Source organism: Aethalodelphis obliquidens, unplaced genomic scaffold (assembly GCF_003676395.1).
Source record: "Aethalodelphis obliquidens isolate GAN/ISIS:26980383/991018 unplaced genomic scaffold, ASM367639v1 scaffold38, whole genome shotgun sequence".
Classification (NCBI taxonomy): Eukaryota; Metazoa; Chordata; class Mammalia; order Artiodactyla; family Delphinidae; genus Aethalodelphis; species Aethalodelphis obliquidens.
In genome coordinates, this window is record NW_020837982.1 from 15776764 (window position 1) to 15848689 (window position 71926).

Genomic DNA, 71926 nt, shown 5'->3' on the forward strand with positions numbered 1-71926 from the left:
GAACACGCACAAATCATAAACCACTATTCCCCTCCCCCCTAATCCACAGAAGTCCACAAACTCTAAGCCGCCTCAGGATAGGAGGGACTTCATTCCCCCAAAATAATGTGAATTTGAAGAAACCCTTCGGAGACACTAACATTTTCCCTGTCGCTTAAAAAAAAAAAAAAAAAGTCCGTCTAAGCTAACGCTCAGAAATATATTCTCATGTTTTAGAAGTTTAAAATAAACTTATAATAAGTTAATGTAATTAAAAAACTAACGGTAGATAAATCACTTCCGAAGAAGGAGAGGGGAAAAGAGGACTGGAAAGAAAATTTCCCTGAGAATATAAAAGGAGGAGGAAATCCTCCTCCTAAATTATTTTCCCCTCAGCCATTCTATAAGAAGATGTCTTGGGCTTGAGAGTTACCAGGGGGTCGCGCAGAGCACAGCTGGGCGCGGGGGCCCGGTGGGGGGCCGCAGGGTCACCCAAACCCTCCCGGGTCGCCGCCCCCTCTCTCGATCAGAGATGCTCACGGCCTACGGGCTTCCTCTGTGTGCTCCCGACGGAGGGGAGCCGGGCCCAGGGCGGGACTGCGGGACTCGGGACACTACCTCAAGAGGGGACAGCGAGGGGACAGCGCAGCAGGGTGCCCGGGGCTTGGTGGTTCCGCCGCCCGCGCGGACCGGGAAGGTAGCGGGGGCAGCGCTCAGCCGGGGGCCGCGCGGGGGTCGGGATCGGAAGGAACATTCTGTCCCGGAACCGCGCGGGGCCAGGCGTGGGAGGCCCGCTGGCCCCTCCGGGTCGCCGGCATCCAGAACTTCCTGAGTGCCACCGGGGTTACTGGAGCACCCGAGCTTCCAACCGGAACGCGGGGCAAGAATGCAGCAGAGTTCGGTCCCCGCCCCGACCGGGAGGGTCACTTTGCGGAGGAAAACCCGGGAGACAGGCTTGGAGTGGACTTGAGGTGCAACTCGGGGATCGATTTGCTCCGAGTTGACGTTTGACTTAGAAAAAAACATCGATGGTAAAAAAAACCACCACCTAATAATTCGTGTAACAGGTCAGCAAACCGAACCGTCTCCTAAATGAAGGCGAATGTTGGCTTTGATATTTATTCATGGGAAGGGAGAACATTTTCTTCACCTAACGTCCTCAACACCCTCATATCCGGACAAAACTTTCTACACGTGACTTTCACACTCACTTTTTGACCAGGAAAATTTCCCCCAGCCTTTAACTCCTTGTTAATTTCTCCCTTCTTTCTCGCGACTTTTCTTTCCTCAGCACTTTCGGAAGCGAGGAAAGAATTTTTCCCGAGGATGGTTTACACCGACCCCAGTTAACCGGCAGCTGGAGAGAGATCAACTCCTGGCAAAGAATAAGTACGAAAGACTTAGGGCTTCCCTGGTGGCGCAGTGGTTGAGAGTCCGCCAGCCGATGCAGGGGACACGGATTCGTGCCCCGGTCCGGGAAGATCCCACATGCCGCGGAGCGGCTTAGCCCGTGAGCCATGGCCGCTGAGCCTGCGCGTCCGGAGCCTGTGCTCCGCAACGGGAGAGGACACAACAGTGAGAGGCCCGCGTACCGCAAAAAAAAAAAAAAAAAGTTTGACAGCGATTTCCACTTAAACTTCCTAAACCGGTGCCAGTCCCGGAAGGGCCCCCCCCTCCGAATCCCGGCGTGGGGTGGGCGGGCATCTCCGGCCTGACTCTCGCTCCTCCACCGCCCTCCCTATTTCTAACACACGCACACACGACGATCCCGCCCGCGAAACATCTGGATGGGGACTCGCGTCCCCACACAGGGACAACTGCAGCCAAGGCTGGCTCCTGGGGAGCAAGTGCGGAAGTGCGCGCGGGAGCCGGGGCGCAGCGCTAGGTCTCTCCAGCATCCTTCCTTCCAGCTGCTCCTGTCACCAGCCCCCTGGCTCCGCCCCTCGGAGCCCGCCCCTTGTCTCAGCCAATAGCAACCTCCGAGTGCTCTCCACTGCTCCAAACCCTTTCCACACCCCCACGTTCCGTGAGCCGGTTGGCTGTCGAACCCTCAGCGGAGCGGCTGGATTTGCATGGTGCTCCGTGTTTCTGGTAGGTGGAGCGACCCGTCACTCCCGGTGGCCGGGCCCGCCCACTCTGCCTGGGTCCCCGGCTCTCTTCCTGCGCAGTTCTACTTCGCAGCCTCCGCGGGGAAGCGCCGGGGCAGCAGTCAAGGCTCGGTTCGCAGGACCGCGGGAAGGCAGCCCCGGCGAGCGGCCGTGCAGCGCGCACCGTTTGGAGGGGCCCGGGCGCGCGAGTGAGGCGCTCTGCTGGCCCCGAGCGCGGCGTCGCAGCCCCCGACCAGCAGTTGCCGCCACCCGACTTTCGTTCCAGTTGCGGCTCCTCCGGGCAGCATGTCAAAAGCCGCCGCCGCTACAGCTGCCGCCGCCACCTGGGGAAGAGCAGCAGCAGCAGCGGCGGCCGCGGGCGCGCGGGGGCAATAAGCCGAACCACTCGGCGTACAGGGTACTCTCTCCGAGCTCACGGCTCCGGCGGGACCCGCGCCATGTGCTGAGCCATGCTCCTCGCCGCGCCCGCGGGCAGCGCATGGGGCAGCGCCTGAGCGGCAGCCGATCCTGCCTCGATGTCCCCGGCCGGCTTCTGCCGCAGCCGCCGCCGCCCCCGCCACCGGTGAGAAGGAAGCTCGCGCTGCTCTTCGCCATGCTCTGCATCTGGCTCTACATGTTCCTGTACTCGTGCTCCGGCTCGTGCGCCGCCGCGCCCGGGTTGCTGCTGCTGGGTTCGGGGTCCCGCGCCGCCCTCGCCCCGCCGGCCCTGGCCTCAGGTCGCGACGGACCTCCCTCGAGGCTGCCGTTCCCGGCGGCGCCAGCCACCCAGTTGGCTCCTGGCGGGGAGACGGCCGAGGGCGCCGCGAGCCAGGAAGAGCAGAGTCCCGAGGCGCCGGACTCCCCCAGCCCCATCTCTAGCTTCTTCAGCGGGTCGGGCAGCAAGCAGCTGCCGCAGGCCATCATCATCGGCGTGAAGAAGGGCGGCACGCGGGCGCTGCTCGAGTTCCTGCGCGTGCACCCCGACGTGCGCGCCGTGGGCGCCGAGCCCCACTTCTTCGACCGCAGCTACGACAAGGGCCTCGCCTGGTACCGGTGAGTTTCCCCGGCAGGGCCAGGGCTGGGGCCTGGGGCGCCAGCCGCGATCCCAACGGGCAGAGGAGGGAGACGTGGCATGTGCTGGTGGAAGTGACAAGGGTACAGCTTCGGACCACCGGGGTCCGGGAGGGGCCGAGCAACGACCGCGCGGTGCTGGCCCGCAGCGCGGTACGTACGGGGTGCGCTGGGCTCCGCTCTCACCACAGTCCGGAGAAACTTCTCGAGGAGCTCTGGGGGCTCAGCGGCCCACGGTGCCCAAAGATTAATCGGGCGATCTCTCCTAAAAGAAGGAGGGCAGTGACTGCGACGGTGTTCAGGGGAGCGCGCGACCCTCTAACTGTGGCCGCGGCCCAGACGAATCCAGCCAGCGTCGCTCGCATTTTATTTTTCCTCTCGGATCCGGGACGGTCTGCGCCCCGCCGGTCGCCGTCTCCGCCCCAGACCAACTTCTAGAGCAGCTTCTGCTGCCCAGATGGGGATGGGGTGAGAGCAACGCCGTCCTGCGGAGGCCAAGGGGAGTCTGTTCACCTTCCGAAGGGGGTCAGACCGGCTTGCGGCCGGGCAGCCTGGGCTCCGGAGGGTGAGCCAGCGGGCGCGTGGCGCGTGGAGCGGTGCTGGTCCCTGTCGGGCAAAGGCGCGCACTGCAGCCGGCGGGAGGCGCGCGGCTTTGAAGGCTTAGCGGCGCCTGGGGCTCGGCCCTCCCGTTTCCGCCTCCCAGGCCGGGGTGCTGAGAGAGCCAGGGCAGGGAGGCGTGTCTCCGCGGGCCCTTGACACTAAAGGGTGCAAAGAATATTCGGGGCCCATTGATTGAGAAATGCGGGTTGCCCAGAGGTCGGGGCTTCTGTAAAGTCGGTTCTCTGGTCGGGTTGTGGGTTCGGTTCCAAAGGGACAGCGGCCCCTCGGGGTCATAATCACGACCCCTGCTCAAGGCTTCCCGCAGTCTTTGGGGTGAGCTGTGGGGTCGCTCGAGTTTCCGGTGAGGCGCGGATGGGCCCGCGGTCCAGACTCGGGCCTTGGGAAATCCCGTCGCCAACCAGGGGCCAGGCAACCGGCCCCCACCCCTTCTCCCCGGTCACCATCTCCGAGCCCCGCAAACGTGACTTCCTCTAGCCCCCGGCACCCCTCCAGGCCCAGTTAGCCTCCAAGAGGGTGGAGACTTCGGAAAACAAAAGGGGAGAGTCGAACCAAACCCCATTCCCTGCCCGTAGCCCCTCTTTGGGGACCGGGAGAGCTTGGAGGATAAAAGGGGGCTGACCGAGCGGATTAAAACCGCTCTCTTCCCAGCCTCGCCCTCCCCCTCCCTTTTGTCCTAATGTTTTTATTATTGTCAGGAGTTGCCCAAGTCTCGAGGTTTAGCCAGCTGTGACAGTCACCCTTCCCACTGTCCCCGGGCCCTCGACACCGGTTGTTGCGAATTCGAGCTCTGGAGCCCGAGCCTGGGTCCACGTCCCGGCCCTGGCAGCTGGCTTGTCGCGCGGGCCTCACTGCTCTCACCTGTGCAATGGGCGGCCCGGTTCTCCGACGCGCGGGTCAGGTGCCTGCCTGGCTGGCAGATGGGGGCCTCTCTAATTGCCAGCTATTGTCATCGATCGTATTGTTGTCATTTCTGCCACCACCAATCCTCCTCGGATGGCGATGCCGGGGGCCGGGACGTCAGGCTGTAACTAGCGCCCGTCCAGGTAGAACCCACCGGAGGCCGGAGGCAGCCGGGGATTTTCTGAGATCAGACGTAGTGGGGGCCGGCCTGGGAGGAACTGGCAGGAAAAGAACTGAATCCTTAATGTCGGGCGGTTCTAGAAGCACCTGGGTTGGGCAGTGGAAGTCACCACAGGCAGATTCGCGCAGTCTCTTAGGCGGCCGCCCTCCACCTGCCACGTTCCTTCTGATCGACTCAACAACGCAGAATAAAGAACGAAGTCGCCCTGGAAAGGCTGGCGGCGCGCCTGCAGCGGGGAGCGCAGCCCGGGAGCTTCGGGCGGGCGGGACCGGCGCCCGGGGCCGCTCGCATCGCGGCCCGCGAGGCGGCTGGGCTTGGGGGGCGCTGGGGCTTGGCCGGGCCGCGGGGAGCGGGAAGTGCATCCTCCTCCCGAGCCGCCTCCCTACCCTGATGATCCGGACTGTCTGGGCCCGGAGGCCCAGGGCCCGCGGCGATGACCCCGCGGAGCGCGCGGCTGGAGGAGCGAACTGCAGACGCAGCGGCTCGCCCGCAGAGCTGCGATCCCGGGCTGCTCCAGCCGCGCCGGGCGTGGCCGCAGGGTTAGTGGTTTTTTGTTTTCGTTTTTGTTTTAAGGAAAAAAGAATAAAAGAATCTTTTCAATGCCATCTGCTTAATTACAACTTTTAAAATAATTTATAATATTCTGGATGTCTGGGCAGATGTGTGGACTTAATTATTTTGAAGGCGGCCGTTTTAACTTGAAAAACAGACACACCGGAGAAGAAGCCTGACCCAGAAGGCTTTTCCTAAAATCCGGTGTCTAGGGAGCACCCTTCGCCCTCCTCCTCCCCCCCCCCCCCCCCAGAGTTCAGTCTGCGGGGCCCAGCCCAGCTGCTCGCCAGAGGTGCGCTGCTCGGCTTCATCTGTGCAATCAGGCAGCAGATTGGAGAAGGGTATAAATAGTAATTAGTCAGAGTTGCAGTTCAGACACAAGTAGTTAAAGCAAGTCCTCGACGCTAGAAAATAGGAGACAGGAGAGACATCTTGAAGGCGTTAAACAACTACGGGCACGGATGGTTGAATCCAAGGGTCAGCGTCGTCGTCGGCTGGAGAATGAGATCTTGCCTATGTCTGAACGAGTGATTAGTAAATTTCATCGACTTACACAGCCCGGCTCCGGGCCTAACCAGTAACCCAGGGCCTGGGCGGATTTGCTTGAAGTCTCCCCAGTTGATTGTAGTTCCTTCCACGTGGCAGAACTAGACGCCATCAGCCCCAAAGGGACGGATCGCGGTGGGATGGAGCCTATCGTGGTGGCCACGCGGAGCTGACCCGCCACTGGCCAGAGGGTGGGCGGTTTGCCGCTGCCTTCCCCCGCTGCAAAAATCAGACGGTCCACCTGGAACCCGAGTTTGTTTTAGTCTGGGACGAAAACTCTTCCGGGTTTACTTTTCCAGTTCATCATCCAGCTCACTCTTGAATCAGGCCTCCCAAACTGAGCAGGTACTTACGAGGACCCCACGGAGTGGCTTATGAAGACTTCCGTTTAAACTGGCCCTTACCTTCTGTTGCAGGGGGTGATGATGGTGTCTGAGAAACGACAAACAGGTTCAGGAGAACCTCACACATACCAAGATGGAGAAACACCCACCGGGTACATTTAGGCATTCAACATTGATTTAAACTCTGAATGGTCTAAAATGAAGTATATACATTCTTTAATAAGTTTCTCTTTTTGATTTGGCTTAAGTTTGGTAGATTTTCACAAATTTAATGACCTCAGTTTGAGATTTACTTTAGCCAAATATTGTGGAATTACTATTTTTTTGTATAGAAATATTCCTTAGACTTTACAGTGGCAGAAACTCCTTTCCCACTTTGACTCTCCTTTCCATTTTTGGTTGTACAAACTAAGCTGACACTTTAATGCTGTGGCCACATGAAAAAAAGGTGCTCTGTGTGTGTGTGTGTGTGTGTGTGTGGTTTAATCATCTTGGTAGCTAACACTTACTGAGTGTTTTCTCTATGTGCCAGGCACTGTTTCAAGTTTTACAGGATTAGCAGATTTAATCCTCATTACCATCCTGTGAAGTAGGTACTTTTACAGATGAAGAAGCACAGGCCCAGAGAGGTTAAGCTACTGGCCCAGGATCTCACAGCTAGAAAGTGGCAAAGCTGATACACCAACCCAGGCAGTCCTGCTCCAGAGGTCACTCTGGGCCATTCTCCCTTGCTTAAATGACAGAACGTGATGTTGGTCATAAATGATGAATTCAAAACTGAGTTGTTGGGGTTTCTTTGTTTTTTGGGTTTTTTTTTTTTTTTGAGTTTTCTATTGCACCTCCAGTGACCTCAGTGAAGGTTGCTCACTTTGTCATTTACTTTAAAAGAAGACCAGCTCCAGAACAGGATAGTGAGTGCATCCAAAGTTAGTTTATAACCAGAGTGAGGATAATTACATCACTGTGGCAGTTTCCTTTCTCTGCCTGCACAGGACAGTGAGAATCAATGGAGTCATTAAAATGACAAAAATATCCTCAAGTATAAAGGCTGAGAAAACATGGCAAGGGTCCCCACCGAGAGGAAATTTATTCTCTTCTATGTGTCCTTTTTAAGGCTGGGAGACATGGGAGAATACAGGGTTAAATGAGATGTTCCAAAAGCTCTTGGAATGAATTTATTCATTTAAAAAAGTACAGTGCTTCAAATCAAGACTGAAAACTTGTATTTATTAACCAGAAGACAATTACAAAAATTACAACTAACACTTGGATAGAGCTCTTTAGAATTAGAATCTGAAACCCAGTGACTTTAGAAATCTCTGTCTCAAAAGAGAACTTTCCCTACATTTTAAATTTAACAAATGCTGAGAAAACTAATTTCTCCCCTCTTTTCCTACTCTATTTCTAAAAACTTGGTGGCAAAGACTGTTTCAGTCTTCCCTGAGGGAAATTTAAGATAAGATCTGATTGCGGATAATCCTTTTTGAAGTAATTGCATTTTTTCAGTCCAGGAGTTTAAATCAAGTATGCAGCTCACTTCAGGCTGCTGGGTGAAGATCAAAAATCTACATTTATATGCAACAATTTGAAATACAAACCATCATGTTACAAAGCTGTCAAGATTTATTAGCAAGACAGTGTAGCATGTGTTGGACTCTGTTTTCAATTAGGCACCTAAATTAGACCATAAAATGGTTGATTAATCTTTTACAAGTTGAGGGGAAAATATAACATAAATTAACCTAATCATAAGTGTTTTCCCAGATGCTCTGAGTTAATAAAATCGTCAATATTAAATAGCAACCTATTTGTTTTAGGTGAATAAAACGCTGAAGTGCATGAATTAAATTACACTTATCTTCCAGATGATATGCTATTATTGAACAGGTCTCTAAAAATCAGGTTGCAGCCCATGTCTTAAAAATATATATATCAAAATAGAATACTGCAATTTGACTAAGCTACTAAACTAGATTTTGTTTTTTTAATGGAGCCTGATTATTGAAAATTTACAATTTAATATAGACTAATATTTATAAAGGATATTTTTCCCAGCTAAAGTTGTATTACTTGCCATTTTAAAGTGAGCTGTCACAGCTTCTGTTTTTTTCTGGTTTGGTGTGTTTATTTTTTGTCTGAAGAAAAGCTTTGAGATAGTTTGAAAAATCAATATGTCCCAAAAACCTCATTTCAAATATCTATGCTGATGTACCTTTTGGTTGAAAACGTTGTAGAACGTAAGGTTTTCTGATTATATAAGATAAGCCTTTGAATCACTAAAATTATTTAGAATTAAAAGCACACCAGGAATTTAAAAAAAAAAAAAAAAGATTCACCAGTCGGTTATTGTTATGAATCAGGGAAGTGGCATTTATTTAAAGCTTCAGGACTGAAATACGTGACCAAGGCTGCCTGCTCACCGCTTTCTATGTCAGTAGTTTTTCAATACTTTATGCTCTCAATTCTATGAACATGGAAATTAAGTTGATTGACAGAAACACAAAAAGTCCACTCTAAAGGCACAGCATAATGAGTGCTTCCTTTGCTGTGAATAGACTTAGTTTCCAGATAGGGTGCTACCTCTCTCTTTTAACAGTCAGTGATTTCAGACAGTAAGGGAAATTTCAGTGCTAGGCTGTCGGGATAGTCAGGAATCCCAGCAAAATGAATTCCCCAAGTATGTGGCATATTTTCAAGGGTAATGAGTACAATATGCTACCTACCTCAAATGAAAACATTTACCATGACTGAAAAGAAATAAGATACTGATATCTTTGAAAACTATTCGGGAGTAGAGCATGAAACATTAAAAAAATATATATTTAAAAGATTACCTTGTTAGAGCTCTCCTGTTCCTCTCAAACTATACCTAAATAAAACTAACATCAAATAAAACTGGTATTAGCATATGTTCCTTTCTGATTTTAGATTTGGGGAAAAGTTTAGGATGCGAGGAGCAATTACTAGCCTACTAATATGATAATAAATACTTTTCATTCCAGCCAAGAGACTGTGTGAAAATACTGCTAGTGCTAATAATATCCCCGATTAATTTTCTCTGTACATAGATAAGGGTGACATTGGTTTCCTTTATATTATATCTGAAAGTATTCCTTTAAATATACATCTGTGACTTGAAAAATATTAAAAATAGCCTAAGTTACTGGGGCATTAAGAAAATGTGCTTCATTTTGTCATGGATGAAGCATTTTAAAATAGCAAAGTTGGAATGCAGTTTGTTGCCTCCCAAAGAGAGCTGCTTTTAAAAATTACGAGTCCAGATCTGGGGAGAGGGAGCTGGTATAAAGAGTACTGCCAGCAAGGCATTCATATTTTCTACCTGCATTTTAAAAGTATGTATGTGTGTATACACATACGTATTCACTGTGACTTTAAATTGATACATTTGTTACAGAACAGATAAACTCTTGGCATAAAATATTTTTGCCCCTAAGTACCTATAGCAAATGTGTTAAAATAAGACTCTGGTTTTGTAAATTGCGTTTCAGCCCAAGCTAGACTGTTTTGTGCCAAGGGGTCACTTTTAAACCCCTTTGACTAGATTGTGAATGATTCCATGTGCGTTCAGCAAGCAACTTGGGGGCATATGATTCAGAATCCCTGTTTTTTCCCCGGATCTTTGCCCCACAATACTTAACAGGGTTACACTTACTTAGAAACCCACAAAATGCTGAAAGATGGTTCTGGGCAATACGAAGCTTGGGGCAACAAATGCAGAGTGAAAAAAAACCGCACGTACATAGTGGGAAGAGAAGTAGAAGAAGCAGATTTTTCACGCACACTCGATTTAATGAATGGGGGCAGGAGGGAGGCACTGGTGACAGAAGTGTCCAACATGGCCCAGCAGGCGCGACGGGCCACGTGTCTGCTCTCTGGCAGCCAGAGGGGCGTCCGCGCGGACTCCCGGCTCTGTAAGGGTGGGCGACGCGCAGCCGAGGGCGCGGGACGTGCTCCGCGGCGGGCATGCCTCGGGGACCAGTCAGCACGGCCCCTGGGTCGCGTGGGACCCCCGCATCTGGTCCGAGGAGGCAGATGGCGGTGCCGCCTCGTGTCGGGGGCGGGGCCAGCGGCCTGGCTGCCCCTCCGCTCCGCGGGTCGCCAGCCGCGACCACGTGACCAGCCGAGCCCCGCGCTCCCGCCTCACCTGTTGGGCGCAGCTGGGCCTAGCATCCCGCGCTCGCAGAGGGTGATGCCGGCGGTCCCGGCCCCGCGCTGATTGGCCCTAGCAGCTGTCAGGAGACCAATGGCAGCCCGTCTGCATGATGGCCCCGCCCAGAGGGGCGCGCCCCGCCGGGGCCAGGCCCGGCTTCCCAGCTGCTGCGCATCCTGTCCGGGAGGCGAGCGGATGCTGAAACGCTCTCCAAGGCCGGCTTATCTGCTGATCTCTGTGTCTCTTCTCTGAACATTTGCCTCTGTTGGGTGGAGCAGTGAGGACGGAGTCAGACTTTCCCGTCCCTGCAACCGTGGCGTCGGACGTGGGTCTGAATGAATGAATTCTTCAGAGCCGGACTTGGAAGCTTTGTCTTTTTAGGGCCATAGTTTGGGCGCGGAAGAGGGTGGGGTCGGTTTTCAACCGGCACGTTTCTTTACTTTCTCCCCCTCCGCCCCTTAGCCCCCCTCCTCACCTTTTTCTCTTTTGGGGAAAGAAATATATAATCCTCAATTCACCCACTTCTATAAAGGGTACTTAAAATGCGATTCAGCAAATTCAATAGATAACCAAAAATAAGTTAGTTCCCATAATGTGACCCGTTAAGTGACGGGATGAAGAGAAAAAGTGGGAAAGCGTCCGACGGATCGGAGAGGAGGGAAAGGAAAAGCAAATAATTCTCAGCCCCCTCCCGATTCCTGAATCTCCGCTCGACTGAGACCAGGGGCCCGTCCCTCCGCAGCCCACCCCCGCTGCTCCCCTAGGGTCCTCGAAGACACGCACTCCCGGGGCGCCCGCCCTCCTTCCCTCTGCCCCTACCCAGAGTGGTAACGCATGGCTCCCCGGGCAACCTGGAAGCCGCCTTTCTGCTCCCCCAGCTTGGGGGAGGGGGCACTGACCAGCTGACCCTCCCCTAGTGCTGTCCAGGCAGAATCCCAGCTCGAAAATGCCTCTTCTCGGGGTGGGCTTTACAGGGTGGCGTTGAGAATTCTGCTGTGTATTTGGCTGAGGCAGCCTTGTCCTCCGGAAGTTTTTTCGGAGGTGCAGGAGATGACCTGTCTTAAAAGGGCAGGAAGCTCACTTAAGATATTGCTTATTGCTGCAGGAGATGTTGAAGAAATGCAGGATTTGGTCCACATGTTCATTAAAGTAGTCTCCCTGGAGGAGAAGACACACCCAGCCAACAATTAGAGAACAGTAACCTCCAGATCACTCCCGGTGCCTGCCCCACCCCCCAGCGGGAAGGCGTCTCCCTCCCCATCCTCCCCTCTGGCTGGAAACCCGTCCTGGCTCAGCCCAACCATTCCTCTCACGTGTGCTGGTCCTTGGGTCCCTGATGCCCTCCATCTGACTGTTCCAGCCTCCAGACAGTATATGTTGGTGCTGCCAGTTAACACAGATACACAAAGAAATAAACATCCTGTCCCACCGAAGAGCTTTTACAGATAGATGCCCAAATGTGTGTGGTAGAGGGTAGGAGAGCAAGGTAGAGAGGTCTCATCACTTTGTCATTGATTTGAAATACTTGATGGAGGAAGGGAAAGGTGACCATTTGAAGTCTCTTTCTGTAGTCGAAGTCATTCTTATAAGTCGTGTTGACCTTTTTTTTTTTTTAACCTATTCCAGCAAGAATTTGTTGAGCACTTAGCTTTTAAAAATATATAGAGTTTATTTTTTTAGAGCACTTTTAGATTCACAGCAAAATTGAAAAGACAGAGTTCCCATATACGTCCTGCTTCTCACAGACACAGCTTCCCTGCTCTCAACCTAAAGCCCCAGAGCCACACATTTGTTACCATTGATGAACCTACACTGCTCATCACTGTCGTCCAAAATCCATAGTTTACATCAGGGTTCACGCTTGATGTTACACATTTTATGGCTTTTGACGAATATATAATGACACGTATCCATCATTATAGTGTCATACAGAAAGTATCATTGCCCTAAAAATGCCCCGTTTGAGCATTTACTTTTAGCAAGGGCTCTCCCGGGCAGCACTTGAGGTCCCAAGGAGGTTCAAGAGATGTGAACTTGTCCTTGAGGTGCCCCGTTAGTCGGTGAACTATACAGGCTTCAAAGAGGTCTCAAAGCAAGCTCGGCATTGGCTAAAAATAACCATTAGTCCTCCTGAACCACTATTACATCTAAAAACCATTTTAAGGAGATGAGAGTACGTGTGATAAAACATTCAATAGTCAAAATTAAGAAATGTGATTTTGTATTTTATTTTCCGGGAACCTTCCAGAGAGAGCTAAGGAGAAGAAGGAAGGAGAGGGAATGTCAGTCACTAGGTGATGTAATAGGAAAAAAGATAGCTCCGCCTTAGCGATTGAGGCCTGTTGTGTGCAGGCCAGTGGCCAGCGTGCATTTCATCTTAGCAGTGATACTTCCTGTGTGATTTTCCACATTCTGCAGAGGAGGAAGGGGGACCTCACAGAGATGGCCAAGGTCATACAGCTGTATCTGTAGGTGGCTTACCGTCCTGAACCCAGTGCCTCCCTGAGGGCCCTTCAAACTCTACGACATGGAGCTTCTCTCCGTGGCTGAAATGTGACAAGATGTTCCTTCCGGACCAGTTTAAGCCATGTCTTTTGTTGTTTCTTTCCTCCCCTCAAACACAGACTTTTCCATATAAAATATCCCCAAGATTATATATTTTTCTCTCTTTTTCTGTCCCAACTTACACTCACTGTCTGCCCCGTCTCTGTTGCAAGGATGTCTGCATTGAGGCTGGTAGTTTTCATGCCCGTCACCCCTGCACCGACCCGGGGCTCTGGCATCATCCCTGGAGCCCTTCCTCGCGCGATGAGATCTGTATATTTGATGCCCCTTTTCTGACCTCAGCTCCCTCCATCTCCTCGTCTGCTAGCCCATCTCTCCTCTCACCTGTCCCTGGAAGCCGCCCTGCCATGAGCAGGGCACTCAGATTCTTAGTTCTCAAGATGATACCGAAACCTTCTCCACTCACTTCGTATGGTCTCTTCATCTGCTGTGTCATCTGACACCCTAAACACCCTCTCCCCCCGCTGTGCAGACACCCACTTTGGTAGTGTCCACAGCAGCTTGCAGGAGAAGGTCTTATCCCAGAGCAGCCCTGGCCCACTGAGTTCCTACCCTCGCCCAGAACTCGGACCTTATAGCTCGCCAGCCCTGCTGGTCACCAGCCCTGACCCATGCCAGGAGCCCCGTGTGCTCTGGTCCTTATGAATGATGTCCTCTAACTTCAGGCATCGGTTAACATGTCTCTCCATACACAGGGGGAAACTCCAGAGAAATCGCAGCATCTGTAGGACTTCCACTGGTTCAACACCTGTCCATGTGGCCTTAATTTCTACTTTGCCCAAGACTTCCCTCCATCATTTCCAGGAAGTGCTGTATTCTGTCTTTTCTATATTATTTGAAGAAAATACAGACATCATATTATTTTACCTATATATCTGGCCTATATATATATTTTTTTAGTAAAATTTTATTCACTTGCCTATAAAAAAGTGTACCAATCAGAAGTGTGCACCCTGATGAAGTTTCACAGCCTGCATCCCCATGTAACAGGCGTTCCAGAGTCCCCAGAGCCACGCCTAAGATCCCTTCTAAATACCGTCCCTGTCCCAAGGATAACCACTGTCCTACCTTTTACTACCATGGATTGGTTTGCCTGTTGTTGGACTTAATATAAATGAAATCCTTGACTGAATATTTTTAGGGTGTTAAAAACATGCAAATTTATTGCCAATATTGACAGATTTGCAGATTTCAGATACAAATCAGATTTTCTGGGTTTTTCTTAATTTGTGTTTTGTATTGGAGTATAGTTGATTAACAATGTTGTGTTAGTTTCAGGCATACGGCAAAGTGATTCAGTTATATACGTGTATCTATTCTTTTTAAAAATTCTTTTCCAATTTAAGTTATTACAGAGTATTGAACAGAGTTCCCTGTGCTCTATAGTAGGTCCTTGGATTTTAAATATAGCAGGGTGTACCTGTGAATCCCAAACTCCCTAACTATCCCTCCTCCCTGCCACCCACCCGCCACCCCGATTTTCTTTTTTTGATAAGGGATCTGACAGTTCTAGGCCCGCCTTTCTCATGGCAGCAGCTGGCTGGAGCTGGAGAACAGCTGTGTCTGTGACCGGAGGCATCTTCTCTTCCTTGGACACAGTTTCCACTGTTCCTTATTGTCTCACACTTGGCCTGCTTCGCTCATTTGTCACCTGCCTGGTCCAGCTCAATGCCAGACAGTGGGGAGCTACAACCTGTCCCCCCTTCCTTCAGGTATGTGCTGTTCCAGGTTTGAATTTCCTCATGGACATTCTCATCCGATGCTGGCATTAGTCTTTTTTCTACTTAGTTTTCATTTTACACCTCTGTAGGGATCCTGGGAGAGGATGCGCGGAGGTCTGTTGGCTGGGTGCCAGTTAGAATCAGAATCACCATCATCAATGATTTTTAATGGATGCTTCTCCTATTTAAAATTTTTTTTAGTTCTTTAACAGACTCTCCTTCCTTGTGGCCTCTTGTCGGCAACGCTTAGGGTCAGCTCCTTGCTACGGACACTCTGTGACCTCGAGCAAGTCACTTTATCTCTTTGGCGTCAACACCCATACTGATCTATCCCCTGCCCAGTGAGTTCCTTGATCAGGGCCTTGGATTTCGTAGCCACGTCAAAGGACTTATAATAGCTTTAAACACGTACTCTCAGGCCTTATCTTTATCTCCTCGAGGACCCTTGGCAGGTGGTCCACAGATCACACTTTGAGAAGCACTGCCTCAAGTTTCTTCAGTGAAAGAAAGTTCTGAAAGGTTAATAGGTGATGTAGAAAAACTGGTTCCATGTTAGCACAGTAAAGGCCCTGATAAGTACTGTAACCAAAGAAAAACCCCCAAATCTGTTTAATTATATTGAACCTAGCGTTTCCCCCGAGTACAGAATCCTCTTTTCATTCAGTGCCAACTGATAACCTGAGGAGGGGTGTTTGTCAAATGCCGGTGTGGGGCACGTTATCAGAACAGGTCTCCAAGGTCACTTGCAGTTCAAGAGTTTGACCCCTGACCCTGGGCTCTGTCTGTCCACCTTTACCCCTTGGAACAGGCTGCCCCTTCTTTTTTTTTTGGCCGCTCGGCATGTGGAATCTTAGTTCCCGGACTAGGGATTGAATCCTCGTCCCCTGCAGTGGAAGCGCAGAGTCTTAACCACTGGACCACCAGGGAAGTCCCAGCCACCCCTTCTTATTGGGAGTTAGATTCCATACTTGTGCCACTGGGACATCATCTCAAATGTATTGTGTCTGCACCCCCTTTGCTCCTGGGATGATGGGTGAGAATTTCAAGCTGGGTCTTGCTACAAGCTTCTTTAGCTGGGTTTCCAGCAGGCTAATTGCTGGTTCAGCTTTCCAAGAAGATTATTATGTCTCTTTTCAAAAGTAAGCGCTCGTCACTGTGCTGTTTATACGGAGCAGGATGTCTGATGATGCTGGATAAAGGGGCAAAGCTGTTTTGCACCCTGCCTGGTCCAGGGTCGCCCCTGTGGTCTGCATGCGTGTTATCATCACACCAGGCTGACTGCTCGCCCTGCACGGGATCCTGAGAAGTAACAGCAGGGCCACGAAGAAACGTTGGCAGCCTTGAGCTGCAAACAAAGCCAATCGCTTTTTTCTTTTTTTAAACATGCATTTCCCCCTCTTTGTGTCGGGGCCAAGGGGGACACTTAAAAGTGTTCTTTAGTTTTACAGCACCGGAAACGAAGGAAACTTTCAGATTAGGTGTCGCTGGGAAAGGAGATGAGTGGAACCTTTTACAGAGAGAGATGGGGGATTAGTTTACCTGTTTGTACAAAACTTAAGTTACAGGAGGATCTGGATTTCCCCTCCACGCACTCTGCTTGCTCGAGCGATCTTGTTATCTCCTGACACACTTAGCAAGGACCCTTCCTCGTATTTGGCGAAATCCGAACTCCTGTTTGTGCGGCCCTCTCACCTCGCTTCTGGGTCTAGGGGTGTGTCTGGCTAAGGTGTTTCCCACGATCTGGAGGTGAACAGTTTCACACCAGAGTGGGGTCCTGGATGGTGTCCTCTCGACTAGTTTTTCATTCTTATCACACTTCCTCTCCTATAAAGTTACGTAGCTTTTACCAGGACACTTAATACCCACCTTCTCTTCCTACGGGGCCTGTGAACATCAGGCAGTAACGACGCAGCCTTCTCGCCAAGTCGTGACCAGAGCGTCTAGATGGCGGTCCTAATGGGATACCGTGGAGTCTACCGTTCCTTCCTCCATGATTTAATTTCATCCACCAGACAGTCTGGAACAACTAGGATGGGCCAAGCAGTATGAAAGCACTTGGGAGAATCAGACATTAACCCGTTATCAGACGCCACAGAGAGCTCACGATCTTCCTCAAGGGGCCATAGTGAGAGAGAATATAGAACAAAGTGAGAAATACCATGGGAGCAGAGGAGAGGTCACTGTTGAGCTGGGCTTTGACGTATGGATAGGAGTTGGCTGGCTGATTGTCCCAGAAAGCTGATAAAAGGATTCAGGGCAGAGCAGCTCTGTGGGAAAGGCCCAGAGCAAGGCCTGGCCAAGTGATGGGGACATGCGGGGGGATGGGGAGAGGGCCCAGGAGGGCAGCTCGGAGGTGGAATGTTATGTTGAGGATGGGTCTTCAACTCACTGGAAGATTTTTGGGGCAGCAGAGCCTCCCATACTGAAGAAATTCAGACGTGACATGAATTATGCATTTGAATCATATGAATGTATTTTTGAGGAAAAGGAAATGCTTCAGTCTTTCCAAGGCAGAGAAAGCAAGAAAATGTATAGATGGTTTTCTGGGGTGATCAATACCCAGCCCCACTGGATGGTTTCTATGAGGCTCTTGGAATTCCAGGACAAGCATGTGTCCCCATGGTGCTCAGGAGAAGGGACAGGCCACGCCTCCTCACTTGTGACAGAACCCACACACCCCTCTTCCCTGTTGCCTCTCTGGGTGACTTGAATGACTGTCCCACAGGGCTCTGGGGGAAAGAGGGCCCTTCTTCCCAGGTCCCAACTGGGCTGGTAAGGACCAAATGGCCACAGCCTGCAGGCAGGGCCGCCCACCTCCTCCTCGGGTCCCTAGTTCTGCTGGGGGTCGGGGAGAGCCCTGTCATTCCTCTGGGGGGGGACTTCTGAGCGAGCATAGGAAGCCAGGGGAGAGAGATGCCACGTGGCCCCCACTGCCTGGAGCTGACCCTGGCTGCTGTCTGAGAATCCTGGGCAAGTTGAGAGAAGCACACTGGGTTCCTGGTTGCCAGCATCCCCAGAGCGGTTTAGTTTTAGTCCCATCACTCACCGCGGAGGAACTCAGTTAAGCTTGGGAGCCTCCCATGTTAGCTTATAGAAGAGGTGGCACTTACTGATCAGTCCCGGCTTAGAACTGCATCTCCCTTGGATCCAGGGGCTGCTTCTGTTTAGAAGAAACAGATCCGAGAGGCCGAGGGGTGAGCTCAGGAGAGCCCGACTAAGGGCTCCTGGTTAGGGGGCTGCCAGTGTGAGCGGGGGTGGGCCCTGTGCACTGGCCCTGTCTCTCCCCATCTGTCCCCTCTGGTGGAATGTTCTGTCACTCACATTTTTAGGGTTGTCTTCTTCCAGTCCCAGCTGGAAACAGAAGTACGGAACAGGCTCGTGGTTTTTTGTGCTCTGTTAAAGGAGCATTTGCCAGGGAGAAATGTGTACCAGCTTCTTCGAGCCTTCAGCTTGCATTCATTTGAAGGCCTCTGATCAAAGCCACCTCATCTTACCCCAGATGGTGTCTTTGGGAGATGCTGGTTGGGGGGGATGGGAAGTGCAAGGGCATGGCACCTATGGGTGTGCGTCCTCTGTGGTTGCTCAGCCCCCAGCTGTGTTGGGGGACGGGTCCCAGGAGCTGGAGTGTGGACCCAGCACTAGTGGACCCAGCGGTCTGGGCTGCAGGTAAAGATGCTCCCCACGTGACTGCACCATTCAGGTTCAGCGGTGTGCTTGGGTTAGTCAGTCCCACTTATTTTTATTGCATGTGACCTCCGTAGAGAATTTTCCAGCTGCTGGTTGCTTGCCAGTTACATTCTAATTTAGATTTGGTGCTGTTTTGTCTTCATAGTAAAATCCTTTGTCTTTTCTCTACTCAGTGGAGTCTATCAAGAGGATAACCTGGGGGAAACAGACATTATGGACACCCCTGGGGATTGTGTCCATTGGAAACCAGCAGTGGGGACAGAGAATTGGGGACGAATCCAGTTGATTTCACTCAGCTCGTGGTGTCCCTGGATTACAATGGCCAATGATGTCAGTTTTGCTTCTTATAGTTACATATTGATTTTGTCAATTAATTGAGCAGCTACTCTGTGCCAGGCTCTGGGGATGCAGAGATTTATTCATTTCACGATTATTATTGAGTGCCTATTTTATGAACACTGATCCTGCCCTCCTGACACTGACATTCTACTAGGGAGATGGGCAGGAGACTGATACACAAACAGACTAATGAAAATAGAAGTTCTCCTGCAGTGATCAGAACCACAAAGAGGAATAAAACAGACAGAGGGGATGGAGAGTTGTGGGAGAGAGGGTGATGGGAGAAAAGGGCTATTTTAGGGCTTTTTAAAGAGGTGATGTTGGGTAGAGACCGGAAGGAAGAGAAAGGGCATCTGGGGGGCCCAGGGATGGGATCACGTCCCTGTGAGAAGTCACTGTGATCAGAGATCAAAGAAAGAGGGCAGGTTAGGGGCAGAGAAGAAGCTGTCTGTGTTCTTAGTGTGTTCTTAGTGTAAAGGGGTGCCAGTTGGGGGTTCCGTAAATGAGGACGGGGACAGGGCCTGGCCTACACCATGGATATTGACTACAGAGCTCGTGAGTAAAGCGGGGGTTGAGATGGCTAAATAAAGTTGTGCGGTGCGTGATACAGGCAAAAAGAGAAGGATGCTCAAGGCAAAGAAATATTGCAGAGGAAGGAGCGATTAAATCTGTCGAAGTGGGGAAGGATCTTTCCTGGAAAGGTTTCAGAGAAGAGGTAACGCAGAACAAGGTTTTGACGGATGAATAGAAGTTCGTGTACAGACCATGTGAGGAAAGGGGAGTCTTCTTGCCAGAAGGAACACATGTGAAAAGCCAAGGAGGTTTATGTGAAAAAGTGTCGTGGACGCAGGGAAGGACCAGCAGGGGAGAAAGGAAGGCAAGTGGGACAGCGTCAGGGGGACTGAGGGCTTTGGTGAGTGAGCCTTTAACATCATGACTTCAAAGGGTAACTAGTATGGTTCATTATGCATCTTTCCTCTCTCTCTCTCAAGCATTTCAACTTGGAAGTGGTATTTACGAAGTGCCACTGACTAGTGTGAAATAGGAATTGCTTTTGCTGGTGATCAGAGAATATGCCCCACCCCCGAGAAAAACAGGCAAAGGCTGGGATCCTCTTGGGATGTGCTCGGGGACCCACATCCTCTAAGCTGGGTGCTTTCTGCTTGCCTGGATGGAGCCCGTCATCAGGGTAGAGCCCAATGCCGTGTAATTAGAAATTCCACTTCTCAGCTCAAGGACCTGCGCAGCAACAGCCCCTCGGATGCTGGGTTCCGACAACCTTAGAAGCTGCTCGGGGCTTGGCTGCCACAGCCAACTGGCAAGCCTGGTAATTACAAGGTGGTTTTGCAAGCACACACCTGTTCTGAAGGTGCGGGTAGGGCCTGCTGCCTCCTCACTGGAACGTATGCCTCTGCACAGACCATCCGCAGGGATGCCGGGTGCACATGAGTGTTTATCCCCTGCCCCCATTCCCTCTCTTCACCCTCCCCCTCCTTTCTTTCTAATCTGAACATTTCTTACTGTCTCTTTCTGAATGCCACATTTCTTACCATTCCCTCTCTTCACCCCCCCTTCTTTCTTTCTCATCTGAACATTTCTTACTCTGTCTCTTTCTGAATGCCACATTTCTTACCATTTTGTCTCGTGAGGCCACCTCTCTGGCTGTTTTACTAGGAGTGACCCCAGTGGACTGTGCTTTTCTCTGAAAGCCAGAACCAGGAAAGTCTCACCCCGTGGGCTGCGTTGTGCTTCTTACCGGTTCAGAAGAGCCACTGCACAGAAGGGCCCAGCTTGGAGGATGGAAGGATGCTGCGTGACGGGGTGGGGTTTGGTGGTGGAGTTTTTCCCCAGGATCGCGCATCAGATATTTTCCACTTGACGTTCCTGGTTTACAGCCAGGCTAATTTAATTTCCAGCTGACGGGCGACTCCCCTCATGATGGTAATCTCAAATAGTTAATGGGCTAGAACAGGAGGCAGCCTATCGTGTTGATTCTTGGGGGCTCTGCTCGGTGGCTTCCCAAGACTTATCAGCCTGTTTTTCTTGGTTGGAGTGGATTGTCCCGCCTGGCACAGCTTTTGTGTCTCACTGCTTCTAACGATGGATTGAGTCATGACTTCTGCCCTCTGGACGTTTAGAACCAGCTCGCTCTGCCTTCTACACACCTGGTTTGTTGAAAGGGAAGAAGGAGGGCAGAGCGGGTATAGCCTCGGGTCAGCTCCTCTGTCCGAGATACCTGAAAACACCTTGTGAGAAATTTTGATTCTTTCCATGGCCTCAGCAGGGTGGTAGCAAAGCCTTTTGGGCGAGCCGTATAGAGCCGCCCTGGTCTGTGATGTTGGTCCTATAGGATTGGAGGGCGAGTGCTTTTTCTCCTGCAGGACACTGGAGTTTCGAGAGATTTCTTTACGAGACAGATACTGTTGAAAAAAATCAGGGCTAGGGCTTCCCTGGTGGCGCAGTGGTTGGGAGTCCGCCTGCCGATGCGGGGGACGCGGGTTTGTGCCCCGGTCTGGGAAGATCCCACATATCATTTGTTTCGGTTGGGTTGGGTGAAAAATGAACTCCTAAAATAAAGGCTAAAGGGCAGAAGTGCAGGGAGCCAGTGAGACGTTTAGCTTTCACTTTCTAAATCCTCTCTCTCCATATATATATGTTTATATATATATTTATGTTTATTCCATTATAATTTTTACCCTTATAATTCCCCATTTATTTATTTATTTATTTATTTATTATTTATTTATTTATTTATTATTATTATTTATTATTTATTTATTTATTTATTTATTATTTATTATTTATTTATTTAGTTAGTTAGTTAGTTAGTTAGTTAGTACGTACGCGGGCCTCTCACTGTTGCGGCCTCTCCCGTTGCGGAGCACAGGCTCCGGACGCGCAGGCTCAGCGGCCACGGCTCACGGGCCCAGCCGCTCCGCGGCATGTGGGATCTTCCCGGACCGGAACACAAGCCCGTGTCCCCCGCATCGGCAGGCGGACTCTCAACCACTGCGCCACCAGGGAAGCCCCTATTTTTTTTTTTTTTTTTTGTCTGAAAAAGAGGGGAGATGGATGCCTCTCTAGAAAGGGGGTAGGATAATAGATGGGTCAGATGGGTCTGGGGAGATGGTTGCTGTATTTGAGCATTTTAATCCCGGAGGTTCTTAGAACTGCTGAGAGCTGGGATGAACGTGACATTCGGAGTTGAACCTTCTGAAGCCCGAGTCCTTGCTTTGTCGTGGCTGGATACTTGGGGCAACTCCATCTAACCGCCCTCAGCCTCACTCTCCTGGCTCTAAAGTGGAGCAGACGCCCCACGGAGAGCCTGGGCGCCCAGTCCTTTCTGGTGGATGAGGTGCCGCGCGCGGGTCTTAGAGTTGACCTCATAACAGCCAAAGGAGAGAGAGACGCATCTTCTGATCACAAGGAGGCCTAGTCACTCTTGCCTGGAGGCAGACTGGCTTCCCTGTTGAGCATCACAGTGGGCCGTGTCTTTGTGGCTTTACAGGACCACGTGCAGACCACTGTCATGCCAGCTCATCATATCGATGTCACTAAAACACAGAGGCGTATCCCATTTGGAGGTAGTTCAGGCAAAGCATTGGGGGGGTGAGCGAAGCTTGGGGGTCCTAACTGTGATGCTGACCTCACAGGTGGATGGAGAACACGTGTCCACCGTGCTGAGTACGCTGACTGCCTAACACACCACCTCGTCTGGGCTTCTGATGGTCGAGCAGCTGGCTGGTGGCTGGCGCCTTGCTGACGAGCCTTCTCGGGGCTCTCCACCTGGGCCCGTGGATGGCCCCCACGGGTCTGTAATCCCCCTGAACCTGGGTACTGAGGCTCATATGCGTGTCACACACGTGCACTCCAGCACCCAGCTCTTTTCCCAAATTCTCTGTAACCCCTAAAAGTGGAAGTGCCCTGCTCTGAGGATGCAGCTCTGGGACTTGCAGCCTGTCAGTGAGGGTAACATTCTGACATGATCATTAACAAGCCCCATTTCTGTTCTGAGTAAGAGGAAAACCCTCTCTCTTCAGAGGAAGCAGGGCCCTGGGAAAGGGGGTCCTTCCTTGGACAGACACTGTTCGTCTCGTAAAGAAATCTCTTGGAATTCCAGATTCATGGGGACAGCTTAAGGAGATGCAGTATATATGCAGTGGAATATTACTCAGCCATGAAGAAGAAGGAAATCCCGCCATTTGCGGCAACATGGATGGACCAGAGGGCGTTATGCTGAGTGAAATAAGTCAGAGAGAGAAAGACCAATACTTATGGTATCACTTATATATGGAATCTAAAAAATAAAACAAACTAGTGAATATAACAAAACAGAAGCAGACACAGAGAACAAACTAGTGGTTCCCAGTGGGGAGAGGGGAGTGGGGAGGGGCAAGATAGGAGAAGGGGATGAAGAGGTACAAGCTACTATGTATAAAATAATCTACAAGGATACACTGTACAACACAGGAAATCTAGCCAATATTTTTTTTTTTTTTTTTTTTTTTTTTTGCTGTACACGGGCCCCTCACTGTTGTGGCCTCTCCCGTTGCGGAGCACAGGCTCCGGACGCGCAGGCTCCGCGGCCATGGCTCACGGGCCCAGCCGCTCCGCGGCATGTGGGATCTTCCCGGACCGGGGCATGAACCCGTGTCCCCTGCATCGGCAGGCGGACTCTCAACCACTGCACCACCAGGGAAGCCCTAACCAATATTTTATAATAACTTTAAGTGGAGTATAATCTATGAAAATACTGAATCACTATGTTGTACACCTATAACTTATATAATATTATAAACAACTATACTTCCATTAAAAAAAAAAAAGAAAAAGAATAAAAGAAGATGGTTGGGGCATCAGCTCTGGGCACCTTTATACAGTGAGTTGATTCCACGCCTCTTTTTGTTAGCTGGTCGTCCTACCTGCTTCCACGTGAGAAGTTAATCGATGTGCACTCAGCCAGCCCAGGGAAACAATGTCTTTGAAGGGGTTGGGGGGTGGATTAATTTCCCAAACGTGCTAATGGGGCAGCCGAGAGAGTGTCTCTTGTTCTCTCCTTTAGCGGGTGTTTGCTCACGGGCTTAGGGCTGCGTGTTCCCAGCCCGGGATTTGGAAGTGAATTCATTTGGGAAAGTAGCAGCTTAAAGGTCTTTATTTGGTTTTGTGGGTGAATGGAGAACAGCGCTGAGCATCTCAGGGAGAGGTGGCCATTGTTCGCGGCCCCCGGCCTCCGGCTGGCCTCCCAGGAAAGCTACCCCACCCCAGGCTGACCTGCCTGGACCCAGAAAACCTTTTCTAGCTTAGAAACTGGGGTGATGCTCACCTGCTCTCCATTTCTGCTTTTTACATACGGACACAAAAACCTAAACCCTCATTTGTTTATAACGTTTCTGGGATGAACACCGACCTTGTGTTCTGAGTCTCACCCTGAACACTGTGTGGGAAGCTACAGTTTCTGTGGGTGAACTCAGAATGCAGAAGGACTCCGCCCTCAGTACATCTTGCTTAAAAACTGAAGGTCTTTCCTCGTCTCAAACCTGTTACCAGCTTTTCTTTTTTCCTTCCGTCTGCGTGTCTTCGAATCAGCCGTTCTGTGGTTTTCACCCCAACACCGCTTTCCCACTCAGATCTGTGGAACTGCATTTATTGTGTATCTGCCCTCCTTGAACACATACTCCAGGTGACTTGTGAATGATACCGAAAGGGCCACAAACACATAAAATGTGAGAGTAAGACAGGAGAATCGATAGCGGGGCCATAAAATGGAGCCAGGAACTGGCCTGAGAAATGTCTCTCAAATGACAGTGGACATGACCCTCAGCTCCACGGCAGCCTTCACAGGCAGACACACCTCAGTTACACGAATCACTCAAACAAGCTGTTTGCTCAAAAGAAAGTATGGCTGTTCTTGGTACTAAGTTGGGGACGGGGTTATATATAGAGGATGCTGTGGGGTAACAGCCACTGGTGTGGACAGCACTCTTATTTTTTTTGTTTAATTTATTTTACTGAAGTATAGTTGATGTACAACGTTCTGTTAATTTCTGCGATATAGCAAAGTGACTCAGTTGTACATATCTATACATTCTTTTTCATATTCTTTTCTACTATGGTTTATCACAGGATATGGAATATAGGTCCCTGTGCTCTACAGTAGGATCTTGTTATTTATCCATTCTATATATAGTAGTTTGCATCTGCTAATCCCAACCTCCCACTCCATCCCCCTCCCCTGGCAACCACAAATCTGTTCTCTATGTCTGAGTCTGTTTCTGTTTCGTAGATAAGTTCATTTGTGTCATATTTCAGAGTCCACAGATTAGTGATATCCTATGGTATTTGTCTTTCTTTCTGCCTTACTTCACTTAGTATGATAATCTCTAGGTCCATCCATGTTGCTGCAAATGACTTTTTTTATGGCCGAGTCCATTGTCTATTATGTACCACATCTTCTTTTGGATAGCACTCGTAAAAAGCACATGGCTAATCCAGCCTTTTTGGTAAAGGGTAATTTTCTAAAAGCAAAAGGTAAAATCAGGACTCTCATCCAGTTATAATGTTAAGGTTTATATTTCTTTAATGAGCACGTTAAGGATTTTATTTTACTTATTATTGGGTTGGCCAGAAAGTTGGTTCGGGTTTTTCCATACGATGTTACAGAAAAAACGGAATGAACTTTTTGGCCGACCCAATATTAATGAGAACCAGACAGATGTTACCATTGGTCCAAAGGAGAAGTCAAAAGAACTTAAGTTTCCTTGACATAAAGGAGCATTGAGATGAATTACAAATAGGTGGAAACTGGCTTTTTCCATGTAGTGGGAGGTGGAAAAGGAAACCCACAGAAGTTCCACCAGAAAGCACTTATTTGCATGCCAATGGTCCAGACTTACATTGCCTTTTGCTATGTTGTTGCCTATAATTTACAGAGTTGCAGAATATCTCAAAGGCAATAAAAAGGCTAGCTCCAGATAACACACAGCACAGTTTTCCACTGGAGACATCCAGTAATCTTTTCTGCCTATTCCAAATGTCTTTACATCTTCTTGTATCAGTCCTCAGTAGCCTCATGGAATTTATCACCAGCTAAAAGCCCAGATCTGTTTAAAATATGCTGCTGGGAAGCACAGTCTCCCCCACTCCTGCTACGTCTTGAAGCCACTCACCTCCCACGTTTGATGTGGCTTCTCATTGCCTCTGAGATCAAATCCAAATTCTGTCTGGCGTTTGTTCGTTTATTCATTTACCCTTCATTCATCTAAGAGCCATATATTTTGGCCACAGTGCAAATAAGGCAGAGCCCAGTCCTCAACCCCCTCGAAGTCTATAATAGCAGCTAGAGAAAGGTTATGCTAACGTTTGTGCGTATGCACGCACACACGCATATGTGTATTTGCAGGGAGAGTGGTGGTCCTAAGAGGGGAGCAGAATTGCTAGCCCAGCCTGGGGAAGGAATGAGTGCCATAGGAATGTACTAGAAGGAGGAGGGCTCTGCTCGCCCATGGCTGGGGTGAAGGGTGAAAAAGGAAGGTAGGGGACATAGCATGTCCTTAGGGAAAAGCAGGGAGACACCTGGGCAGGGAGCTTGAATGTCATGTTGAACATCGTGAGAGCAGAGGGGAAAGGGGACCACTCCAGCCTGCTTTCCAATCTTTCTTGCCTTTTTTCTCACCGTTCCACAAACAAACAAACTTCAGTCCAAGCCCAATGTTTCAATCACTGTCTTATGTTCTTACACCCGGGTATCTTCTGTTCTTGATATCTTCACTTCCACCCGCCCTTGGGACCAGCTCAAGGAAGCTTTAGATGTCCCAAAGGACACGATGTCTGGGCGCTTCTTTTCCACATTTCAATGCAATATGTATTGGCAAACTTCCTGGATGTGGAATTTCTCTCTAAATACACAGTAAGCCCCTGGAGGGCAAGAATCATCCCCGTGGATGATAGCTACGTGCCATTTCACTGATTCCTTAACCATCCGTGAGAGAGACTATGTCCACATTCCTGGTCCGTTTTCTTTTTGAGACCCAGGGGAGAGACATGTGGGGTATCTCACCCCACCATCATTTGATGAATGCAAATGAATTTTAATAATTTAAGCAAAATAATAAGTAAAATGACAATGAATAGACATCAGCTCATTAGAGTCATTTCTTTTTTCTTACTGTTGTTAAAGCGACCACTTATCATTTTGAGAGAAAGTGGTTTATTACCGGCCCCAAGAGGTGGTACATCCAAAGTTCGAAAGTAAGAGGCGCCCATGGCTGGCTTCTGTTCCACAGGTGACATAAGGAACTTGTTCTTTGCTGTAGCTTAGCACTCAAGGTCAAGACCTTCTTTATGTGTTCGGCCTCGTAATGTAAATGTGTCACCTAATATAATGGGTAGGATGATACATAAATGTTGCTCTAGCATTAACTCCTTTGAGCATTGGGGTCCTGAGATGCTCACCATTTTCAAACCTGGCCCACATGGTAATTTATGATCCCAGATTGCCCCCAGTTCTCTTTACATATTTGCATTGTGACCTCTAGTCATTGGCTTTAAGCACTGCTAGTTCACTTCCTTTCATTCATTCGTTTATGTGTTCATCCAGCAGATTATTTTCCAGTGCTTCCTATGCTGGGTGTTTTGCTGGGTTTTGTTCTTGTATTTCTTTTGAAGATAAAAATCTTTACAATTCACCGTCCATATAAATACAAAACAAAACATGGCGGGCCATAAGATTCAACCACACCTTTTGTTCTTAGAAATCGTCATTAGGGCTTAAAAATAGTTACAGGGTAAGTTTTTCACTGGGGCTAATGCAGGGTAAAAGGCTAATCTTGCTTGTAATTCTTAGCAGCCCTCTCACTACCCATTTGGTTATTTGATCTCCCCGGCGCTTACAGTTTTGTTCCCTTGTGCGAGTTGTGGAGTCGGGGGGAGGGAACGCTTTGTCTCAAGCACAGAAGAATCGCTGGAAATTTTAAGACTCACCGTCTATCAGGAAGTTCTCATAGAATTTGAACAATCTTGATGAGACGTGCTCAAGTAATACAGAACACTTGAGCAGAGCTTCAGCCGCCAAGACTTTCCATCTGTCCTATCTTTGGACATGAAACACACAAGCAAGTTGGACTTTATATAGTAATCTGTTACAGATGCACTGAGTTTTTATTTAAAAAATGGTGACCTGTGATAATGAATGGATGCGACTTTCTCCTCCTGAAAACTGGCTCTGGAAAGCTTCCGTACTTCACAAGCTGAGAATCCCCAAAAGAGTAGGAGAGAGGGCACTTTGATGGGTGTCTTTATTTTATTTTTTAAATAATTTTATTCATTTATTTTGGCTGCGTTGGGTCTTCGTTGCTGCGCACGGGCTTTCTCTAGTTGTGGTGGGCGCGGGCTACTCTTCCTTGTGGTGCGCGGGCTTCTCATCGTAGTGGCTTCTCTTGTTGCAGAGCACGGGCTCTAGCCGCGCGGGCTTCAGTAGTTGTGGCACGCAGGCTCAGTAGTTGTGGTTCGCAGGCTCCAGAGTACAGTCTCAGTAGTTGTGGCGCACGGGCTTAGTTGCTACGCGGCATGTGGGATCTTCCCAGACCAGGGCTTGAACCTGTGTCCCCTGCATTGGGAGGCGGATTCTTAACCACTGCACCACCGGGGAAGTCCTGATGGGTGTCTTCAGAGTTTCCATCGGCCTTGCCATGTCACTTCCTTTCTCTAGACACCTTCCGATCAGCTTCAAGCACTAGGTCAGACCAACTGGGAAGAAATAATTGCTGCTGATTATCGGCGTGCAAATAAGAAACTGAAGGGTTTTCTTTGTCAGCAGTGTCTCCAGGTTTATACACTCCCAAGGATGTTCTCTAGAAAGCACCTCTTTTCTTCTCTAAAATGTTCTCGAGCTATTTAAAGCCTGTGGTAAGGGAAGTTTTTTTGCTCTCATTTCCCTTCAGTTTAGCTTAACTCAAACTTACGTCTGGGGTTTTTATTGACCTAATTTACTTTATACTTTATATCAACTTTTCAGTTGATAACCATAAAGTAGAGTTCTCTTTGTAAAGTAGAAGGGGAGCAGGGAGAGGGATGGGGCCATTGTCTTGGACTTAAGTCGAGGATTGACTGGGATTTCTCTCTCATCCCAAACTCCTACTGTCCCTGCAGTCAGGAGGCAGGAAGGTAATGGATTATATCAACCCTTCATTCTGTGAATCTGGTTTCCGCAGTTGGGTTGTTTCTTTTCAGCAGCCAGGGATGGACCCCTGCCCCTAAATGGGCTGTTTTACTTCAGGTAAACCTCATTCTCTGCCATGGAAAGAAAGTAAGAAAGAAAGAGAGAGAGAGAGAGAAGGAGGAAGGAAGGAAGGAGAGAAGGAAAGCAGGAAAGAGAGAAAGAAGGAAGGAAGCAAAGAGAGAGAGAGAGAGAAAGAAAGAACCCTCCAAAGTAGGATGCGTTCACATGAAACACTGCCTCATTTCCTGCTCCCCTTTGGCTTGGATCATCACATCCGTTCAGTGATGTCAACCCAAGAAGGGGAGTTTGGTTTTTCTTGGTCTCCAAGGTCCTACCAGGGAACTAAGAAGGAAGGTCCAAACATGGGATCCTTCCTAGCACAAGTGAAGAATTTCAGGAAACGGAGACTCTTTCAAATATTTGTTTTACAGGAGACTTTGAATTTAAGAACCAATGTGGAATTTCTTTTTCCTTAGCAATATTTCCCTAGAAATATCCCTACTATTTAGAGCCATAAGTCAAAGGAGATAATAAAGAGGGGACATAAGTGGGGTTCATTCCACCTTACCCATAGGAAGGGTTTTGCTGCTTTAAGAGCTTATTCACATATGAACTACATTTGAATCTCATTTTTTTTTTAAAGCAGGACAAATATCTCCATTTTACAAATGCAGAGAGACAGCTCAGAGATGTTAGGCAACTCGCCTGAAGACACACAGCCTGACCTTGAACCCTACTTTCCTTTCTATTCCACCAGGCACCAGGTTGCCTAACGAGTGAGTGCCTAGTTTTAGGACACCCTTGACATTGACTTCCACCTGAATTGCACTCTTGGGGTTGATCTGTACCCCCAAGGTACACTTTGAAGTACACTTTGTACCAATTCAATCATCGAATATTTATATAGGTTCTCCTTTGCCAACTTGTGCCAACCTATGGCTGGCTGGAGGAGCAGGGGGTGGCATGAGGGTGGGGAGAAAGAGATGGAGATTGTAAGGGTCCCCGTACAGAATTTTAGAGCCTAAGAACCCCCTTTTAAACCAATCCATTATTTTTTTTATATTTATTTTGTTTATTATTTTTTGGCTGCGTCAGGTCTTAGTTGTGATATGCAGGCTCTTTTGTTGTGGCGCGCGGTCGCCTCTCCAGTTGTGGGCCGCAGAGCGCGTGGGCTCTGTAGTTTTTAGCACTCGGGCTCTCTAGTTGAGGCGTGAGAGCTCAGTAGTTGTGGCGCTTGGGCTCAGTTGCCTCGTGGCACGTGGGATCTTAGTTCCCCGACAAGGGATCGAACCCCTGTCCCCTGCATTGGAAGGCGGATTCTTTACCACTGCACCACCAGGGAAGTCCCCCAGTCCATTAATTTTTATACACAGGAAACTGAGCCCAAAGCTTTGAGTGCCTCGTCCGAGGTCTTAGGCTCTTGTCAGTGGCAGGGCAGGAACCAGAGCCCAGGGCTTCGTGTGCCCAGTGCCCACTGGGCTTTCGCTGGGCCAGGAAGTCCCTCCCCTTGCCCTGGGAGAAGCGGGAGTGGGTGGGGTGGGGGTGGGGGTGGGGGTGGGGGGGGGGGGGCGGTGCTTCCCTGGTGGGGAAGTGATTTTCATCCACGCTGTGTTGACGGGCGGTGTGGAATGGCTCAGAAGCTCTGGAGTAAGGGCCTGTTTACAAACATTTGCACCTCGTTGCCCAGGGCACAGGGTAGGCAGACTTTCTTGGGATGAAGCAGGGAGCTGGGAGAGGATTTACCGGAGCCTGTGACACACACCAGTCAGTGTAACAGCCTGAGGGCTGGCCCTTTGTTGCCTGGGAGGTAACCCAGGCAGAGCTGGGGCTCCCACCGCCCCAGGGAAAAGGAGCCGGTTCCAGACGGGAAGCCCGCACTGATGAGAGTTCATCTCTGATGAGCAGGTCAGGTCTGCACAGAGAAGAATCTGCCGAAGCAGGAAGGGGCAGAGCTGCTTCAGCGGCAGCCTTTCCGCCTCTGCATCTGGTGCCCTGCTCTCCCCTTTCGGGGTCCCCTGCTCTGCCCTGTCTGCCCAATGGCAGGGCTGATTTTACTTTGACTTTCGAGAGAGTGTGCTTCCCGGAAAACTTTTTTCTATTGATGAAAAAAATTTTTTTCTTTTTCTTTTTTTTTTTCAGGAAACGGGACACAGATTACTCTGATTTCACATGATTTGTGCCCGCACACAGTGAGGTCCGATAAACACGAGCAACGCCCCACAGAGCGCAGACACAAAAGGCTATTAGCTTTTAATTGAAACCCTCCCTCCACCCCCCCCAGCCCCCCAGCCCCTTCGAGGAACAGGAACTCAGGCCTTTGTGAAGCAGGGTCTATAACAGAGGACTATGCCAAAATGAAAGGAATCTTGAGTTGACCCAGAGGAGTGAGATGCTCTTTTGAGCCCCACCCCCTTATGGCATTCAAAGGCTTTTCATTTTCTGAGCAGTATTGAAATTCTAGGACAATGGAGGCCAAATCCTTGCAGTGGGGTTGGGGGCTGGGCAGGGAGAAAGGAGAGAGGGTTGGCCAAGGAGGGGACCCGGGGGAGTCCATCCTTTGTTATTTTTCTTCTTTCCTACCCATTACCTTAAAAAAAGAAAGAAAAAAAAAGAAAGAAAGAAAGTAAAAAGACCCAGTAAACTTTATAATGAATAATGACATCACTTCCGGGAGCCCAGCTGCTCCTGGGGACCAGAGAGACACGGAGAGCAACAGAGTATTTACAATTTCATTTTAAATTATTTGAAACCCTCCCAGAGGAGTTCTTTGATATGCAAACATCTCACCCAAATGGAGATAATTATTTATGGAGATGTGGCCCTTTGAAGGGGAGCTCCGATCTGGTGGGCTCAGAGACTTCCTACAAAGGAAGAAGGTTCCAGATAAGAAGGGGCTGAGCTGATCCCCATCTTCCTCCCCCCCCCCCCCCCCCCCCCCCCCCCTGGGAAGAAAACTGCTTTAAAGAAGAAACTTCCCAGGGTTACAACTTACAGCTCGAGTTACAAGTCTCAGGAGCTGCCGGTGTCTCCTTGTCCACAGTCAAGTTTACAGGAAGAGTTCCTTTCTCATCCCTGGGTGTCTCATCTTTCTGTCGGGATGGAAGCTACAAGGCTGGACCTTTGTCTTTGCCCCCCTCCCCTCCCCCCGAAGTCCACTGTAATTTATAAGGTCACAAGGTAGAAAGGCACCGCCCCGGGGAAGAGTTTGGGGTGGATGTTCAGGGCTGGTAGATGGGACTTCAGAAGAGGTGACAGCCATGTGACATCGGTGGTATCGTGGTGAGCACAGCCGCCTTCAGAAGAGGTGACACCAGCTTCCCGCACACTTGTCACTACAGAAACCCCTCTGATTAGGTCTCTAATGACCCTGGGGACTCCAGAGCACCCGCTAGCTTCTGGGGACATGTGCCCTCTCCTCGCCCCCGACCCTGCCAGTGTCTGTCACCTCCGGGACTGTCGGCAGCTTTGCAGTTTGCTCCTTGGCAATGTCCCCTCCCTGTGACCCCCCAGCTGCCCTTCTGCCCTTCTCAAGTTAGCCAACTGAGCGCTTCCCCGGCCTCTGTGATGGGGAGATTGACGCACTCAACTAACCTCAGCCTAACTGCCTTCCTTGGGGACCAGGCAGGGTAGGCCAGGCCTCTGGAGGAGGAAAGGATGAGGGAGGGGCTTGGGCAGCCGAGCAGTCAGATCCCAGGAACCCAAGGGCATCCTTTCATAAAAGAAGACTTGTTATTTTTTGTTCGTTGTCTGAGTTTTTCTGGCATGTATTTTCAAGGCAGGAAGTTGGCTGTTTAGTCCCTGATCTTGCCTGTCACAGGTTAAGATGTGCTACCTTTGACAGCCCTCAGTGTTCCCTGGGAGGAAAGGGTTTTCTTTTTTCCTGAGTGGTCACAGGTGCCGTGATCCCAGCATCCCAGGGAGAGCCCTCGACTGGAGCCGCAGAGGAAGGTGAGGGTTAGGAAAGGACCCCGGTGAGCGTGCTGCACCTGCACTTGAGGCCCGGGCTGAGGGTGCAAGGGTGTGCGACCCCGTTCTTCCCAAGGAGGAAACCATCCTTCACAGACAGGAAGCCAAGGAGAGAAGGGATCGCAGCGTGGTCGGGGTTGCTGTTTTTTTTTTTTAAAGCAGATTTTATTTATTTATTTTTTAGAGCAGTTTTAGGGTCACAGCAAAATCAAGCAGAAAGATCAAAGTTCCAGAAAGCGAGCACCGGCGCGTGAATTTGGGGTTCAGCCACATTCCTGTAGGTCTCCTGCTCCCCGCGAAGCACAGCCTTCCCCCATCAGAGTGGTCCACTGGTTACGATGAGCTTACACTGACACATCAGTCATCATCGCCCCAAGTCCATAGTTTACATACAGCAGGGCCCACCCTTGGAGATGTCCGTTCTGTGGGCTTGACAAACGCATAATGACACGTGTCCGTCATGACGGTATCACTCGGTATTTTCACCGCCCTAAACATCTTCTGTGCTCTACCTGTTCAGCCCCACCTCTCCCTGCATCTCTGGGGATCCCAGCGTTTTTGAGTTTTGCTGCTGATACTTGCGGGTTTATCAGCTGCTCAAAAAAAAGGGGGCGGGCATCCTTATTCCCCACGTGGATTTCGGACTGTGGAGGTTTATTTATTTAGTTGTTTCCAGGGTGGGGAGGAGAGGTGTAACCTTCCTAGAAATCCTGATTCTTCTGTGTGTAAAGGTTTCTCCTGGCTGCTCTGTTGTTTTTTGAATTCTCAGGGGCCGGACGTGGGCTTTGGGAGCAGCTAAAAGTGATGCAGCCTTTCGGCTTCCTGGCCGGTTACCAACCTGACCCCACAGTGGGATCGTCCTCAGAGCAGTTGGTCAGAAGGCGACCTCCTCTTCGGTGCTAATTCACAGACCAGGAGGCTGAGGCCTGGAAAGGCAGGCATGTGGCCAGGGATGTTCACCCTCATGAAAACTTGTAGCTTCTTTTTTTTTTTTTTAAGCAACAGTAAATAGATCTGTGATGTCAAAATGTCTAAGTCTCTATTGACCATTTTCTCTTTTCAATCAAGATTTTCCTCCCAAGGGTATCCAAACAAGGATTTGGGCAGCCTTGGGCTATTTGTAAGGGGATTTGCCTTGTGGAAGGTGCTTGCTTTGAGCTCTTCGTTGGAAAGGGGCAGCACAAGGGGAAGATTTGGGAGTGATAGAACCGGTGATGCTGGTTGTTAAAGATTTCTATGTATGTGTCCGAAGCCATGCAACTGGACACCAAGAATGATTGTTCACTGTATGTAGGTTAACAAGTAGATCTTTAGAATTAAGAAAAAAGATTGCTGTTGGAGGTCAGGAAACGTGCGGGTATTTTTTTTTTATTGGGGTAAAGTTGATTCGCGACATTGCGTTAGTTTCAGGTTACAGCACAGTGACTCGCTTATACATATATCTGTATCTGTCTATCTATATTCTTTTTCAGATTCTTTTCCCTTATAGGTTATTACAAAATATTGAGTAGAGTTCCCTGTGCTCTGCACTAGGTCCTTGTTGGTTATCTATTTTATTTACAATAGTGTGCATAGGTGGGGTATTTCTGTAACCAAGCAAGAGGTCATTCTCCCCCAGGAGAGGGAAACAGGGGACCGGATGTTTCCCTGACTCTTCCTAGTTTTGCTCAATCCAAGGGGGAGATGGGCCCACCCCGACCCAATGTGGCTTGCCGCTTGTCCCCTCTCTGAAGTTCAAGTTCATTGACTTCCATCATCTGCTTTGTGTCAATGTCTTGGCCTCTGTTCGGCTGTAGTGCGTTGGGTTACATCCATTTCAATAACCTTCCTCTTTATTGTTGTGTAATTTGCCAGTTCAAACAGTAAGTTCACTTGCTGGACCCTGGGAGGAGGCGTGCCATCTGAAGAAAGAAAAGAGGCAGAAAAAGAAAATTAGGGCAACCTTTGCTACTGGAGAACATCAGAATTATAAGGCTTTTAGAACTTCTCTGGTTCATTCAAAGTTCCTACGCGTTTAGACCCTCTGAAGACAGACCCCAAACCCACTCCATCTGCCCTGGCCCTGGAGACCTTGGCGGGTCGGGTTTCCCTCAGTCATAGCGGTATAGCACTTGGATTCTGAATAGTAAACCCTTTCTTGTAGATTCAGTCTAGGTACAAATGGCTGAACACTGGAAACAGCTCGGACTTGATCAAACTCGATCTGCTTTTGAGTGAAATGCAAGATAAGTTGAGAGCCGGGCCCCTCTTTAATCCTTCGTCACGTTAGCCTGATGACACGGCTACGTTTGTCTAAGTGGTTAATGGGCAAAGTGGGTCAATCCAGCTTTAGCTTAAGCCGGGGGCAGCTGCAGGGCTGCAAGGCAGTCCTTCGGGGAGAAGCATGCTTCCTCTAACTAGCTGTGAAGGAGGAGCCCGTTGCCCTTTCTGCCTCTTGCAATAGAGTTTATATCATCATTTCCATAAATGTCTCCCTAGAGGGATTTTGGTCTCAGTAGATTAGGGATGGCTTGAAGCTGGAAGTTCAGAATGTCCTACTGAGAGGTAGATATTTGGTCAAAAATGATGTGGAAATTGTCTTTTTTCCAATTTCTGGGCCCAGGTTGGAATCAATCAGAAATCTCTATCCCGTAGCAAATGGAAGATTGTACATCTGTGACCGCTACTTAGTGTCCGATTAGGTAACACATCTTCTGATGTACACACACCAACGTGTACACATGCATGTTCAGCATGGTCCTACTGTGTGCTATAAACTGTGTACTGAACACGGTCATAATGATCATAATAATGGAGTAGTAGCCGCAGCTAGTGAATATCGAATATATAACATATGCCAGGCACGTTCAAAGCATATTATGATCATTAATTGTCTTAATCCTCATTAAACTCCCATAAGGTTGGTGTTATCATCTTTATTCTTACAGCTGAGGAGAGAAGGCCAGAAAGTAAGTTGCTGAAAATGAGACACCTTATAAGTGACCGAGCTGGGATTTGAACCCAGGCGGTCTGATGTCCAAGCCCACAGTGCTTAAATGTTAAGCTAAATGCTTTCATTTTACAAACCCCGCAACAACCAAATGCAGTGGGTGGAAATCATTCCCGTTTCACATGTTTGGATGCTGGAAGTCAGGGAGCAAATCAGACACAGTCTTACATCATTGATGCCTCTGATTTTTAGTACTAATCACCACACAGAACTGCTTTTTGGTCCAAATATCATGTCCTATCTTTCCTGTAGGTTATAGCAGTTTTGCCTACGTAGTTATGTTTAAATTATGCTAAGAAAGATGTCATACAAGTCTCCCTGCCTATGCCAGGCACTTTTCTAAGCTGTTGAGGTATATGAAGACGTTTAATCATCACAACAACCGTAGGAGATCGGTAGTGTTATTATTTCCCATTAAGTACATCCGCGAGGAACCAGGGGTGCACAGCCTTGCGTCTGTGCGACTTCTCCGCGATCACGGTCACACATCTAGTAAGCGGAGCAGTTGGTACCTCAACTCAGGCTCCGGGTCTGTAAGACCCTCCCTCTGCTGGGAAGGAGCTCACTTTTCAGGCCCTAACGTGCCTTTCTGCTCCGCGCAGGGACCTGATGCCGAGGACCCTGGAGGGGCAGATCACCATGGAGAAGACGCCCAGCTACTTCGTGACGCGCGAGGCGCCCGCGCGCATCTCGGCCATGTCCAAGGACACCAAGCTCCTGGTGGTGGTGCGGGACCCGGTGACCAGGGCCGTCTCGGACTACACGCAGACGCTGTCCAAGCGGCCCGACATCCCCAGCTTCGAGAGCCTGGCCTTCAGGAACCGGACGGCGGGCCTCGTGGACCGGGCGTGGAGCGCCATCCAGATCGGCCTGTACGCCGAGCACCTGGAGCGCTGGCTGCGCCACTTCCCCGCCCGCCAGCTGCTCTTCGTGAGCGGCGAGCGGCTGGTGCGCGACCCGGCCGGCGAGCTGGGCCGCGTGCAGGACTTCCTGGGCCTCAAGCGCATCATCTCCGACAAGCACTTCTACTTCAACCAGACCAAGGGCTTCCCCTGCCTCAAGAAGGCCGAGGGCAGCGGCCGCCCTCACTGCCTGGGCAAGACCAAGGGCAGACCCCACCCCGAGATCGACGGCCATGTCCTGCGGCGGCTGCGCGACTTCTACCGGCCCTTCAACCGCAAGTTCTACCAGATGACGGGCCACGACTTCGGCTGGGACTGATCAGACCCTCCTGCCCCGCCCCCCTCCCCACCCGGGGCTTAGGAAATATTGAGAGAGATTATATGTATGTAAAATGTACAGAAATCTATTTTATAATAATTTATTTTTAATTCATAAGCAATTAACTCACTAAGCTGCCTAGCCACGCTCTTGAGAGTCCCGTAATCTGTTCACATTCCAAAGTGTTTCTAAGATTTTCTTCTTGTCTTCACAATGGATGGTGCTTCCTTTTTTTTTTTTTTTCTTTCTTTCTACCCATTGTATTTAAAAAGAAGAAAAGCACAACTTGAGATTTTCGTTGTTACGGGTATGCAGCCTTCGATCGCTGTCTGGATGCACTTGCCCACCTCCCCATACGGAAGCTTCCATCTCCCTTCCTGCCTGGGCACCTCTGGGAGCTCTGAGCTGCCAGACCTTCCCATAGCAGCTTCCTCGCTGACGTGCTGACACATCCGAGGGCGTAGACGCCAAACCACAGCGCTAGCTTTTCCCCCCAAGTCCGCTCAGCACGCGGGGGAATCACTACCTTGGCAGGGACATCCACATCCTTTTAGAGTCTGCCTGTCAGGGCCCTTGACTTTACCTTTTGATTCTGAAGGATGCCCCTGCCTCATCTTCTGCCCCATCCCTGGTTCAATAACTGGCTTGAAGCGTATGCAAATATCCGTCCCCACTTCTGCAAGGTCCCGCGTCTGAGATGCTCGGGTGCTGCTTTAGAAATAAAGACGATCCCTTCTAATTTGCACGCGAGTGCATCGTGTTCCGTTCTCCAGGCAGACGGCTCTGCTTTGGCACACCAAAGAATCCCCTAGGCTAGCAGAACCCCCGGATCGAACCAAGGGTGTCGAGACCTGAAGGGGCCGGGTTCATCCCACGCCATCTGAGTCTACCAAGGTGCCGCTAGGTGCAGAGCCAGCCCCTGTTTGATGTCTGGAACTCCCCTCCCTGGAATTCCTAGCTCATCTCAGACAACACGGTCTGTAGCCAACAGGCAAACAGCGAGAACCAGGAGAGGCTCTTGTAGAGAGACTGGGAACGCTGGCCCGTGTTGCCCATAAGCGCTCGAGCCTGTGCCGCTGTCCCTTGTTTTAGCCAGGCCCTGGCAGAAGGGGTTCCAGCACTGTTGCTGCTGATGCAGAATTCTCTCCCCTACCTCTTCGTGGAGGGGGCACTGGAGGGGTCATTTGTGATGACCAGCTAGTGGCAGTTGGGTAACCGTATAGCAATATCAAAGAATTGTCATTTGTGTTATACTTTCACTAAGGAATATATGGGAAGATATTGTCAAAATGGTTGGGTTGTGATATTTACAAAGGACACTTTGGTATGTTCTATGGGATAACTTGCTCGCCAGTGAAACAAAACACTGGTCTTTAAGGGATGTCTTATTGATAATCTGGTCTGTCTTTGCCCACAAGTTTTAGCCCCGACGTAGCTAGTTCGTGCTTAGCTGCAAAGCTAAGGTATAGGAGGATGGGCGCACGGGGACTGGAGGCGGGAGCTCTGTGCATTCCTGAGATGCTGTGTGCATTTCATAGCTTTGTTACTGCCTCTACCAAGCCGTGTAGACCTGCACTTAGGGGAATGCCCGTGATCATGGCATGGCTCTTCCCTCTTGCTGCTTGGGTGTCAAAGACATCTTCAGAAGGGTGCTAATTGATCGTGCATTTCTCCTATCAGAAGGCTCATTAGAAATAACACTGGGAACACCTCTTTTCCATTATAGCATAACATCGCTTAAAGTCAAAGCCAGCCCCCACCTGCCACCTGATCCTGCCCTGTCCGCTTTCTGTCCACTCTCGTGCTCTGACACGGTGCGTGATGTCAGCTTGCAAAAAAAGTTCAGAGAAGGGTTTGCCACGAAGCAGTGGGGAAATGCACGTGAACTTTTCCCTCCCCTCCAGGGCCCTGCTTGCCTTTCTAAGCTGGACCATTTTCGATTAAGTTGTTTATTCCCTGCCTTAAAACTAAAACAGGAAATCCTCAGAGAGAAGGAGGGTCATTTAGTCATGAACACTGAAGTGAGTCAAGATTCTATTCTGGGTCAAATCCTTGAATCCAAACAGATGTCGATAATTAGCACTGAAGGACTAGAGCGCGTTTTTCTGTGGAGGACAAATAAATCAGACTTCCTGTGCATCTCTTCCGAGGAGTCTGACGGCTTACAGTTCCTGACGGCTCCTGACTCAGCATCGGCCCCAAGGTTACACCCCATCGCATGATACTTATTACAGGGCACACGTGTCTTCCTCCTGGAGAAGTCTGCACGGCCACCGACTTAACCTTTTAGCTGCTAGAAGACAAACACCATTTCTGGTTTGGCAATTTGTCCTAACGCGTTCTAGTTTTCTTCCTCATTACAGGAGAAGCTCTGATATTCATGGGGTACTTTATTCCGCTCAGTTTGTTTAAAAACAAACAAAAAGGTTAACAAAATATTTGGAGGTTGTTGTTGTTCCTGTCGAGCCCACGCTGTCTTTGGGGTGTTCGTACTTGGTAAGTGGTACCTGGAAGGGTGTTTAGGTGTAGTAACTGCATCATAAACGTTTAATTGGAAGATGAAGGAAGAAAAGTTGTCTTCTTCATGGGATCCTCCTACGAAGTCATTTTGAGTGACAGGTACATTGTAGGCCTTTGGAGAAACGCAGTTTCAGATCCCACCAGGATATTTTCATGAGAAAGGAAAATGGAAGGTTCCGCTAAAGTAGAAACGCATAGTGTCTAAAAGGCTGACATGGAAGTCAATGTCCTTTTTCTTTTCAGTTGATCAAGAAAGATGGTCAGTAAAACTTCAAGGTGTGGTTAGATTTTTTTTCTCACTTTTGTAACATTAATTTATGACTGAGTTTCATTCAGCCCAGTAATCTGGAATACTGCACATTCTAGCAGTGTGTCCTCTATAACCTGGATGTTAGAATAACCAATATGTACAAAAAGAAAAAAAAATTAAATCAAGTATTTTGTCCTATGTATAACACAAATTAATTTTACACAGAGAAAGATGTTTCTAGGAAAATGAAATTCTGGTAATTCATACTATTTCTTTTTATGAACAAATAAAATATATTTTACCAACTTGTGGGTAATTCTGTGTTTTATTATATGTTGTGGATGGGTAAGGAGATGGTATTTGATTGAATAACTAATCACATGCGTGCACACACACAAAGGTATTCCAAAGGCATGCCGATCTTTCATATTTTAAAAGATTTTATCCAAAATCCAAATAGTCTGCAAGTATTTGGGGTAGATTTTTTGTAAATGACTCTGAAGGCTGCAAGATCAGTGAACGGGCTCCTGCCCGCTGGAGACTGTCCATGGGACCCCAAGAACACCAAGTGCTACAACTTCAGTGCCTCAGGGTCTGGCCAGGGTGGGTGTGAGGGGCTGTCCTGCGTGGACATGTGTCGCACTATGGGTGCCTTGTAGCAGGGCACTGTTGCCTGGGTGATTTGGGGAAAGGTAGCTTTCCCTTCTCACATTTTCAGTGTGTTCTCACGTCCGTCATTTGGAGTTCCTTGTCTTTGGGACGGAGTGGAAAAGGGTTTGGACGAGAGGGCATTTCCGTATCTGTTTTGTCTTGACGTAGCACTCCACCTGCACCGATACTGATTATTATTTACCACTTTAAACATATGATTCATTCTTTTCCCTAATTTTTTTTCAATTTTCAATTGAGATTCATTTTCATTTGGTACACCTCTGGTTGCGTTTTAAAGTAGCCGACACTAAGTTGATACATTAAGGCTCAAACCCAAGAGTTCTGACTTCTTTCTTTTTCTTTTTTATAAACCACTTGATTGAGGTGAGATTGGCATACAAAAAGTGTACCTATTTAGTGTATACCACTGGATGAGTTTGGTACTAATTATACACCCATGAAACCAATGCCACCATCAATGCCATAAACATATGCATCACCTTCAAAAGTTTCCTCCCGCCATTTTTAATTACTTTTTTTGTGGTAAGAACATTTTACACAAGATCCACCCACTCAGCAAAATTTTAAGTATTCAACATAGTTTTGTTAACTATAAACACTGGGGTGTATGGTAGGTGTCTAGGACTTAATTCATTCTATGTAACTGAAACTTTCATTCAGTTTAAAAAGGAAACCTATTACAGTTTTAGGTAAAGAGCCATTATCTCTTGCCATAAAGAGGAGGTAATAATAAAAAACGTAAATACAGTGAAAACAAAGAGACGCTAGTAATTTCTAGTTATGTATAACTCAAGCCACGTTGGCCATAAGCTATCCACTGCTCCCGGCAAAGGTCACTCCTGTTGAAGCCTAGCACGCACCTGAGATATGCATCTTGCCATGAAGGCTGGAAGCGACTTGAAGAGGAAATGATTGCTCAGGCTTTTTGGTGTTGAGTCCAGCCTAGCATTTTGGAAAGGCAGTGAAAAGAATGCTCCTCCAAATAGGAAGATTCCTGCTGGTCGGTCTAGAGACAAGTCACCTGTTGACACCTGGTTTTCAAAAGCCTGCAGTTTATAGCACGTGTTCTTTCAAACCTAGGAGTATGCCACTAGGTGATATATGTGTGGGCTTTGAGTGCTGACCTGACTTTGCACCTCATCCCATCAGTTTTTTGCTTTTTCTACAGAAAGGTAATCAAATGGACCTCAAATCTACTCATTAACCTTATGGTACAGTTTAGAGCAGTACTTCTCAAGCTTGGGCAAGTACTCGAATGACTGAGAGAGGTCTTAAACACTACTGAAGCTCTAACACACCTTAGACCAATTACGTTAGAATCTCTAGGGGATGAGGCCCCGACACTGGTGTATTTAAAAAGCTCCCCCAGCACGGACCTTGAGGGCATGACGCTTGGTGAAATAAGTCAGACAGAGAAAGACAAATATTGTGTCATCTCACACATACGTGGAACCTAAAAATGGCAAACGCAGAGGAACAGAGCAGAATGCTGGTTGCCAGGGGCTGGGAGATGGTGGAAATGGGGAGATATTGGTCAAAGGGTACAAACTTCCAGTTATAAGTGAAAAGTTTGGGTATCGGGGACTTCCCTGGTGGTCCAGTGTTTAAGACACCACGCTTCCACTGCAGGGGGCACGGGTTCAATCCCTGGTCAGGGGAACTAAGATCCCGCGGCGTGGCCAAAAATTAGGAAAAAAAAAAAGAAGTTTGGGTATCTAACATATAGCACAGTGATTATAGCTTACAATACTGTACTGTGTATTTGAATGTTGCTAAGACAACAGATCTTAAAGGTTCTTACCGCAGAAAAAGAAATGGTAATTATGACACAGGATAGAGGTGGTAGCTAATACAATGGTGGTCATCAATTTGCAGTTTATTTTATTATTTTTTATTTTTTGGCCGTGCCACACTGCATGACATTCAGGATCTTAGTTCCCTGACCAGGGATTGAACCCGTGCCCCCTGCAGTGGAAGCGCAGAGTCCTAACCACTGGACTGCCAGGGAAGTCCCTAATTTGCGATTTATAAACATATCCAATCAAGATGTTGTACACCTTAAACTTACACCATGTTATGTGTCATTTATATTTCAGTAAAGCTGAAAAAATTAAATAATAAAATGAAATTAAACAGAAAGCTCCCCAAGTGATTCTAACATGTAGCCAAGATTGAGAGCCTTGGTTCTCCAAGAGTGTGTCCTGGACTGTGTCAGCATCCCCTGGGAAGTTGATAGACATGTAAATCCTCAGGCCCCATCTCAGACCTACTGAGTCAGAAACTCCGCATTTCAGAAGCTTTCCAGATGATTGTGATTCCTGCTAAAGGTTGAGAACCACCGTGTTAGGGCATAGACTTCATTTCCTTTCAAAACTGGAGAGCTTGGATTCCTATTCAGGCACCTTTTCCCCTGTCCCATGCTCTTTACCAAGTCCATTACTAAGCAGTCACCCCTTGTAACTCTGGGTCTCCTGTAAGGGAATGTCGATCTCACAGCATTGCACACAGTGGCCATGGCTGTTTGACTTCCCTCACTCTGCCGGGTCCTATTTTATCGGGCAGCCCTCAAGCTATCATCGCTAACATGTTCCTGAAACTGGCTAAAAGGGGGATGATAGACTTATATATCATAAGGGATTTTTAAAAGAGAGCTAGAATCCTTTAAAGCCCTAATGCAACTTCCCTTCTCGATTCAATGTTCAATAATGTATTTCCAGCACTTTGTGTAGGATCTATAATTATTTCTCCTATCCTTCACAACCGAATACACAACTGACTCCCTCAAGGGCACTGATGGGCCATTCAAGGTGGAAGAGTCCCCCGGGGGTCACGTTCTCAGTTATAAAAAGCTCATCTAGGGCTTCCCTGGTGGCGCAGTGGTTGGGAGTCCGCCTGCCGATGCAGGGGACAGGGGTTCGTGCCCCGGTCCGGGAAGATCCCACATGCCGCGGAGCGGCTGGGCCCGTGAGCCATGGCCGCTGAGCCTGCGCGTCTGGAGCCTGTGCTCCGCAATGGGAGAGGCCACAACAGTGAGAGGCCGCGTACCAAAAAACATAAATAAATAAATAAATAAATAAATTAAAAGCTCATCTAAACCAACCATCACTAGCATCTAGTTTTATTTTTTCATTCCCACTCTTGTTTATTATTACTGGGGATGAAAGATGATAAAGTACTCCCGAGATAGCACAAGATCTGCTGTAGTAACATATCTGTGGGCTCAAGCCTGCATTCCTCCTGTGAGAGCTTGGGATAGTCTGTTCCCATCCAACAGTCTGTTTTTCTGGGAACTGAAAGGGGGTTGAGGTCCCCAGGGTGCAGTGTCCTGAGAGAGGTGAGTAGAACGCACTGAGGAGCCTTCCTTCATCCTTCATACTTGTGCAGGTGCTAGAGGCTCGTTTATATCTTTAAAGATAAAGATGAAGCTGTTATCATTCCTCCATGGAATCCTGGCCTCGAAACATCTAGACCTTGCGTGCTTTCTCTTTTGATATATTTAGCAGAAGAAGGAGCCATGGAGGACACCACATCTCCGTGGGAAGCAGTCAACAATAGAAGACTCCGGAAACTCTTGGGAAGGGGAGTCGTCTGATAGGAGGGAAGCTCAGAGACTTGTTTGGGATACGCTGTTCCGTGTGACTTGAAGCAAGAAGAAGCTGGGGGCAGAGATGAGTTCATGCATTCAGTAAATATTTACTGAGTGCCTACCACTGCTCGGGACACAACCTAAATAAGACACATGTCTTGCCTCAAGTAATTCCTGGGGGAGATGAAGATGCAACGCAGCGTGACAAGGGGGCCATGCGGAGGAGCTGTGGGAAAGAAGGAGAGCGGGGACCAGCCTGATTTGGGGTGGGGGAAAGGAAGGGTCAAACCCATCCATCCGGTAGGATGCAGCCAGGTGATTGGCTGGAGGGTGGTCGGGAGGCAGAGGGAGAGAACCATGACAAAGATCTAGATGGGTAGGAATCCGGCCAGTTGGGAACTGCAGGCTGATCAGTGGGGACGTGCATGGAGTGTGTGGGAGAGGGGCGAGAGAGTTCCAGAGGGACCAGCAGAAGATGGGACCACAGGCAAGTTCACCGCAGTCCAGCTACTTCTGAGCCGCAGAGCCACAGATCCCTCCGGCCGGCTGCCTACCGGACACCTATTTGGACGTCTCCCTGAGCATCTCAGATAAAAACGTGCTCCCAGCTAAACTCTAGGTTCTCTTTCCTAAATCTCCTCCCCTCATCTCACCTGCTCAAAAGCAAAAACAGTGCAACCCTGGGGCCGAGAGCTGCTCCCTCCTTTGTGGCCAGCTCACAGGATAGACCACGTTCCTGGCTCTGCTCTCGAAGCTCTCCTACAGATTAGGAAACCCTTTCAAACTCCTCACGGGCCATTAACATCTTTCCTTCTTTCAGGGCGTTCTTTGAACGGACTGCCCTGTTTTAGAGGCAAGAAACGTAAATACGTCCCTGAAAAAATAAATTTTGACTTGAAGAGTTTGTAAAATCCAATTCTTTATCATCTTGATCATCTGAGTCCCTAAGTTGGTGAAATAACATTTCAAAACTGTCAGAAAGAAAAAAAAAAGTGGTCTGGATACACAGTGATTGATTTGAAGGGCCTGACAGCTCTAGTACTTAGCTTGGAATTTATGAATCAAAAGCTTTCAAACTTAACCCGAGAAAGTTTTTTTAAGTACTACTATTTCCACCTAGTTAAGGACTGTCATACAAATATGATTTATTTATAGTTATCATTCATGTATAGCGTGGAATTATCCAAGTTTTTAAAAAAATTTCTAATGACTTTTGTGCATTAACTCAATCAAAAGACTTTATTAAAATATTATCTTTCCCCTCCTGGATAAAGAAATTAATGCCTACTTATTACATGAAATTTAGAAACGATAGAAAAATATAATGAGAACATAAAAATCACTTGATTCCTACCACCTGGAGTTAAGCGTGGTGAACACCTAAAGGATCATATATTCAATTTTTTCTCTGCATAGTTGTATATAAATTTATGTGTGTATAACATAAAGACGATAAAAATATATAATTTTGTATCCTGCTTTATTTATTTAACAGAATATTTTTACTTAGTAAACATGCCCCTCACAATATGCTTTATTAGAAAACATAATTTTTAGTGACCTCAAGGTAGTCCATCTTATGGACTTATCATAATTTGCCTTTTTCCTGTTATTGGAATTTGTGCCTGTTTCTAATTTTTTACTGTTATAAATAATGCTTCAATGAAAATGTTGTACATAAATACTTATCCATTTTGGATTATTTCCTTAGTCTAGATATAAACAGGATTAGTAAGTGAATACAGAATCAAAGGTTATGACCTTTATAAAGACTTCAAAGAATTGCTTTCTCTCTTTTATAGCCATAGTTATACGGGAAAAATGGTTCTTCTGCAGTATCAGGTGGAAAAGAGTAGGATGTGAAATTGTATCTTCATCGTTACCTCCGTTATTTAAAACACATTAAAATGTGTGTCATACAAGAATATATATTGGAGTGATTGCCTCTGAGTAGTCAATTATTTCATTCACTTCTTTAGACTTTTTTTGTGTGTGTGTATGGTATGCAGGCTTCTCACTGCTGTGGCCTCTCCCGTTGCGGAGCACAGGCTCCGGACGCGCAGGCTCAGCGGCCACGGCTCACGGGCCCAGCCGCTCCGCGGCATGTGGGATCTTCCCGGACCGGGGCACGAACCCGTGTGCCCTGCGTCGGCAGGTTGACTCTCAACCACTGCGCCACCAGGGAAGCCCTACTTCTTTAGACTTTTAAACGTTTTTGTGGACAGTCTTTCTGCCCCCCGCCCCCCATGACATATTTTTACGGGCCACCTGTGTTCACCTCTATCCGTGCACTGCTTTCTCTTGTTTTAAATTCTTGGTTTACTTTCTTTTTTCAAGATGGTTATTTTTATATATGAAAGGTATGCACGCCAATGAATTCTTCAAGGCTTCTAACCTAAATGACGTCCCCCTGAGTCACCTGCCTCTTTCCACGCCTCAGAAGGCAACTCCGTTTCAACTCGTTCTGTGGATTTTTTTACATTGTATTCTCCTTCAAAGTCTTCTGATGACAGATTACTCCACGATCGAAGTTTATTAGTAGACACACAATTAGTGCTGAAGCCTTAAAGTTTTCTTCACATTATTCACGTCAAAATAAAGGTTCAAGTTAAGTTAAAATGAGCTTTCCTCAAGCTGGGTGCACGGACAGGATTAGATAAATCCATGATTCACAACCATTTAATTTTAAAGAGAAAAGTACAAATTATAAGTACAATTACAATTACTTAAGTTATATGTAATTACTAAAGAATTTTAAAGCATACTGCCTTTTAAAAGGTTTTAATTAATAAGTTTATTCAGAATATATTTATTGATGACCAACGATATTCTGACAGTGGGGGATTGAGATGTGGTCCTTGACCTCATGCAGGTGACACTCTGTTGAGAGGTGAAATGATTCTGGTACCCATTCTGGTGTGTGGTGTGGGTTTTCCAGCACCACCAAGGAGATGGCATCATGTCCACAGGTGAGGGCTCAGTCCTATTAGGCTGTCCTACCTCTTGCTCCAGATGCCAATCACAAGTCCAGGTTGTCCCCTGGGCTTCTGACCAACTGGCTAGAAATGGGAGGTTCCCATGAACCCCCTCCTTGGATTCACTTAAATGTCTGGAGCAGCTCACAGAACTCAGAGAAGGATTCTACTTACTAAATTTCCTGTTTATTATAAAAGGATATTGCTTCCCATAGGAACTGCTGGATGGAAGAGAGGCACAGGGCAAGACATGGGAAAAGGATGCATGTGTGGGGTTAGTGCCCTTATAAAGGAGATGCCACAGAGCTGCTCGGCTCTTCCACCGGGTGAGGACACAGCAAGAAGTCCATGACTTGGAAGACGGCCCTCTCCTGATCACTCTGGCACCCTGCTCTCAAACTTCCACCTCCAGAACTTTGAGAAGTAAATTTCTGTTGTTTAAAAGCTACCCAGGCTGTGGTATTTTGTTATAGCTGCCCGAATGGACCCAGACAGCTTGTCAGTTGCATCGCCGGAGACACTCACCTGGTCCCTGGAAGCACTGAGTTTCTAAGCCCTAGTGTGGAGGTGTGTGCTTAAATATTCTTTTTTAAAAAATTAGTGGTAAAATGTACATAAAATTTACCATTTTAAAGTGTATGTTCAGGGGTATTAGATTCATTCACATTGTTGTGCGGCCATCACCACCGTCCATCTCCAGAACTTTTCTCATCGACCTAAACTGAAACTCTGTCCCCATTAAACACTAATTCCCCATCTCCTTTTCCCCTGGCCCTTGGCAACCTCCATCCTCCTTTCTGTCTCTATGGTTTGGACTCCTCTAGGGACCTTGTAAAGTGGAATCATACAGTATGTGTCCTTTTGTGACTAGCTTACCTCGCTTAGCACCCATCCTCCAAGTTTATCCATGTTAAAGCAAGTTAAAATCTTCTTTCATTGGCAGAATAGTTTTCCATTGTGTGTATGGACCACACTTTGTTGATTCATTCATCTGTCGATGGACACTGGGGTAGCTTATGCTTTTTGGCCACTATGAACATGGGAGTGAAATATCTGAGTCCCTGCTTTCAATTCTTTGGGGTATCTACCCTTAAATATTCTCCTGTGTAAGTTCACATAGGGAAATTCTCCCCCCCGCACCGGGGTTTGTATGCATGTTTGGCTCCCAGCTTGTAGGTACAGGCTAACACAAGGATCTTTTCTCCTAATGAATCTCAAGGGTGCACCCTGTTACAAGCTACAGGGCAGTAACGGGAACAGAATTTCATGGTTGATCTCCACCGCCTCCCCACTAAATGGTTGTAAAAATGGGGGAGTGTGTGAGTGAGAGATTATTGTTACCTTAATTATTTTTGAGTCTGAGAAATTAATCAGTGTCCCAGTGATTGTTTACATTTGGCCATATAAGAACTGATCCCAGCTCGGCCGGCTTGTCCAGCTGTTCACAGATGTTGACATCTAGGAGGCTCATGAAAAGGGGTGCTGAAGGTATTTTCCTAATGATGTGTAACTAGTCAAAAATGACCTATGTGATTTCTACCCCAAATTTAGTTTAATCCATGACCTTTCTTTACTCAGAAAGGAGGGAGATCAAAAATATACTGTGACTACTGTAGTCCTTTGAAAATGGTGGCTTTCTTCCTGGTTGAAATGGTTATTTCTGTCACCAGGAAAAATATGGCTACAATACTATGGCCTGGATTTTGGGGGGACCTGCTTTATTTAGTAATACAAATAACTTACACATAGCATCAAATCATTCTATGAAAATGAGAGGCAATTTTGTCCTTAAATTTCTTTGTATCGATTCTTTTTACCAAAGGCTTGTTTATATTAACAACTTCACACTCTTTGGGAGAAAAGGATTTGCCAGACACTGTTAATCTCAAACCAGGCACAGTGAGAATTTATTTGCTCATCCATCTATTCAATAAATATTTACTGAAAACCTACTATGAGCCAAGTGTCTCCATTGGGCTCACTTCAGAGCAGAGCCTGAGGCAAGGATGCGGTGCAGGTGGTTTATCTGTGAGGTCACCCCCCGGAAGTGGGAGTGGGGGAGGGGCATGCAGTGAAAGGCGGGGCTCAGTCATGCTGTGGGCACCCGAGAAAGAAAAGTCCATGTACAGGCCAGGAGGGTGGGGCATTTATCCAACCAACCCCTTATTGGTTGAGAGTTACCCCTGGGGGCATTAATTTGTTTGCATACCTCCAGCAAACTCCTAAATAAAAAGAAGCAGTTTCTTGAGATGGGGAGCTGTCAGCTTGCAGGAACCTGGGCCCTGGTGATGTGGGGTTGGCGACTGGCAGTGTCTGCTGTGCCACCTTGGCTTCCTGCTAGAGATATAGAAATGCACAAAACAGGTACCCTCTCTGCTCTCATTTTTGGGGGAGGGGAGGACAGACACTAGACAAACACAAATTCTGGTTATAATTGTAATAAATGCCTATAAGAGTTTAGGATAAGTGCTTCATGGGGTGACTGACCCCATCTGGGGATGAAGATTATTTCAAATTCCAAATAAATGGAGTCTGAGTATACGATTTCTTGAGTATTTATTTATATACTATAAGAAAAGTTTGAAATTTGGTGTTGTAATTCCTGTCGGTTTTTGTCATCATCCTGAGAGTTATGCAGGATACCAGGTGGGAAGCTCACGCTGGAACTTTTGGTGGCAGCCTGATTGTGGCTAGATTGCTCTGATTGGACTGGCTGAGCAGTTATGATGAAATGGTTTACACGTGATACGTTTAAAAACATTATTTTCTAATGATAGCAATGATATAAGTTTACTAGAGACAATAAGGAAACCTATAGAGTATGTATTATGCATAGTGATTATTATATATAGTACATATATTTATTATAAGTAAGCATAGTGATTTTATATATTTTATTTTTCATAAATAATAGCAATTAAATATGTTATATATATTATAAATAATAACTCTCAAGAAAGATGCCTTGTTTAAGGGTAATTTCCCTCCAATCCTTTTTATTCACATGGATTTGCTAAGTCCTTGAGTCATCAATTTAATATTTAGTTTCCCTTATCCTTGGATATTCCTGAAAATGCATTGCATGTAGTGAGTTGTAAAACTACAGAAGTGCAGGATTGAATCACATACTAACTGAGGGAATGAGTCTCGCCAACCAACCCATGAGTAGGCCCATTTTACTAGAAATGTTCTGTTCTCTGTAAAGTTGGGGAAACACAAAATTTCCAGATAATTTCCACAAAATTTCCACGATATGTGAATATCATAGATGTGTCATCTGTGAATGTCAAGATCACATGTGTGTGTATTTCTCATATATTTAGTTGAAATTATACCAACTGTGCAGTAACATCTTATTTTATTTAACACTATTTTGGGGGCATTATTACAATTTTTTCATCATGATAATTCTGATGGCCAAATGATATTCTATAGCATGAATATATCATAATTTGCTTTTATGTCCAATTCTACTATTGGAATGTAAGTTGCTTCTAGGTCTGTGTTACTTTAATCAATACTGCAGTGAATATCTTGAGGATTAACCTGTGTCTGAATTTTTGAAATTTTCTTGGTATAGATATCTAAAATTGCAATTTCTCGGTCAAAGAGAATGAATATTTTTAAGGTTTCTAATAAATGTTGTCAAATTGCCTTCCAGAATAATTGAAATGTGGGTGTAAATTTTTAAAAAAATGACTCAACTCTTCAATTACATTGATGAATCTGTTCTGTCAAAATAATCAATCTGGTTGTGTATTCAGAGCTTTTAGATGCCTTTGCTTTCATTGTAAAAGGAATTTTACAATGAAAGTAAAATCTTCTATTTTTCCTTTTTGGGGATTAAGTCCCAATTTTTTTAGATCCCTGATACGTAAGCCTTGTTTGTGAGTCTATATGGGAAGGTGTGTACATATGTGCACATATGCACGTGGCCAATGGAATTCTGGACTTTTCCTCCACTTTTTGCCCTCCACTGTTATTATATTTTTCTTTGATGGTTTTTTAAAACCACGACTTTAGAGGTGGTTTCAGGATGACCTATTCATTTCCTCACTGAGATAATTTTTAAAGACCTAACATACCACCCAAAGCATGGAAGCCTTCAGGAGAGATTTGCTTTTGCTTTCTAGAAGAGGTTTACAGAGTGTTTTTAAAACCCCAGAGAAGATGAAGTTGTGTTTTATTCATGAAATAAAAACGGCCCGTTGACAACACGAGATTGGAAACCCTGTTTCTTTGGTAGCAATTTTTCTCACTCTCAGATCAGGAGGGGAGGACGGAGGCCTTGAACCCCTTTGCTCTTTCCCATTTATTTACCCAATCTATCAGCTTGACCGTTGGAACCAATGAGTCGATTAGGTCAAATGGTTGACCAACGCAAGTTAAACAAGTTACTCGCTTTAAAAAAATAAAAAAATAAAAGCAACCTCTTTTCTTGTTAACCACTCAATTGACCACATGAAATGTCCTGTCCTTCTGCGTTTGTGTGGTGTTGACAGCCAGTTGAGGCGATCAGGACAGAGCGGAGATGAGGACAAAAGAGCCTGATAACACTTGAAGTTTGGGCTGACGGAGGGGTCAGGGGCCACAAAAGCAAACTGAGATCAAGGATACACAGAGAGCTGGGGGCAAGGCCCATGCAAACCCGCGGTCACCGCGAGAGTGGCTGGGCTGCAGAGCCCGGTGGGCCGGCTGGGTACACAGTCACCCCACGGGGAAGGCTGCTGGCTGAGGCCACGGCCTGCCCATCCCAGCTGAACTTCGTCCCCCTCCACCCTGGTGAGAACCAGCCCTCCCTGAGTTCTGCCTGGGGACCCTGTAGGTGCAGAAAACTGAAAGCAGCTGGCAGGGAGGAATGTGGGGCGGAGGCAGGGCGCTGAGGTTGATTTGGGAAAGAATGAGCTTTACTGCTCCGCGTCCAGCCCACGCCATGCTTTAGGGCCAGTTTGATTCTTCCTGAGAAAAGATGCCGGGTGCCGGGAGCGGGGGTCTCAGTGTGTGAGAGCTGCTCTTCCATGTTCACCCAAATCTGAGGGGAACCAGGGAAAGAAAAAAATAAGTTAACTGAAGACTCAACTTTGGACATCTGCTTCTTTTTTTTTTTTAATTTCTTTTATTGAAGTACAGTTGATGTACAATGTTGTGTTAATTTCTGCTGCATGGAGAAGTGATTAGTTATACATACATATACATTGTTTTCGTATTCTTTTCCATCATGGTTTATCACAGGATGTTGAATACAGTTCCCTGTGCTATACAGTAGGACCTTGTTGTTTATCCATCTATATATACTAGTTTGCATCTGCTAATCCCAACCTCCCAGTTCATCCCTCCCACACCCCTCTCCCCCTTGGCAACCACAGGTCTGTTCTCTATGACATGCACTTTAAATCGTGTCCTAGCTCGGGTTTCTCAGAAGCAGTTCCCCAGGCGAAAGTTTTGTGTAAGTAATTTATTGGGGAGGTGATCCTAGGAAACACCGGATGGGAGGAGGGCAATTGAGATGTGGAAGGAAAACAAAAGTCAAGATGCACTATTGAGCAGATTCCCACGGTGGGCACCAGCGCTCAGTGTCTCTGGGGACCCCCAGGAGACAGTACAGAGCGAACTCCAGAGTTGCCCCACCCAAGAGGAAGGAGAACAGAGCTATTCACCTGGCAAGTCTTGCCAGCCAGGGGTGGAGGATTTTCTGGGAGCCGATACCTCCCTGGCTCACCCTCACTCTGGTGAAGGGGGCTCCCAGTGGCCAGGCAGAGGCCAAAGGTAGGGAGTCAGGGTGTAGGCAGTGGGAGATGTTCCAGGCAGCACTCGTGGCCACGGGGGGTACTAAGGGACACAGGAGGCGCTCCCAGGGCGGGTGTCACAAAACCCAAGTGTGTGTGCTCAGCCTACTAAACTACTGTTTAGTAGTTTCTTACGGTTAGTTACAATGTGGAATCTGAAATCATATCAATGAACTTTTTGTGACCTGTTGCATTAAAGTTTAGTAGCCTGGCTTGCACTTTGAATGAATCTTTAACCAATGCACGATTCTTAAAATAGTATGCAGGGGTCATTCAGAAGATATTGGTTCAGTGAGTTATGCAGATCTTCCAAAAAGGAATTCATTTTTAATACAGTATAAAACAGTCGCGTTAACTAATATCACAGCTGACATCATCAGAAAAATCTTTAAAATATTGCAACACTGTCAAGTTCACTGTGACAGATACACATCTTCTAAAATTCTAATTTTCAATGGAAACCTTTGTGTTTTATTATCGGGAACTGACACTGTCAATTGTTTTCCTTGAAGTGACAGACTCACTTTGTTCATTTTAAAGAACATGTCTGCTAAATACCCAGGTCTGAACCACTATAGCTTATCATTTCTCAAGTAATAACGAATTCCATAGAGGTGCCGGGGGAGGGGAGAGAATTAGTTCAGTGTGCAACTCAAGCAACTGCCCAGGTACTTTCCTTGGAGACGGCTGTTGTCCTTTAGGACCCAGCAGCAGTGTTTTTCTGTACTTTCCATTTTGTTACACAGAATATGAAAAACCCAGGCTTTCAAGGCAGTTAGGACTTAATAAAATTAATCACCATTGCTGTTTTATCACAGACACTTTTCTTTTTTTTACAAATTTTGATTTTTAATTTATTTATTTTTGGCTGTGCTGGGTCTTCGTTGTTGCACGCGGGCTTTCTGCAGTTGCAGCGAGCGGGGGCTACTCTTCATTGCGGTGCGTGGGCGTCTCATTTCGGTGACTTCTTTTGTTGCAGAGCACGGGCTCTAGGTGTGCGGGCTTCAGTACTCGTGGCACGTGGGCTCAGTAGTTGTGGCTCGTGGGCTCCAGAGCTCAGGCTCAGTAGTTGTGGCACACGGGCTTAGTTGCTCCACGGCATGTGGGATCTTCCCGGACCAGGGCTCGAACCTGTGTCCCCTGCATCGGCAGGCGGATTCTTAACCACTGCGCCGCCAGGGAAGCCCTTATCAAGGAGAGTCTTAAGCAACACTGCCTTGTTTCACTGTGTTGGCGGTGAACAATACAATGTTTACTAAGTCACATTTGACCACTGGCCCTGTTTGTGCTGGGGCTTCAGCAGGTTTACCCCCCTTGCTTTTGCACCATCAGTGCAATGGTCATCACAGTGAAAAAAGGCAAATAACAGCTTAGTGTTTGGGGATTTGGAGAATAGTTTGGATTTCACGGACTTCCTGAAGGTTGTCTGTGGGATATCCGGGCGTGCGGGCGGTCCACTGAGAACCACTGTGTTGAATAAAACACTGCTTGGCCGAAAATTTAAATGCATACTAAACACATATATGTAGTATGCATCTCCTTTATTTGTTTACAAAATTATTTTTGCTCTTCAAAAGTATCACAGACCTATAGTAGAAAATTAACTAAAGCAACTATATGACAGTTAAAATCGCCAGTAACCTCATCATCCACAAAACAACTCATTAATAGTTTGCTATTTGTGCTTTCAGATAAATACCTATATCTCTCTCTATGTATTTATCTACTTATATACCTTTATAAAAATGGAATTATATTAAACAAGCTATTATATAATCTGCCTCGTTCGTGTAACAATAAGGCATAAATATTTTTCTATACCATTAAACATTCTTATATAAATATAAATACAAATACAAAACGGGTGGTTGGTATCACATCCTATGGTTACATCAAAATTTATTTTAACCAAACCCAACTGTTGCAAATGTACCTGGTTTCCTATTGCTTTGCTATTATAAAAATTCTCCAGCCACCATTCTTGTGCCCGAAGTGTTAGATATATTATACATTTATATTTTCTCCCTGACTGTTAATTCTTAGAAGTGGAGTTGGTAGATATGGAATCTTCATGTTTTAAAAATAATAATGGATTTTGTCTAATTGTCTTCCAGAAGCTTGTCTCCACCAGGTCTCCTTGCCCGACGCTGTTCTATCACCTCTGACCTGCAGCATAGTCTCCTTGGCCCTGTGTTGAAGTGTTTGTCTCTGCTCTGTTCAGTTGTGTAACACTCATCCAGCCCCTTAATACACACACACGCACACACACACATGCACACACCACGTGCCAGGGCCCCCAGTCTTCCACTCACTGTGAAACCTGGGATCTGGCTGAGGAATAAGGTCCTGGGTCAGGAGAACTGAGCTCAACCCCCTGGAAGAAAGTTAAACCCACACCAACCTCCTCTACCATTTTCAGGCTTGAACCTTGGAATGTATTCGATGCTGGCGGAGACAGAATGGAGTTCACTAAGGTCCACTGTTTTCACATAACATAGAATGGACCATTTTAACCTTTTTTTTTTTTTTTTTTTGCGGTACGCGGGCCTCTCACTGTCGTGGCCTCTCCCGTTGCGGAGCACAGGCTCCGGACGCGCAGGCTCAGTGGTCATGGCTCACGGGCCCAGCCGCTCCGCGGCACGTGGGATCCTCCCAGACCGGGACATGAACCCGCGTCCCCTGCATCGGCAGGCGGACTCCCAACCACTGCGCCGCCAGGGAAGCCGTCTCCGTGAATTTGACTCTTCCGGGTGCCTCATATAAGTGGAATCATCTGTATTTGTCTTTTTGTCACTGAGTTCTTTCACTCACCTTAACTGACCCACCGATTTTGACAACCTGCTTTTATGAGCCCCTATCTGACAGCACCAGGATGGTTTGATTTGAGTGTGTTTGCAAGAGGATAACATGAGGATTTCCACGTCCCTGAGCAAATTTGATCAGGAGAGGGGAAATATAAACGGAGTTCTTGTCCTTGAGAGGGGTCATTTGTCTAAATGCATTTTCAGAAGAAGCAGCCCAGCATTATTATCGACGAGGCTTTGTTGAATGTCTGTTGATTTAAACAACAAAACCAGTATTTCAGGCATGTATTCTCTTGACATTTCTGTGATGAGAAGCACACCATTCTGGACCAGGAAGATTTCAGAATTACTGGGACCGCATTATCTTTACTCCTCTAAACCGGAAGGACTCCTCATTCTGAAGACCAGTCTGGACCTACTGTTCTTTTTCTGATGGAAAAAGATGGAATGTTACTGAGTTGGGTTTCTCTTTGTGGAAGTTCAGGTGTAGTACAAGCATTCACACCCCAAAGCCCCATGTCAATGGCGTTCCAATCCTTTATTCAAGTTAATTTAAGCTATCAACAAAGTCCTCAGCAACATGGATGGACCTAGAGGTTGTCATACAGAGTGAAGTAAGTCAGACAGAGAAGGACAAATATCGTATATCGCATATGTGTGGAATCTAAAAAAATGGTACAAAGGCAAACTTATCTACAAAACAGAAATAGAGTCACAGATGTAGAAAACCATCTTACGATTCCCTAGGGGGAAGGGGGGAGGCATAAACTGGGAGATTGGGATTGACATATACACACTACTATACATAAAATAGCTAGCTAGTAAGGACCTACCGTACAGCACAAGGACCTCTACTCAATACTATGTAATGACCTATATGGGGAAAGAATCTAAAAAAGAGTGGCTAGACGGGTATGTATAACTGATTCACTTTGCTGTCCACCTGAGACTAGCACAACATTGTACATCCGCTCTGTTCCAATAAAAATTAAAACAAAACAAAACAGAGTCTAAGGAATGCAGACACGGGGCTGCAGAGTAGGCTGTGTGGAGGCTGGAGGCTGTCTACGTCAAAGAGGGCTTACTCTAATAGTAGATTCTGATTTCTTCCGAGGGCTTGCTCTGCGGAAGGCACCTGGTTATTGAGTGTATTAGCTAATTTCGTTTGACAAAAATGCTATCTTGCAAATAAAGAAACAGAGGATAGAGGGGTTAAAAACTTCCTACAATTGCAGTTAGTTGTAGAGCAGGATTGGAATTCAGGCAATCAAGTTCCAGACTCGAGGGGTTTAATAAGCTCATCCTACGATCCCTGACCTTAGTATTTATTAGACTGATGTATTGGAGAAAAAACTTTTTAAGAGTGACATAACCATTGTATTTACAAATGTTCGTAAAATATAAAGAGCTGGAAGTGATATTCGTTGTGATTATGTAAACATACAATGAAAGTTCTTCTTAATAAATGGTTTTTGAAAATGTTTTGGCAGGGGCCCTGCCAGCAAAAACATTTGGAAACTCTGTTTAGTTTACAAATGATTTTGGAAAAGGATGATAAGAATAATCTAATTTGATTAGAAATGAGAAAAGACGAAAAGTTATTTAAATCTAATTGATGAGGGCTTCCCTGGTGGCGCAGTGGTTGAGAGTCCGCCTGCCGATGCAGGGGACACGGGTTCGTGCCCTGGTCCGGGAGGATCCCACATGCCGCGCGGAACAGCTAGGCCCGTGAGCCATGGCCGCTGAGCCTGCGCGTCCGGAGCCTGTGCTCCGCAACGGGAGAGGCCACAACAGTGAGAGGCCCACGTACCGCAAAAAAAAAAAAATCTAATTGATGAAAAACAAGACTTTAAATATTACTTTAATTATCTGGGGTACACCAACACAATATCAGTCAAAGACAAAATAAGGGACTGTTTTCAATATAGTATATGAAAATGACTTACCTTGTGAAAATAGAATCGGGAATCACTCAGTTCTGAGAACAATGTTATTAAACAAAGTAAGCGTGTAAGAGAGGCAAAGTGCATTGCACCCAAATGACCACAAACCCAGCAAGTATAAGGAAAATTTTTGATGGCCTTTCTTCCTTGTTAATAATGGTATATGAAGCTATGCACTACTTTTTCAACCAAACACTCAAACCCGGTGGAAAAAGCCTGTGCATTTCATCCGGGATTCTGACAGCAGATTAGGCAAGACCCCCAGGGAGGGGACAGCTGGTGGTATGACACCCAGCCACCTATTGGAAATTTAAAGGCATTTTCCGCTTTCAGATCTCTATCACACCCTCTGCTTCACTCAAGAAGCAGATGATTACAATCCCCCAGGAGCCAATCAGAGGGACCTCAGGGCAAAGAGGTTATTTGATTCGATTACAAGACTATCTGATGGCTATCTACAAGGCTCTCAGAGCTGTGTGGTTGCGGACAGATGTGGGGGCTACAGAAAAGATGGATAAGATGGTGGGCGAGGTCTTAAGGAGTTTATGGTCCTTTTAGGGAAGAGGAGACAAAAATCCTGAAGTAGAGAGACAGCAGGGAGGGAGGAAGGAAACTGGAAAGTGAGAGCTTCAGTCAATAAGAGCCTGGAAGACAGAGAGAGAGAGAGAGAGACAGAGACAGAGAGAGAGGGTAGGGGCTGTGTCTGGAGGTGTGAAACTCAAGGTTTGCAGCCATGGCATCTGACATGAGCATAACAGGGGTCTCCAAAGAGCAAAGCAATATGGTGGTACAGAGCCGGGAACTATAGTGCGAGAGAACTTTCCTGAAATATGACAAGGTTGGAAACTACATATTGAAATCGACCGTGTCCCTGAGAGTGTCAACCCGGGATAAGCAACACCAACACATATTCGAGTAAATGTTTTGGATTAAAAAAAAAAGAAAAGAGATCCTCTGGACAAGAGATAAAAGCAGCCAGGGACTCAAAGGGAACTCGATTCTCATCAGATCTTTGACCGCAAGCCTTTATGCTAGAGGCAAAGGAGCGGCGTCTTTAAGACAATCCTTTACTGAGGAATGTTCTGGAAGATGAACAAAGAGAACTGAAATGGTTGGAGGTGGCGACATCAGGGCTGGTGTAGAGCTTTCAACCTCAAGTTACCATAGAACTAAGATGAGAGCTAAAGAGGCGGCCGGGCCGTGCTTCCTATGGTGCTGTGATCTGACATTGCAGGTACAGACTGACCCCAAAAATGAGGGGGAAAGAGGAAAAGCGTGTGCAGAAAACCTTTCACCACTCTCAGAGGTTAGATGTGGTGGTGGGGTGTGATAGTGTTGGTCTGAGGCTGTTGCTGTGTGCAGTGTGACACACACAATCTCTTTGTACCTGCCCGCAGGGTAGATCACCCAGATACGAGAGTGATATTTCGTGTCTCCCTTTTACCAGGTTTTCGTTGTGTTTGTTAAATTTCCCAGTAGCCACACTTTATAGTGGTATTCCTTCTGGATATCCCAGGTTTCGGGTCTGGGCAGAAGGCCTCTGCTCACTCCTACTGTCATTCTCACCAGATTCCTGACGGTCAGGCTTAGTACGTGTTTAAATCTCAAAGACTATATTCAGACTGATGAGGACTTTCTGTTGATTTTATTCGTCTCTAAATGTCTGTCCTGGACCACAGATAGCCATGGTGCATTTCCAGCTAGGTGATGAACAGAATTCACCCAACATTCCACTGGGAAGAGTCTGTTGTGTTGAAAACCCAGACTCCTCCCCAGCCCCTCTAGAATTTATCATGAGAAAACGTTGGATGCCCATGACTCAGAAGCATGCATTTTAGTTTTCTTCATAGCACTTACCACTTTGTGACTGCTAACAGCCGCCCCTTGCTATCCGAGGGTGATTGGTCCCAGGACCCCGCCCACTAACGGAGACCTAAACTCAGGGGTGCTCAAGTCCCTTATAAAAAATGGCTTAATATTTGCATATAACCTACTCACATCCTACCATATACTTTAAATCATCTCTAGATTACTTATAATACCTAATATAATGTAAATGCTGTGTAAATAGTTGTAAATACAATGCTATGTAAATAGTTGCCGGTACAAGGCAAATTCAAGCTTTGCTTTTTGGAACTTTCTGGAAAATTTTTTTTCTGACTATTTTCCATCCGAGGTTGGTTGAATCTGCAGATGTGGAATCCATGGACCCGGAGGACTGACTGTATATTGTGTTCATGGACACTGACCTCATGGCATCCAGGACCTTGTTTGTTTCCTGCTGCTTTCTCAGCATCTGTCGTCAGTGGTATCTTAATAAATACTTGTTGAATGAATGAACGATGACATGCTTTCAGATATTAAGTATTCACGTTAAAGCAAATATGTGTGTTCTTAAAAGAGGGCTCCACTAAGTGTACTCAGCTTTATCACAGACATTTTAGAGTAGAAGAGGGAGAAAAATACAGGGAATTCTGTCCAGTTCCAGAGAAACATTCCCAAAGTCACCTCTGGTACCTATTAGTCTTAAGATTATCTACACATCTTCCAGAATTGACGAGACTATTTAAAAATTTTTTCCACTAAATAACTAGCTGTTGCATATTTCACCTACATTAATACATGAATGAATAAAACAAATATTAATATTTTAGTAGATTGAAATAGGGCTATCATTCAACAATACTGTATACCATCACAAAATGTTGTATTTTTAGTAAGAAAGAAAATTAATTTTTTCAGCTAAAAATGAGCTATGTTATATGCAAAAAAGTGTAAAAAAAAGCAAATGCATAGATTTTTCCTTTAAAAAATACATGAATGGTTAAAAACATAAAAAATAAATTGAAAAAATAAATGAGTGGAAGCATGCAATATATATTGTTTTCACCTTGATGTTTTTAAAAGAAATAAAAAAAAAATTTGAAAAAGCAAATGAATGAAAGCAAGCTATATATTTTGCTTTCCCCTTTACTTTTTAAAAATTCATATAATATCTGGGACACTGTTCCTTATCAATCCGTACAAAGTTTACTCGTTTGTGGTAGCTGCATATTGTATAGATTTACTATACTGTATTGTACCAGTCACCTATGCATGGACATTTAGGTAGTTTCCAATCTTCTGCTGGTTGAACAAAGCTGTAATGGCCAATCACATATCTAGGTGATGCCATAAATCTGAGAGCGCGTGTATCTGTGGGACAAATTCTGGGAAGTGAACTTTCTGGACAAAGGGTATATGTGTTTGTGATTCTGAAAGATTTCACTCAGTTACCAGCTGTAGAAGTTATATCAATTCACACACTCCAGCCAATCATGAGAGCCCTTTAACCCCCTTTCATGGGCACTTGGGACCTCGTATGTGCCCAGGAGGGGACTACTAGAGGCACCAAAGACTTGGATCCTTTCTGTACTGAGGTGACCATAGTTTGGGAATAAAAAACGAGGACGCAGGCAAATATACTTATGGGAAAAACAGGCTGGCGTATTTCTACTCGAGGGTGTTGTGAATTTTCTGGAATGTATCGTCACATTGCCAAGCTCTGATATGCATGTAAGTGCTTGTAGGAGCTATAATTTACTGAGTAGGTAGGTGTCTATCCTCTAAAGTACATCTTGGCAGAATTTGTACAAAGACATTTCAGAAGCTGGGAGCCTTAGGCCAAGGCACTCTTTGGCCACTGGACCGATGGATTCTGAGCTGACGTTATTTTGTTTGAAAGAAGGTGAGGGGGGGACCACATATCCGGGAGTGATTGCTGTATGGTCGATGAACTCAGCAGTGGCACGAGTCCAACTCCGTCATTAAGGCCATGTGTACATGACGTGAAAACAACCTGTGAATTCCCTGTGTTCAGATATTTGGTCTGTTCCATGGGGGCGGGGCGGGGGGTTCAGTTAAGCTGATGGTTAGATTTAATTGAGTGGCTGCTTGGATGGATGAGACAGTTCCATTAAAATGGTTGATCCAATTAGTCATGTGAGATGATTGAAATACTGGATCAATCGCCCCTGGGTTAGTGTTTTCTTTCAAGGCAGGCTTAGCAGTGGGAACCATGGCCCCTCATTTTAGCACCTGGGTGGCCTTAGCTGTGATGTGGGCTTCCAAAGTGTGCCCTTTAATCCCGGGAAAGCCCAGGCCATGCAGACAATCTGCCTCAATAATAGTAGCAGTACGTGCAGTTTACTATTGTTTTTATAGTATTTTGAATCACAAAGGGATGGAGGCTGCGGTAACCTTTTTAAGAGTCTAGGCTCTCTAGAGGTCTTAAGTCAGCCCTGTAAAAACAGGGATGTATGTGTTTGTTGTCCTTATTTCATGGGTGCACTCTACAAAGCTCATTGCCCAAGAAACTCTTGGTTCATTTCCTTAAAACTTAGGCACAAACTACTACCAGGAATAAGATGGGGCCATGCCATTTGTCAGTGGTTAAATAATAAGCATTGCGTGATGATCTGACAAACAGATCAGAGCTGGCTTTTTCACTGCGAGTCTACAGTTGGAAATAGAACCTTTTATTAAATACAGCTCATCTTAGCAACATTCAATAACATATTATACATCATAGGAATGCTTGTTCATCGTGGAAGAAAATAGCCATGCCAAATTGGGAAAAGAAAGAAAAGAAAAAATCTCCTGAGTCTATCTCTCCATCCAAATTATGTTATGATCCACTTTGAATTTTGGGGGTGGGGAAGAGGCAGGTAAAAATAACTCCGGGGCTTCCCTGGTGGCGCAGTGGTTGAGTTTCCGCCTGCCGATGCAGGGGACGCGGGTTCGTGTCCCGGTCCGGGAAGATCCCACATGCCGCGGAGCGGCTGGGCCCGTGAGCCATGGCCGCCGAGCCTGCGCGTCCGGAGCCTGTGCTCCGCAACGGGAAAGGCCACAGCAGTGAGAGGCCCGCGTACCGCCAAAAAATAATAATAATAATAAAAATTTAAAAAAACTTCAATCAAATCTGTATTTTAGGATTATTTCCTCCCTGTAAGAAAATTGAAAGTAAACTATCAAAAAAGCACCTAGGTACAATTTGGTGCCTTTCTAATCCTAATTGTACACACAAATTGTATTATAATCTTGAATCTAGGGGAAAAACTTCACAGCTCTCCATGTGCAAATCAAAATCCTTCGTTTCTGGGCGTCAACTCTCTCTCTCAGGTGTGAGAGCTTATCTGATGCTGCTTTTCGCAATGTGCGGGGAAAACCGTAGTTTTCGTTGCTAACGTTTTACAGTAACTCCTCAAGCTTAACAGCTACAGAAACTTGTATCTCTGTGACAGGTGTCTGCACGAGGCAGGTGGAGGTCCCATTTCAGCCTCGGGACCCCTGTGGTGATAATTGCCAGTCAGACAATTGATCTGTCTTTGGGGCTGGGGATGAAATGAGCCGCTTTACTCTTGGCTTTCTGCTGCTGTTTCTTGTGAACTGAATTCTAAATATAATAAAATTATCCTCATGACAAGTGGCTGTTTTAAAAACCTGCTCCCATTATGTATGACTGATTCACTTTGTTATAAAGCAGAAACTAACACACCATTGTAAAGCAATTATACCCCAATAAAGATGTTAAAAAAAAAAAAAAAAAAACCTGCTCCCAGCACTGACTGTGTCATGAGTACATCTCAGTGTAGGCCAAGAATGGGTTCTGGAAGAACCAGGCTCCCTGTCAGTAAAAGTAATTTTAAACACCTTTATTTGAATGAAAAAAATAAAATCAACAAGATAGAAGAAGGAACAGATAGCAAACCTGTGTCACCCCACTCTCACCCCCCCCACAGAGTCATGGATGGGAGGAAAGACCATTTATTGAGCATCTACTATGAGCAGCACTTCCCCTCCCCTCCCCTTATTTAAGGACAGTATGGGAAGGTGAGAGACACATTGGAAAGGAGGGGAGAGACAGGGTAGGGTAGAAAGGAGAGAGGGAAAAGTAGAAGAAAGATTCCTGAAGTCCAGTTTCCCTTATTTTGGGGGGTATTATTTTATTGTCATAAAATATATAACATAATACATAACATAAAATTGACCTTATTTTTCTTCTTCTTCTTTTTTCCCTTTTTTTGCGGTACGAGGGCCGCTCACTGTTGTGGCCTCTCCCGTTGCGGAGCACAGGCTCCAGACGCGCAGGCTCAGCGGCCATGGCTCACGGGCCCAGCCGCTCCGCGGCATGTGGGATTCTCCCGGACCGGGGCACGAACCCGTGTCCCCTGCATCGGCAGGCGGACTCTCAACCACTGCACCACCAGGGAAGCCCAACAAAGGGTTTTCATTTTGTTTTAAACTGGAGACTGACTTTAAGGGGAAAAAAATCCAAATAAAAGCAAGGGCTCCCATCCCCCCTTCTTGTCTCTCCTCCCCACCCCCATAAGTATGGAAAAGTGACTGGCATCCCATGTTTATAAGGCTGCTCTGCGATGCGACTGCTCCTCTAGGACTTTATTAATGACATTTACGATTCCTGGAATAACTACCCCATGCTGTTCTCCCAACACCGGGCCCTGGAGAAGTCATCACCCTAGTGATCATGACAGAACTGAATTCTAACAGGCTGCCTGCTGGTGCAATACGCTATGAGTCACTCCCCATGTTCTGGCAGTAAAAACAAATTAAATTAAGGATCCCTGTTCACCAAAGGCCTAATTCTCATTTCTGCAAAGTTTCCATTAAACAAAGTCGTCTACAGGAAGTACATACTAACATTCTCCCCCCGGGAACTAAATGCAAAGGTAATTCCAATAGGAGAATTATTAAATTTCCCCATTAATTGTGTGTTACACCCTCTCAGCATTTATTAATCCTATTAGGAAGATTCAACGATCTGCCCTCTTTGAATTCTGTAAAGCATTTATGGAAATTAGATTTCGTTGGGGAGATGTGAATTGCTGAAAATCAGAAATGAACAAAGGAATAGATTAAAGGGAGTTTGCTTTGGTAATAAAGATGGTGAGGGAGTTTCTTCCTTTTATTAATAGCATGGAAACATTTCAGAGAATATTTTAATGTTGTTTTCCCCTGAAAGAACCCCAGTCCAAGTAGTTTTTCTTCCCTCATTTAATGACAGTGATTTTTACCTTGCCTTTGATTTAGGGGTCCTTGGAAAGGAGGCCTGGTGTCTGGGAAAAGCAGGTGAGGTTTCCACCTGCTGGGTGTGTAGATGAAAGGGTAGCCCTTGGAGGAGGTGTGTGGGTGTGCTTCCCAAACCCATCAGTTTGTTGGTTGATTGGTTGATTGTTACTGCAAGACTTCAGTGAATTGTTCATTTTCTGACATTCCACTTCATTCAGGATGGATTCCGGGGTTCACAGTATTTTCCAGGTACATGTGAGCAGGGCTGTGTGTAAACATCAGAGTAGAAAACCTGCCAGAGCGACAGAACACAATTTATTGAGTGCCGATCAAGTACTGGGGACTATATACTTGATGCTTTTATAGATCCTTTTTAAATTTTGGTTCTCACAGCAGGGCTCTAAGGTAGGTATTTTTATTTTATGTGATGGATGAGAAAACTCGCCCCAGGTCACATAGCTTGTCAGTGGCAGAACTGGAATTCATTCATTCATCCATTCAATACACTGGTACCGATTTTGCACTAGACGTGGTGCTAAGCTCTGAGGTTCAACAACTCTTTGTGTCATTTATTGAGATGTTTTATTACCTTTTCTTTCTTCAAAAAAAAGCTGGTGGGTTGAATGTCTCATATATTTTTTAAAATACAAAATTTATGGATGTGTAATCGTGCTTTATCTTCAACATGCAGTTAGTAATGTTTTCTTTTTGCTGTTCCTTTACAGCAGTGTCTTCCACGTGTGGTCCCAGGACCTACAGAGACAGTATCCTGGGGGAGCACTTGTTAGAAAGGCAGATTCTCACGGTTCATCCCAGGCCTATCCGCTTGGAAATCCTGGGGAGTGGGACATGGAAATCCAGATCTTAACAAGATCTCCAGGAGGTTCTGACGTTGCTTAAAGTTTTCATGGCTTCATGGACTGGGCAAGTAACAGAGACAGGAAAGGAAGGAGTGAAACTGTCATGTGTTCAGCACCTACTCGCTGCTAGATAGTGTCCTGAGAGCTTTATGTTCAAGACCTCATCTAATCCTCACGACTCCTACCTCCTGTGGAGTAAATATTATAAACCATATTTGTACTAATGAAGAACCTGAACGTCAGGATGGTAAACGGACTTGCCTGAGGTCATATAGCCAGAGTCAAGGTCGAGGTTTGAACCCTGGCCTGACTTTAAAGACCATGCTTTTTTCTAGTGCCTCATGCTGCATTAGGAAACGAGAGGCCTGAGAGCGTCATTCATGGTGAAAGGTAGAGATAAGCACAGACCCATAAGCAGAGCCTTGGGGAGGACACAGTGTCGCCTGGGGCCCCCTAGTGTGACACCCTACATGTGCATGTTGAGTGCAGCAGAGAGCAACAAGGATCAGCATGACAATGGATGTAAGACAAGAATCTCTTTCTCTCAAATATTCTGCAGAAAGTTGAGCCCGGAAGGGAGTAGAGGGGAAGCGAACTGCTATTATGAGAATAAGGGCTGTCCACATGGCAGATGTTAGGCTTTGTGCTAATACCAAAATAATGATTGTGTAATCACGTGCTAGTGATGTTGGTGGTGATGGTGGTGGAGATGGAGGTGGTGGTGATGATAGAGATGGTGGTGATGGTGGAGCTGGTGGTAGTAGTTGTAATGGTTATGGCAGTTACCACTTACCAAGCTCTAGTTAAATGCCAGGTATTGTATTATAATGGAGGTTACTTGTATTGTCTCTTTTAATCCTTCAACAACCCAATGGGAGGTGGAGGATGGAAGATTCCATTACCACCATTCTACCATGAAGAAACGGAGGCTTCCAAAAGCTGCACACTTGCCCAAATTTAAAGTGCCAAAGCTGAAACGGGAGTGATCTATGCGCTGATAATAAGGGCCACCTAGCGGAGTGCTTACTCAGTTCTAGGTCCTCTGCTTGGCATTTTAGCGAACGCTCATCAGATCTTTATTAGGCAGACATCACTGCAGATAAAGAAACAGAAGCACAAGAGGTAAGTAGTGTATTGCTCACAGATCTATAAGCAGCAGAGCCAGAAATTAACCTGGAGCCCACATCTGGCCACTAAACTGTACCCTCCCAGCATATATTGGGAGGCGGGGAGTCGAATCTTCAGAATTAGCCTGATCCTTTACAAGATTTCATGATGACTTACTGGATTTTTCTGGTGCTTCCCTAGGGAAATTGTTAAAGTTTCTACCTTTATAAGACCCTGGGAACTTCAGGTCCCAATTTTCAGTTGCATCAAAGTGTTGCAAGTCTTTGCAGTTCTTTACATTTCCACATTGGGCACTTGGAATTGCACTTATCCAGTCCAAATTCCATAGTAATTGACCGATTGAAACAGGATTCTATTTCAAGTGTGCTTTGTAATTGAGCACTCTTCTCCGGCTATAGCTGCGGGTCATCCCTATAAAAGAAAAGACAAATCTTGAAGTCTTATCTCTTTCTGAGATAGGAACCATAATTTGGCTTATTTTGCATCCTACAAGAGTGGGTTCAAAGCTAAGCTAATTACAAAGGGCTCCAGCTGTCACTCTGGAAGATGCCTTTTTGTACATCCATCGGGAAAGGATCTGTTCCTATGGGGGCATCTATATCTTACAGATATCAAATGCTGCTTGGGTGGGTGAGATGAGACTTGGAAGTCCTTTCATCCTTTTAAGATTTTCTTTGTAATCGGGGTACCCTTTGATAGTGTTTGACCTGTACTGAGTTCTCCTAACGTCTCTGGCTAACAACCCTGGTCTTACAGAAGAAATGTGGATGTTGGTTCTCATAGGAGAGGTAGCTTGGAAGGCAGCATAGCATAGTGGTTCAGCAGTGCTACTTGCTCGCGACCTGCCAACGAGTGTTGGTCTAGAACTGTTTGCTATTAGTTCCCAAGGAGGTCCAGAGCCTGCACCAGAATGTAAATCAGCTAGAAAATGAAGCGCACTGTTTAGCTCAGCTGATACGGTTTCATAGCAAGACTTTCTCAACGAAGGAAGCACTGAATAGACTTACAATCTGATATCAGCACCTTATCTTCTCACAGACCAACATAAAAATGTTTGAAGTCTAGCTACTTTGTGTCACTGTGATTTAGAGCACAAATTCTACAACCAAACTACCTGGGTTCAAATCCTAGCTCTGCCACTTATTAGGCTGTGTGATTTGAGGTAGCTTCCTTAACTTCTTTGTGACTTGGTTTCCTCACCTATTAATTGAGAATAAATAATGTTTTAATCTAGAATAATAATATGTTCAACACAGCTTTGCCACGATTCCCTCTGGCTTTTGTCCTTTTGTCTAAAAGGCCAGATGAGGGACTTCCCTGGTGGTGCAGTGGTTAAGACTCTGCGCTCTCGATGCAGGGGGCACAGGTTTGATCCCTGGTCAGGGAACTAGATCCCACAGGCATGACGCAACTAAGAGTTTGCATGCCACAACTAAGGACCCCACCTGCCGCAACTAAGACCCAGTGCAACCAGATAACTAAATAAATATTTAAAAAGAAATAAAACAAAAGTCCAGGTGAAAACTGAGTTCCAAGTAACTCATCTTGCATGTATCACAGTTATATTCTAATTACCTTGTGGACAGAATTGGAAGTCTATTTTACAAGTTTTGCTTGGGGTCTCAGAATTAAACTTCAGACCTTTCTTCACACTATCAAATACATTTAGCTATGATGTTGGAAAGTCCTGGCCTTCAGAACCCATGGGAGATAAGTTCTGAAGACCCCTAAAACCAAGAATTCCGGGAATATTCAATGAAGAAGGGTAGGGGGCGAAGTAGGCATGTTGCTTTTATTTCCTCTCCTTTCCCAGTGGTAAAAAGGAAGATGGGCAGGAAATGTTGAACTAACCTCTAGACTGGATCCAGATAGCCCAGGTTAAGGAATCAGGCTAAGTTTTGAAAAGCTGATTTTTTAAAAAATGTATTTTATTGAAGTATAGTTGATGTTGTGTTCATTTCTACTGTACAGCAAAGTGATTCAATTATATATATATATATATACACACATTCTTTTTTATATTCTTTTCCATTATGGTTTATCACAGGATATTGAATATAGTTCCCTGGGAAAAAAGCTGATTTTGATTTTACTTATTTTTTTAAAATATTTTGAATTGTGGGAAAATACACATAACATAGAATTTACCATACTAACCATTTAAAAATATGTAATTCAGTAGCATCACGCACATTCACATTGTTGTGCTACCATCATTCCTTTTTATTGTCAAATAATATTCCCTGGGCTGGTATGAATAAAGATGTTATGCACATTTATGTGCAAGGACCTGTGTGGACATAAGTTTTCATGTTTTCCTGGGGATATAACTAGGAGCAGAATTTATGGTTCATATGATAACTCTGTGTTTAACCTTTTGAGGAACTATTAAGCTGTTTCCCAAAGCAACTACACCATTCTACATTCCCAGCAGAAATGTAAGAGGATGCCAATTTCTTTACATCCTTGATAACACAACTTATTGTCTAACTTTTTGATTATACAGAGCATGAGGTGGTATCTCATTGTGGTTTTAATTTGCATTTCCCTAGTGACAAATAACGGCAAGGATGTGTGCCTGTGTGAGCGTATTGGCCATTTGTATATCTTCTTTGGGGAAATGTCTATTCAGATCTTTTAGGCAGAAGTTCTTAACCTTTTTGCATAATGTACCCCTTAGGTGGCCTGGTGAAACTGATGATCCCTCCTCAGAATAATCCTAATTACAAAGAAAACCTATTATACTGAAAGAAAATTATCAAAAATATTTTAGAAACCATATTTGTCATATCTTCATTGTAAACCTCGTTACTACCACGTTAAATAAAATTAAGAGGCATATTAATAACACCATAATCTGAAGGTTGTGAAGACAATTAGCAATATTTGGAGATATTTGCAACCACTGTAATAAACTACAAAAATATATTTAATTTAGATGGGTGGCAGAATCACAGCACTAAGACTACTAAACGATATTACTCACTAATATGACTAAGGTCAGTTACCTAAACTCAGGACTGAAGGAAATGCTAAATTTCAGTTCGAAGTTAATGAAAAAAATGGTATAATTTTTTTCCCTTCCCAGATCACAAGCCTTGAGAATTCTATTCATGTTTCTCTTGGCGGGGGTCCATAGGTCCTAGGTTAAGAAACTGCGCTAGAAGGAAGGATACAGGCTCTTCTAGAACCATGACACCTATACAGGGAAGGATGGGGAAAAAAATCCCAACATCTCTCATCTTTTACCTTTCAGTCTCTGGCAGTGTTTTCCATTGACAGGACCAGCGGGAAACCCAAGGACCACGGGGTCTGAAGATGCAGCCGTAGGAGTCAGACCCCTGTGACACAGAGCGGACAGGGGAGTTGGGGAAGGGATGGGGGTGGAGGGAGTGAGGCACGAGGGTGACTGATGGTGGGGAGTGGGGAGAACAGTGGGTATTCTGGAAAAAGGACCAGGATGCGCAGACGTAGAGACGTAACCCTTCTGAGGAATTAAAAGAAATTGGCTTGAGACTAGATGGGACAGGATTGGTGGGAGGTTTTGTTTTCAGCTCCCTCCCTCTGAATTTTACAAATAGGCATTACACACACATACAGCATCCCAAAGGTACAAAAGAGCATAGAATGAAAAGTATGTCTTTCTTCTTCTCTGCCCCCTACACACCATCCATTTCTGCTTCTGAGAGACAGCCAAAGGCACCCATTTCTTGTTAATACTTTCAAGAATATTTTATGAATTTACAAGCCTATCAATGTGTGTTTCACTATAAGTGGCAATATTTTATATTCCATTATTACTTTTATTACTTAACTATATACCTTTTTTTTTATTACTTAACCAAATGTCTTTAAATTTGTTTCCAATGGCCAATCTGAGAGGTATAAAAATGGCATCTCATAATTTTAGTTCTCTTATCGTAAGTGACATTAAGCTTCTTCTGGTATATTTCAGAACATCTTTATTTTGTATTCTGTGAAGAGTCTGTTTACATGTCTGCAAATTTTTTTTCATTGCTTTGCCAGAACTTTTTATATATCCTGCAACTCAGCCCTCTGTGCTCTGACCTGCAAATATTTTTTCTAGTTTGACATTTTTCTTTAGGCTTTCTGTGTTTCTGTTTTGTTTTGATATTTTGTCATTCAGGCTTTTCTTGGGGTAGTCAAGTTTACTAATAATTTTTTAATGGCTTCTGGGTTTTATGTGATATTTTTAGGAAGAGCTTCTTCATTCTATGAAAAAAAAGAGTCTCATTTTTATTTTAGTATTTTTATGAATTCATTTCACATATTTCATATGTTCGTTCATCTGTAATTTACTTTTATGATAAGGTATGAGTTAGACACCTACATTTATTTCTTTTTCCGGATGGCTACTCAGTTTTTCCCAGCATGACTTATTTTATAACCTTTATTTCCTCAGTGATCTAAAGTGCCACCTTTATCAGATACTAACTTCCCAAATGTATTTGGATATATTTCTAGACTTCCCACTTAATTTCATTTATCTGCCTGTCTATTGTTGTCCAGATACCACATCATTTAAATTTCAATTTCTGTAACATGTGTGTAATGAGTATCTGGAAGACCTAGCATCTTCTTTTTGAGAACTTTCTTGTCTATTCTTCCCTGAGGGAAACTTTAAAGGGGACCAGTAACTAGACAGTGGAGTCGTCTTTCTCCACCCATAGGTCCTGAAATGGAACTTTCCCCTTTGGTTCTGCCTACTTCTGGCTGCTTCCAGATATTGCTGGATTGCTAGTAATGAGCACCCTACCCTGCTTTGATCTGCTTTTCTGTGTCTTTATTGAGCCTTCCTGGACGCTGGGAAGAGGAATTGGACAGATTATTCGTGGTAGAGCTATGGCTCTACGTTTTCCTGACTCCAGTTCAGGACATGACTATTAGGACTGCCATGAGGATGACTTCTATGATTACGACAAGTGTCAGCATCGCCCCAACCCCTCTCCCCCCTCCTAGTAAAATACGAGGTGCCAGGCTCTGTGCTAAATAGTTTAAATATACTAACCATTTCATCCCGACACAGTACCCAGGGGAGGGAGAATGCGTGTCTCCACCCACACCTAGCTGTTGGTGGTCACTGCTACACGTGTTCTACCTGCAGATGTATCCCCTTTATTGGTCACTTTCCAGCTTCTGACCAGGAGCCCAGGCACC

General features: G+C 46.3%; 1 protein-coding gene across 1 annotated transcript; it reads left to right on the top strand.

Annotated features, from left to right (window-relative positions):
• The first annotated feature begins 1528 nt into the window (after positions 1-1528).
• LOC113633095 (heparan sulfate glucosamine 3-O-sulfotransferase 3B1) lies at positions 1529-40232 on the top strand. Its single transcript, XM_027131096.1, has 2 exons — positions 1529-3119; positions 36538-40232. The coding sequence occupies exons 1-2, from the start codon at positions 2566-2568 to the stop codon at positions 37154-37156; spliced, it is 1173 nt and encodes a 390-aa protein (XP_026986897.1). The 5' UTR covers positions 1529-2565; the 3' UTR covers positions 37157-40232.
• The last annotated feature ends 31694 nt before the right edge of the window (positions 40233-71926 follow it).

Coding starts and splice junctions, on each gene's coding strand:
- LOC113633095 (XM_027131096.1), top strand. CDS start 2,566: ATGGGGCAGCGCCTGAGCGGCAGCCGATCCTGCCTCGATGTCCCCGGC. Junction 3,120..36,537: donor AAGGGCCTCGCCTGGTACCG/GTGAGTTTCCCC, acceptor TGCTCCGCGCAG/GGACCTGATGCCGAGGACCC.